At 47.7% G+C, this 64,074-nt stretch overlaps 1 long non-coding RNA gene across 1 annotated transcript; it reads left to right on the top strand.

Annotated features, from left to right (window-relative positions):
* Positions 1–5,952: 5,952 nt before the first annotated feature.
* LOC143783350 (uncharacterized) lies at positions 5,953–49,899 on the top strand. Its single transcript, XR_013217129.1, has 3 exons — positions 5,953–7,203; positions 49,263–49,292; positions 49,611–49,899. It is a non-coding gene; the product is annotated as an uncharacterized LOC143783350 (long non-coding RNA).
* Positions 49,900–64,074: the final 14,175 nt, after the last annotated feature.

The raw sequence follows: 64,074 nt of genomic DNA, 5'->3' as shown, positions 1-64,074 counted from the left end.
TAATTGTAGAATCTCACCCCTGGGCATCGTCCCTAAAAAAGAACCGGGAAAATATCGGCTAATCCACCACCTCTCATACCCTAAAGGCGATTCGGTAAACGACGCGATACTCCCAGAAGAAGCATCAGTAACTTACGCTTCATTTGACAGGGCAGTCGAGCTCGTGCGGGCCGCCGGGCCCGGCGCCCTGCTGGCGAAATCGGACATAGAGTCAGCCTTCCGCCTACTACCCGTTCACCCTGAGTGCTTCCATCTGTTAGGTTGTAAGGTGGACCAGCTCTTTTACTTTGACATGTGCCTACCGATGGGCTGCTCCATCTCCTGTCACTACTTCGAGCTTTTCAGCACTTTTCTTGACTGGGTAGTACGTTACGAAACCGGCAGCAATTCGACGGTTCATTACCTCGACGATTTCCTGTTCCTCGGGCCAAAGGACTCGGAACTCTGTTATTACCTCCTAAACAAATTCGAATTTATAGCCAGCCATTTCGGCGTGCCTCTCTCAACAGAAAAAACGGTCGGCCCGTGTAATGTGCTGCCTTTTCTCGGCATAGAGATCGATACTAACGCAATGGTGTTTAGATTGCCGGAGGATAAATTACTGAAAACGCTGAAAACGGTTGAAGATTTCGGCGGGGTTAAAAAAGTCACCCTCCAACAAATGCAGTCCCTGCTAGGTTTACTAAACTTTGCTTGCCGCGTAATGCCAGTGGGCAGAACCTTTTCACGCCGGCTATCGCTAGCAACGAAGGGCATCTCCCAGCCGGGCCATAGAATTAGGCTTACTCGCACACTGAAGGAAGACTTGCTAGTCTGGAGAACATTCCTATATTCCTACAACGGCCATACTTGCCTCATGTCTCGAGAAACGCCAAGCAAAGAGCTAGGGCTAGCAGCAGGTGGAAGTCTCAGAGACGGGTTTGTGGCAATCTACCAAAACCAATGGTGCAAAGCGAGCTGGCCGGCCTCGTGGGCCTCCGCAAATTGGGGCCGGGACCCTGCCCTGCTAGAAGTCTTTGCGATCGTAGCCGCAGTAGAGCTCTGGGGCACACAACTAGAGAACAGGAACATAAGATTCTCCACAAAACACCCCGGCACAGCAAAGAGCTTGAACAGCATGTCCTCTGCATCCCCACCTTTGCTTGCGCTGCTACGCCGCCTGGCATTACTGTGCTTGAAGCACAACATCTGGTGTCGTGCCACAGTTACGTCTGTTGATGATAACCTTGTTAACGCTCTGTTATTCTCCGATTGGCAGGCTTTCAAAGCTCTCCTTCCGACCGCGCAACCATCGGGTGTCCAGTGTCCAACACTCCTTTTGGACACGGTAGCCAATCAATGATGCCACTGATCCGCGCATCAGTTACGCCGGCTACCTGGCAGGCTTACGGTAAGGCATGGGACGAGTGGTGCTCATTAATTCACGGAAGACCGGTGGATAGGTGCGATCGGGCGAGATGCGAAGTGCTGGTCGAATTTTTGAATTTGCTCAGGCAAAGAGGCGTCGGGAACATCGGCGCAGCGACATCTCTCGGGATTAGCCTTTTTCTTCCAGCTTGCGGGGTGGGCGGACGTGACGAAGTATTTTTTCATCAGACAAGCCGTTAAAGGCTGGAAAAGGCTCCAACCTAGCCAGGAGTGTCGTCGTCCCATTTCTTTGAGTTTACTACACGGTATTATCACGATTTCCCCATCGGTGTGCACCTCCCACTACGAGTCGGTCCTAGTGTCAGCCGCGTTTGCCATCGCCTTTTTCGGAGCGCTTAGGATCAGCGAGCTGGTGCCACGTTCAAAAACTTCACTAGATGGCGGGCTAATCAATGAAGACCTCGTCATATGTAACGAGGCACTGCGCATTAGGGTGCGCAAATCCAAATGCGACCCCACCGGAGAGGGACGTGGGTCCTAGTTAAGTCGTCGGATGGCCCCGTATGCCCACTAAACGTAGTAAAAAGATACACGGGAATGAAGGGGGCGGGTAGATTCTTTCTGTCACACGCAGACGGCTTTCCCCTGACCAAATACCAGTTCCACACAATTTTTAATCGGTGTCTCGAAGCAGTTAGCGCCGATCCATCGGAATACGGTACACATTCTTTCCGTATAGGGGCTGCCACCGAGGCGGCTAAGGCCGGCATCCCCGAGGCTGAAGTGCAGCGGTTGGGTCGGTGGAAATCCGCATGCTTCGCCAGATACATAAGGCCCGACCTGCTTAAGTAACATATCTTGTTTTTTCCAGGCGCTAAAAAAACGGCAGTTTGGGTGGTTGGACATTCATACATCTACTGGGCAAAGAAGCGGGCCGAACAGCGGCCGGGGGGCGTGAATCTAGGCTTCAGGAACGTAGTGGTCAACTGGAGAGGGATAAGAGGCCTACAGTGGGAAAAAATCTTCCCAGAAGTCATCAACATCGCAAAAAGGGCCAAAGGGCCGGTGATACTAGTCTTGCACGCGGGTGGCAACGATCTGGGAAAACGGAGATGTATTGACCTCAGCTCAACGATGACAGCTGATATCGAGCGTTTCTTCCACCTGTTACCCGACATGATATTGGTGTGGTCGGAGATGGCGCCGCGTGCGGTCTGGCACGGGGCTAAGGACCCAAGAGGCTTAGAACGATCAAGAAAAAAGGTCAACCTGAGAGTGGCAAGATTCGTAAAATCAAAATTCGGCATTGTAGTTCGACATCACCAACTGGAAGGCGACCAATCAGGACTGCTGAGGCCCGACGGCATTCATCTCACGAACATTGGTCTTGACATATTTTTGTCAGGTCTACAAGATGGTATCGAACAGGCACTAAGGCTGAAGGGTGGGGGTCGGAGTCACGTGTAGGTAGTACACATGATCCTCCGTGGCGGAAATGGAGGGAGGGGCGAAGCTTCGTAGCCGCTCATTGGCTGGCCGCCGGTCGGTTGCAGACTGGGCCCATGGCTGTGAGCCCGCTGCGAAATGTAATTTGCCCCTCCCTGCTTATTAAATTAATAAACTGACCGACTAGTTCAACCCATCCGAGCCTGTTTGTGTTGTCTTTTCGGGATTGGTGGTAGGGGGGAAGGCACTATTTACGACACACGGGTCGCCGCAGTCTGGTAGGCACGGTACCGCATAGGGAATGTGCCTCTGACTGCGGAGCCCCTTATAGATGAAGATAATAGGAAACAGCGTGCAGTGCCTATTCCCCCCTCACACTACTCCCCCAGGTGATGCACTAATTGGGACGCCCAGCGGACCAACGGGAGGAGAGAGGAAGGGGCATCTGGCCACACCCACAAAGGTTAAATCCAGGTGCCGGGGTCAGTTCCTTCCTCTTTCTCCCCGGCTGACCCTCTGGAAGCAATTGTCCCACCCTCCCTCCCCTACATATTTACTACTGTGTTTATGTTTTTAAAATGCTTTATTACTTGAAATTTATAGCTGATGATTATAATACTGTTATTTTTAAGTCACAGCGGAAATGGAGGGAGGGGCGAAGCTTCGTAGCCGCTCATTGGCTGGCCGCCGGTCGGTCGCAGACTGGGCCCACGGCTGTGAGCCCGCTGCGAAATGTAATTTGCCCCTCCCTGCTTATTAAATTAATAAACTGTGACCGACTAGTTCAACCCATCCGAGCCTGTTTGTGTTGTCTTTTCGGGATTGGTGGTAGGGGGGAAGGCACTATTTACGACACACGGGTCGCCGCAGTCTGGATATACTGTACATCAAACGGTGAGTAAATCGTACAATGCAACAAATGAAGTATAACAATCATTAAGCAGGCACATTAAAATATGTTGCTAGATGTTAGAGTGGCAGATGACAGACAGCAGACAGAAAGCAGATGAAGTGTATACGATTAGTCTATAGCAGCAGATGAGACAGCAATCAGAGGTAGGAAGTTGCACCATTTGAATATGTTGCAGGAGACAGCAAGCAGAGGGACTTTATACCTGTATGAAGATAGAAGATGTTAGTTCTGTGCCATGGAATAACTGCTGTATCACGACACTTATCTTCGGGACGCTTTCCTTCTGGGACGCTTGCGTGCACCCCCACTTGATAATTGTGTAGACTGGGACCATATCATGGTAACTAGGGATACCGACCATAAATGGGGCCTGTTTAAAGGGAACCTGTCACCCCCAAAATCGAGGGTGAGCTGTGGCCACCGGCATCAGGGGCTTATCTACAGCATTGTGTAATGCATTCTGTAATGCTGTAGATAAGCCCCCGATGTATCCTGAAAGATGAGAAATAAAGGTTATATTATACTCACCCAGGGGCGGTCCCCGCTGCTGGTCCGGTCCGATGGGTGTCGCTGTCCGGCGCCTCCTATCTTCATATGATGATGTCCTCTTCTTGTCTTCACGCTGCGGCTCCGGCGTACTTTGTCCTGTTGAGGGCAGAGCAAAGGACTGCAGTGCGCAGGTCCTGGGAAAGGTCAGAGAGGCCCAGCGCCTGCGCTTGGCTGTACTTTGCTCTGCCCTCAACAGGACAGACAAAGTACGCCGGAGCCGCAGCGTGAAGAGGATGCCATCCTATGAAGATGGGAGGCGCTGGACCGCGACACCCATCGTACCAGACCAGCAGCGGGGACCGCCCCTGGGTGACTATAATCTAACCTCTTTTTCTCATCTTTCAGGATACATCGGGGGCTTATCTACAGCATTACAGAATGCGTTACAGAGTGCTGTAGATAAGCCCCTGATGCTGGTGGGCTTACCTCACCCTCGATTTTGGGGGTGACAGGTCCCCTTTAAGGATATAATACTGGAATCCTATAGAAAACTTATACCCTCTGGTAATAAAATGTCCAGGAATAAAAAGAAACAATTTTGGATAAATAGGACAGTACAAAGTTTAATAAGACAAAAACAAAGGGATGAGAAAACAAACAGCATTTCAGGAGTATAAAGATCTAAATAAGAAATGTAAAATATAAGTTACTGTATTTTTCGGATTATAAGACGCACCCAAAATTTTGAGGAGAAAAATAAGAAAAAGAATGTTTTTAATAAAATGGTAATGCTCATAATCCATGCATCTTTGTTGCTTACCGGGAGTGGTGGGTGCGATGAAGCGGGGTCCCGGGGGGGGGAGCTCCGATGTGCGGCGTGCTGGTGCCGGGTGCCTGGTGGATGCTGGCCGGTGCTGCGTAGGTGTCCAGCGCTGTCCGGGGCTCTGCCGACATTTTGTGACAGGCCAGAGCCCCGGTAATTCCATGGTTCCCTGAGCGTGTGCAGTTTCATTCATTCATGAAGGACAAGTCGTGTCTGACAACATATTTGGTTTCTATGAGGAGGCAAGTGCAGATCTGAATGTATGTTGTGCGGCTGATGGGATTTATCTGGACTTCGATCCTGCACCACATAACAGCCTTGGGGCTCATACCCATGTGTGAGAGAAAAAACGGTCCGTAATTTCTACTAGAAATACGTATGTGTGCTATACGATTGGCTTGCAAGTGCCATTTTTTTTTTTTTTTTTAATCACAGCATCCATTTAACCAGTGGTGAAGGTTCTGAACGATGGAGACAAATCTGAGTCTTTCCCAGTAACAAACGGTGTAAACAAGGCTCTGTGCTTGCTCCAACCCTGTTCAGTATGCTGTTCTCTGCAATGTTAAGTGATGCCTTTAACAACTGTGAAGATGGAATCCAGGTTAGGTACAGGACTGATGGCAAGCTATTCAACCCAAAACGCCTGAAGGCGGTTACGAAAGTGCATGAGACTGTTATCCATGAATTATTTGCTGATGACTGTGCACTTAATGCTAGCACGGAACAGCAGATGCAGCATGAAATGGACTGTTTTTCACAAGCTTGCGACAGTTTTGGTCTTGAGACCAACATTAGAAAAACCGAAGTCATGTATCAACCTGTTCCAGGAAAACTATACAAGGAGCCACGTGTCACGGTGAAGGAGCAAAACCTCAAAGCAGTCAATAGCTTCCCCTACTTAGGCAGCACACTTTCCCATGAAGTAACGACGCTGAGGTTAATAACAGAATTGCCAAAGCCAGTGCCGCCTTCGGGAGACTGCGTAAGAACGTCTGGGAGCGAAGGGGACTCAGCCTTACCACAAAGCTGAAGGTCTATTGCTCGGTGGTCCTCACCACACCTCTATGGTAGCGAGACCTAGAAGTCTACAGCCGGCATGCTAAACAGCTTAATCATTTCCACATGAGTAGACTCCTCCACATCAGGTGGTAAGACAATGTCCCGGACACGGCAATTCTGGAACAAACTGGGCTCTGCAGCGTTTACACTCTCCTGCTGAAAGTCCAAGTCAGGTGGGCTGGACACGTGGTCAGAATGCCTGACAGCTGACTACCGAAACAACTGCTGTATGGAGAACTGTGCCAAGGAAAACGAGCAGTTGGGGGCAAAAGAAGCGCTATAAAGACGGCCTTAAGGTGTCTCTCAAAAACCTGGAAGTCAACACCAATGAATGGGAAGAGCTTGCCCTGGATCGTCCAGGTTGGCGGGGCAGGATCACATCAGGAGCACGTGCAGCTGAAGATAGGAAAATCTTTGATGCAAAAAGAAAGTGTGCTGTACGCAAGGCACAAGTAGAATCTGGTGTACTGACTACATCTGGTACTTCATGTCAAGAATGTGGGCAAACCTTCAGGGCCTGGATTGGACTCATCAGCCACCTCCGGACCCATAACTACTAACTCCCTTCTAACCCTGAAGTCATGGTCATTTTTGAGTACGAAGGACGAGCATCATGTCATGTGTATGCAATCTGTGATGCGTTTTTCTCAGGAGTTACAAAAGCAAAATTATCCGTGTTTTGTAGGGAATTGCACTGTGCAATCCCTATATAAATCCCTTTAGCAACATGTGATACTGAGCACATCCATTTATTCTTCAGGATTTTTTTTCCCCCAAAAGGAAGTATGGCTGCTAGGAATCTGAATACTATTGAGGAACTTGTATTTAACTGGGTGTTATCCCTGGGAGTATGGGGTTGGCTATTCACCTGTTTTTGCTTCGAGTAGGCGGCAAAGATTTTGGGTACATCCACTACTTACCCTGTGCTCTGCCAGAGGCCATTTTGCAAGGCTCTAAGAAGCCATCGTGACAAATTTATGGCCTACACCAGAATGTCACTGAAGACCTATGACACAGTGCTTGCGGAGCTTTGTCCAGGCATAGCGTTTCAGACCTCACATTTCCGCAAATGTATTTCTGAATTACAGCTTCTGCTTACCCTGAGGTATGTTTATTAAATTGTAATTTTGCCTATTATGAACGTTTGAAAACCTGTATTTGCATATAATATTAAGCTCTATAGCCTTTAAAATATTAACACCTACATCTAAATGATTGCCATTACTTTGAAGCAATGTGTAAGTAACCTTAAGAAAAAAACCTCTTATTTCTTTGTAGTTCTGTTGCCACGGTACAGTCATATGCTTCTCTCCATTTGGAATATCTTCTTGGACGTACTACCATATCAAATGTAGTTAAGCACACCTGTGGTCCAATCTGGGAGCGCATTGCAAATGGGATCTACCAGACATGTAATTTCCCAGATTGGGGGCTTTAGATGGTAAGCACATCAGTGTCAAGAAGCCGCCGAACTCGGGGTCCCAATACTACAATTATAAACCTTTTTTGTCAGTAGTGCTGTTGGCCTTAGTTGATAGCAACTACAATTTTATAATTTGTCCCATAATCCAAAGTTAAATTGGCAAACAGCACTTCGATAAACATATTATCATGAAGTACCTAATTAGGTAGGAAGTGACGCAAGATCAAGTATATAAAAACTTTTTTCTTTATTAACCAATAGTTTAAAATAGTAATTGGTAAAAAGACAGAAATGATGGAAAAAATGGGACCTCCAAAAGAAAACGAGGTGACACCAGGAGAGCACAATTAATGTGGTAAAGCTGCACACGGGGGGTATATTCCTAGAGTAGTACTCAGGACTTGCTTAAAGCAGATGGACATGAACAATGTCTTAAAAAAACAACTTAACAGTCCTTTTAGAAGGGAAAGAATGCCCTGATCCGGAAGAACACCCTTAACCCTATAGCAGGCAGGTTATCAGACATGAAAAATATTCCAAAAATAGCAATGAGGCAGATAGTCAGCCGTGGGAGGCTTGGTTATATTTGGAATCGCCACAAGGTGGCAGCCAGATGTAAAATGGAAGAAAATATACATATATTTGGCCGAGCAACAAGGCTTTGTCAAAAAATGAATAGAGAGTATTGCCCAAAGGGAGGGAGTATGGGTCTATACACAGGCTATATGATTATCAATAAATGGTAAAATGAGAAAGGACTAATATAAAGCAAAAGGACACAACACCATCTCAAGATAATACTTTATAGTCCATTCAATTGCTCAGACCAAAAGAAAAATGCTGTAAAGCCCGCCCTGGGCTAATAACCATGAATTCAAGCGCCTTTAAAATGCAGTGTAATAGCCAAGCACCAAGGCAGCCAGCAGAGGGGAGGAAGATGAAAGAGGCACCGAATATACTAAATGCCGTGCTGTCAAATGTGCATGGAGGAATGAAAACAAGCTGATATTACCTGGATGCAAGGGGTGGAAAGGGTGAGGCAGCGTGAAAAGAAGTGGTGTCACCTCCTGCGCCCAACGAGCGCCGTTTCGCGATACCGCTTCTTCATACAAGGGGGCGTGATGATTTTTTTCTTTTGGAGGTCCCATTTTTTCCATCAGTTGTCTATTTACCAATTATTTCCTATTTTAAACTATTTGTTAATAAAGGAAAATGTCTTTATATCCTTGATCTTGCGTCACTTCATACCTAATTAGGTAATTCATGATAATACAATTTTATAATTGTAGATATTGGGGCCTATGGAAGAACTGGAGATTCCAAGATCTCCAACTCTTAATGGGTCGGCGGCTGCGGGACAAACAACTGGGTGTGCCAACCCCATGGAACCTTCCGGATTCACCTGGTCAGTCAATGCCTTTCTTGATTGTAGCTGATGAAGCATTTCAGCTAACAAAATAGGTCATGAGGCCTTCTCCTCGGCGTAGTCTTGACTGACATCATCGAATCTTTAATTACCGGCTTACTCGGGCACGGCGTCTGGTAGAATGTGCCTTTGGGATTTTGACCGCCAAATGGAGGGTTCTGCTTAGTGCCCTCCAGTTAAGTGAACAAAATGTCAACTGTCATTATGGCCTGTGTAATATTACACAATTTTACCCATAACCATGATTCGCCTGTGTCAGTAGATGCTGAGGGAGAATTGACTAACAATCCTGGTCCAATTGCACAGGCTTTGCACAAACGCAAGGATCTTTCAGGCCTCAGGATTCGTGAACTTCTTGCGGATTACTCACTGACTTGTGTTCTGTTAACAAAATTGAACCTTTACTTTTGGCAATACGTAATAAATAGCAAAAACAGCCCTTTTTCAGCACAGAAGAAATTTATTTGTCTTGGTTTACCATTAATTTCCTAAATGTCAGAAACTTATAAATCGATAAAAGAATGTTGGGATGTGGAGAGTGTTGTGTGGGATGTTTGGGTTTGGGAGGGTTATTGTGTGGTTTGAGGCAAAGAGACAGTTTGCCGGGGTGGGGATGTGAGGTGGGTTGATGGCTTCCTGACTGGCTATTAGTGATGAGCGAATAGCATTGTTGCTCAGGTCTCCCCAAGCATGCTCGGGTGATCTGAGTATTTGTTGGTGCTCTGACATGATGTAGTTTTCATCATCGCCTGAGCTGCATGATTTACGACTGCTAGGCTGAATACATTTGAGGATTGCCTGTTAGGGAATTCCCACATGTATTCAGACTTTCCTGCAGCCATAAATCATGCAGCTGAGGCCCGAAAACTAAATCTCTGAGCACTAACAAATACTCAGATCACGCGAGCAACAATTCTATTCGCTCATCACTAGTGGCTATGCTTCCGGTGGTCCATATGCCTAACCAGGAGCAGTTTCGGAATGCCAGGATGCTATTGGTCTGTGATGAACAAAAGGCCCTTGCTGTTGTGCTTCTTGATGCCAACCTTCTCCATGGCCATAAACGTGAAGAGCTTGGGGTCCATGGTAGTAACGATCACTCTAAAAAAAAATGTGAGGGAGCAGATGATGGATGCTTTTGTGGGTTAGTATGTGGATGCATCGATGGGTGCTGGCTATGGACTCGATGGTGTTCAGGGGGTTGCGGATGGTCAAGGTTTGTGAGATGACCTCTCAACCTATTGAACAATGGTTTTACTGTGGACTGAGGATGTTGCCCAGTGGATGAAGGAGGATGTACGGAGGCTGCTGATAATGGTTTTGATATTTTGTTTGACTTCTTTCTATATTGGCAAAGATGTGATGTGGGGTATTTGGCAGAATGGCAGCATTAATGTGTAATATGGCAGCTTTAGTGGGCAGCCGTTATTGTGGAGGAATGTGCCGTAGGTGCTGTGCCAAACTTTGGCAAAATGCTTCCTCACTATCATCTGATATTGTGCAGGAAATGTAGTCCATAACGTGACAACCTGACGTGGGATATCTACACATTGCTGCTCTCTTAATCGCTGCGGTTTTGCTGTCTCTTGGAGATATCAAGGGCCAGGGTTGGGCTGCTGCTTGCCTGCTTCTCTTGATCGGTTGGAACTTGACCTTGGGCTGCAGGAATAGGCTCCTCTGCTGTTACTGGTGCTTCGGTTTGGGACTGGCCAGGCTTGGCCTCAGAGGCTGGGTCAAATTCCGATAAGTTGGATTCCATTTTATAAAGCAGACACATATTACAAAATGTTTTGTTTGGCCAAATTGGTTTAGCCCCTTACTGACCTCAACCATACTAGTGCTGCGGAGGTCACATCTCTTCCTTTGATGCGGGCTCCGGCGGTGAGCCCACATCAAAGCCGGGACATGTCGGCGGTTTTGAACAGCTGACGTGCTCACAATAGTGGCGGGTGGAGTCGCGATCCAGAATTACTTTTTTTGGTGCCACGACATTGAATTAAAATGCAATGACTGAGGATCAAAAGAGAACGTATCTGCACCAAAACGGTATTAAAAACGTCAGCTCAGCACCCAAAAAAGAAGCCCTCACCCGACCCCAGATCACGAAAAATGATATATATATACCAAAAACCCAAACAACAAAATAAAGCATACAAATTATGCACCAAATGACATTATAGAGCAGTGTTCCCCAACTCCGGTCCTCAAGAGCCACCAACAGGTCATGTTTTTAGGATTTCCTAAGTATTGCACACGTGATAATTGCATCACCTGCACAGACAAGCATTCAATCACCTGTGCAATACTAAGGAAATCCTGAAAACATGACCTGTTGGTGGCTCTTGAGGACCAGAGTTGGGGAACACTGTTATAGAGAACACTTCAACAGACAAAATACATCACAGAACAACACAAATCTTTTCATTAAAAAATGGGACGACAGTGTTCTGTCAGCAAGCTAAGATTGAATGATAAAATGGGACAGGCACCAAAGGTGGATGGTAACAATGGTACCAATAGCTTGCATTGAACAGTCAAACAGCAAGGTATTAAAAAAGAAAGGGCATAATGGCAAATTGAGGCAGCTAACAGTATGGGAAGAAGTACAGACTCAAGACTATGAAATACATGAGTGCGACCCAACACGTGATACGAGGGTGTTTTTGGAAGAAGTCTTGTATGGGTGTAAAGAATAAACATTTTCTAGTACAGTTAAAAGTAATGGCACTTTAAAGTTTCAAAGGGGACTTGTTTTTTTTTTTTTTTTTAAATCTACACCAAACCATGGCTCTTTAAAAACATCTTCAACATATAGGAAACAAAAAAAATGACCACTCATTCCTAGCTGCACACCCGGGGCACTTCTGGCACAATTGGGAAACAATTGGTGACATGTGTCCACGATGCGTCCTTTACATTTCTGTTCTGATATTTTGAGTCTTGTGGATCTCACAGTTCGGGCCTCTCTTGAACTAGCACCATCATCATCTCCACGTTAATTGCATGTGACATGGCAAAAGCTTCATACAGCTGAACTCCGTGGAGGCGTCTCATGGAATGCTTTCTGACTGGATTTTAAACCATCCCTCCCTCCACTTCCCGGTCTGTCCCTTCCTGTCAAGGGTTGAATTTTGTGCTTTTTTTTTTTTTTTTCAAAATGTAGGTAATCCATTCTGTAAAAAAAAAAAAGGACAGCATACAGATGAGTATGAGCCCTTATACTGAAGCTCTAGAAGCCGGGACTGGGGGAAACTATGGAGATGGGTAAGGAACTGGCTAAATGAGTTGTTAATGGTACGCGCTCTACATTGGATATAGTCGGCAGTGGGGACCGCAGGGCTCTGTACTGGGAGCGGAGCTGACAGATCTATGCCGGGGCGGAGGGCGCCGCAGTGATCTGTACTGAGAGCGGAAGTGATAGCACGGATCTGTGGCGGGGGCAGAGGGGACCACAGGGCTCTGTACTGGGAGCGGAGCTGACAGAGATCTATGCCGGGGCGGAGGGCGCCGCAGTGATCTGTACTGAGAGCGGAAGTGATAGCACGGATCTGTGGCGGGGACCGCAGGGCTCTGTACTGGGAGCGGAGCTGACAGATCTATGCTGGGGTGGAGGGCGCCGCAGTGATCTGTACTGAGAGCGGAAGTGATAGCACGGATCTGTGGCGGGGACTGTTATGATCCCTAGTGGCTGAGGATCACAAATAGACCAGCAAGTGATTAAACTAAGGACGAGCTCTAGGGAGATGGTAACTGGACTGATCGCAAAACTGAACCTATCCAACACAACTAGAGGTAGCCGGTGAACGTGCCTAAAAAATTACTAGACGTCTCGAGCCAGCCTGAGGAACTAGCTACCCCTAAAGAGAAAGAAAGACCTCGCTTGCCTCCAGAGAAATAATCCCCAAAGATATAGAAGCCCCCAACAAATATTAACAGTGAGGTAAGAAGAAGGCACATACATAGGGATGAAATCAGATTCAGCAAAAGAGGCCCACTAGTACTAGAAAGCAGAAAAATAGAGCAGGGGTCTATGCGATCAATAAAAAACCCTTACAAAATATCCATCCTGAGATTTCAAGAACCCACACACCAACTAACGGTGTGTGGGTAGAAACTCAGCCCACTAGAGCAACCAGCAAGCGAGGGAATTACATTTTAGCAAGCTGGAACAGAAAACATGATAAACACTGCTGATCAAAAAATGAGCAAACAAAACTTAGCTAGTCCTGGATGGACTGGGAGCAAGGTAGTCAGAAAAAATCTGAGTAGCACTGATTACATCGACAGCCGGCAACAAGTGAAAGTAAAACAGAGCTATATAGGAACCTCCCAGAGGATAATGAACCAGCTGATAGCCAGAGACCAGCAGGATAACAGACAAAGCCACCAGGGGGAGCCCAAAGCAAAAGTCACACCATACCACCAGTGACCACAAGAGGGAGCCTGAACACAGAGTTCACAACAGTACCCCCCCCTTGAGGAGGGGTCACCGAACCCTCATGAAAACCACCAGGGCGATCAGGATGAGCCACATGGAAGGCACGAACCAAATCGGCTGCATGAACATCAGAGGCGACAACCCAAGAATTATCCTCCTGACCATAGCCCTTCCATTTAACCAAATACTGGAGCCTCCGTCTAGAAATACGAGAATCCAAGATCTTCTCCACCACGTATTCCAATTCTCCCTCAACCAGCACCGGGGCAGGAGGCTCAACCGGAGGAACCACAGGCACCACATACCTCCGCAACAACGAGCGATGGAACACATTATGAATAGCAAATGATGCTGGGAGGTCCAGACGAAATGACACAGGGCCAAGGACTTCCAGAATCTTATAAGGACCGATAAACCGAGGCTTGAACTTAGGAGAGGAGACCTTCATAGGAACGAAGCGAGAAGACAACCACACCAAGTCCCCAACGCGAAGTCGGGGACCCACACAGCGACGGCGGTTGGCAAAGAGCTGAGCCTTCTCTTGAGACAGCTTCAAATTGTCCACCACATGATTCCAAATCTGATACAACCTATCAACCACAAGATCCACTCCAGGACAGTCAGAAGGCTCCACCTGACCCGAGGAAAAATGAGGATGAAACCCCGAATTACAAAAGAAAGGAGAAACCAAAGTAGCAGAACTAGCCCGATTATTAAGGGCAAACTCGGCCAACGGCAAAAAAGTAACCCAGTCGTCCTGATCAGCAGAAACAAAACATCTTAAATAAGTCTCCAAGGTCTGATTAGTTCGCTCGGTTTGGCCATTCGTCTGAGGATGGAAGGCCGACGAAAAAGACAAATCAATGCCCAATTTAGCACAAAAGGTCCGCCAAAATCTAGACACAAACTGGGATCCTCTGTCAGAAACAATGTTTTCAGGAATCCCGTGCAAACGAACCACATTTTGAAAAAACAGTGGAACCAACTCGGAGGAGGAAGGGAACTTAGGCAAGGGTACCAAATGGACCATCTTAGAAAAACGATCACACACCACCCAGATGACAGACATTCTCTGAGAGACAGGGAGATCTGAAATAAAATCCATGGAAATGTGCGTCCAAGGCCTCTTCGGGACAGGCAAAGGTAACAGCAAACCACTGGCTCGAGAACAGCAAGGCTTAGCCCGAGCACAAATTCCACAAGACTGCACAAAGGAACGCACATCCCGCGACAAAGAAGGCCACCAAAAAGACCTGGCCACCAAGTCTCTGGTACCAAATATTCCAGGATGGCCCGCCAACACCGAAGAATGAACCTCGGAGATGACTCTGTTGGTCCATCTATCCGGGACAAACAGTCTCTCCGGTGGACAGCGATCAGGTCTATCAGCCTGAAACTCTTGCAGCACACGTCGCAAATCTGGGGAGATGGCAGACAAAATCACCCCTTCTCTAAGAATACCAGCCGGCTCTGAATCTCCAGGAGAGTCAGGCACAAAACTCCTAGAAAGAGCATCAGCCTTCACATTCTTCGAACCAGGCAGGTACGAAACCACGAAATCAAAACGAGAGAAAAACAACGACCAACGAGCCTGTCTGGGATTCAGCCGTTTGGCCGACTCGAGATAAATCAAATTCTTGTGATCAGTCAAGACCACCACACGATGCTTAGCTCCCTCGAGCCAATGTCGCCACTCCTCAAATGCCCACTTCATAGCCAACAACTCCCGATTACCGACATCATAATTCCGCTCGGCAGGCGAAAACTTTCTTGAAAAGAAAGCACATGGCTTCATCACAGAGTCATCGGAGCTTCTCTGCGACAAAACAGCCCCCGCTCCAATCTCGGAAGCATCAACCTCCACCTGGAAGGGAAGTGAGACATCTGGCTGACATAAGACTGGAGCCGAAGAAAACCAACGCTTCAGCTCCCGAAAGGCCTCCACAGCGGCAGAAGACCAATTAGTCACATCAGAACCTTTCTTGGTCAAATCGGTAAAAGGCTTAACAACACCAGAAAAATTAGCTATGAAGCGACGGTAAAAATTAGCAAAACCCAGGAACTTCTGAAGACTCTTAACAGATGTAGGCTGCGTCCAGTCATGAATAGCCTGAACCTTGACTGGGTCCATCTCAATAGTAGAAGGAGAAAAAATGAAACCCAAAAAAGAAATCTTCTGGACTCCAAAAATACATTTTGAGCCCTTCACAAATAAAGCATTGTCACGCAGGACCTGAAAGACCATCCTGACCTGCTTAACATGAGACTCCCAATCATCCGAAAAAAACAGAATATCATCCAGATACACAATCATAAACTTATCCAGATATTCACGGAAGATGTCGTGCATAAAGGACTGAAAGACTGAAGGAGCATTAGAAAGTCCAAAAGGCATCACCAAGTACTCAAAATGGCCTTCAGGCGTATTAAATGCAGTTTTCCATTCATCACCCTGTTTTATACGCACAAGGTTATACGCACCACGAAGATCTATCTTGGTGAACCAACTAGACCCCCTAATTAGAGCAAACAAATCAGTTAACAATGGCAAAGGATACTGAAATTTGACCGTGATTTTATTCAAAAGGCGATAATCAATACAAGGTCTCAGGGAACCATCCCTCTTAGCCACAAAAAAGAATCCTGCACCAAGAGGGGATGAGGACGGGCGAATATGTCCCTTCTCCAAAGACTCCTTTATATAACTCCGCATGGCAGCATGCTCCGGCACAGATAAATTGAAAAGTCGTCCCTTAGGAAACTTACTACCAGGAATCAAATCTATAGCACAATCACAATCCCTATGAGGAGGTAGAGAATTGAGTTTGGGCTCCTCAAATACATCCTGGTAGTTTGACAAAAACGTAGGGACTTCAGAAGGAGTGGACGAAGCAATTGACACCACAGGAGCGTCACCATGAATTCCCTGACAACCCCAACTTGACACAGACATAGCTTTCCAATCCAGGACTGGATTATGAGTCTGCAGCCATGGTAGACCCAACACGACTACATCATGCAAATTATGCAGTACAAGAAAACGAATCACCTCCTGATGAACAGGAGTTATGCACATGGTCACTTGTGTCCAGTACTGAGGTCTATTCGTAGCCAATGGTGTAGAATCAATTCCCCTTAGTGGAATAGGGAATTTCAAAGGCTCCAAGTCAAAACCACAGCGCCTGGCAAACGACCAATCCATCAGACTCAGGGCAGCACCTGAATCTACAAAAGCATTAACCGGGTAAGATGACAGGGAACAAATCAGGGTAACAGACAAAATGAACTTAGGCTGTAAAGTACCAATGGTGACTGATTTATCAACCTTCTTTTTGCGCTTAGAGCATGCTGAGATAACATGAGCTGAGTCACCACAGTAAAAGCACAAGCCATTTTGCCGTCTATAATTTTGCCGTTCACTTCTAGTCAGAATTCTGTCACATTGCATAAATTCAGGTGTCTGTTCAGAAGACACCGCCAAATGGTGCACAGGTTTGCGCTCCCGCAAACGCCAATCAATCTGAATGGCCAGAGTCATTGACTCATTCAGACCTGCAGGCGTAGGGAACCCCACCATGACATTCTTAATGGCTTCAGAAAGACCCTCTCTGAAATTTGCAGCCAGGGCACACTCATTCCACTGAGTAAGCACCGACCATTTCCGAAATCTCTGACAGTACACCTCTGCTTCATCTTGCCCCTGTGAGAGGGCCAACAACGCTTTTTCAGCCTGGTTCTCAAGATTAGGTTCCTCATAGAGCAATCCAAGGGCCAGAATAAACGCATCCACACTGAGCAATGCAGGATCCCCTGGCGCCAATGCGAAAGCCCAATCTTGAGGGTCACCCCGCAAAAAAGAAATGATAATTTTAACTTGCTGAACGGAATCACCAGAGGAACGAGATTTCAAAGAAAGATACAACTTACAATTGTTCTTGAAATTCAGGAACCTAGATCTATCTCCAGAAAACAACTCCGGAATAGATATTCTAGGCTCTGACATAGGACTGTGAACAACAAAATCCTGAATACTTTGAACCCTAGCAGCAAGATGATCCAGACTGGAAGCCAAGCTCTGGACATCCATGTCAACAGCTGAACTCAGAGCCACACCAAGATTAAGAGGAGGAGAGAAGCCAGCCACAGCAGCTAGACACACGGCAACAACACAAAAAAAAAAAAAAAATTCTCAAGGCTTCTTTTCTCCTGCTTCTGCCATGCAATTAACACTTTGTCGGCCGGCTGTACTGTTATGATCCCTAGTGGCTGAGGATCACAAATAGACCAGCAAGTGATTAAACTAAGGACGAGCTCTAGGGAGATGGTAACTGGACTGATCACAAAACTGAACCTATCCAACACAACTAGAGGTAGCCGGTGAACGTGCCTAAAAAATTACTAGACGTCTCGAGCCAGCCTGAGGAACTAGCTACCCCTAAAGAGAAAGAAAGACCTCGCTTGCCTCCAGAGAAATAATCCCCAAAGATATAGAAGCCCCCAACAAATATTAACGGTGAGGTAAAAAGAAGGCACATACATAGGGATGAAATCAGATTCAGCAAAAGAGGCCCACTAGTACTAGAAAGCAGAAAAATAGAGCAGGGGTCTATGCGATCAATAAAAAACCCTTACAAAATATCCATCCTGAGATTTCAAGAACCCACACACCAACTAACGGTGTGTGGGGAGAAACTCAGCCCACTAGAGCAACCAGCAAGCGAGGGAATTACATTTTAGCAAGCTGGAACAGAAAACATGATAAACACTGCTGATCAAAAAATGAGCAAACAAAACTTAGCTAGTCCTGGATGGACTGGGAGCAAGGTAGTCAGAAAGAATCTGAGTAGCACTGATTACATCGACAGCCGGCAACAAGTGAAAGTAAAACAGAGCTATATAGGAACCTCCCAGAGGATAATGAACCAGCTGATAGCCAGAGACCAGCAGGATAACAGACAAAGCCACCAGGGGGAGCCCAAAGCAAAAGTCACACCATACCACCAGTGACCACAAGAGGGAGCCTGAACACAGAGTTCACAACAGGGGACCGCAGGACTCTGTACTGGGAGCGGAGCTGACAGAGATCTATGCCGGGGCGGAGGGCGCTGCAGTGATCTGTACTGAGCAGAAGTGATAGCACGGATCTGTGGCGGGGGCAGAGGGGACCGCAGGGCTCTGTACTGGGAGCGGAGCTGACAGAGATCTATGCCGGGGCGGAGGGCGCCGCAGTGATCTGTACTGAGAGCGGAAGTGATAGCACGGATCTGTGGCGGGGCAGAGGGGACCGCAGGGCTCTGTACTGGGAGCGGAGATGACAGAGATCTATGCCGAGACGAAGGGCGCCGCAGTGATCTGTACTGAGAGCGGAAGTGATAGCACGGATCTGTGGCGGGGCAGAGGGGACCGCAGGGCTCTACTGGGAGCGGAGCTGACAGAGATCTCTGCCGAGCTGGAGGGTGCCGCAGTGACCTGTACTGAGAGCAGAAGTGATAGCACGGATCTGTGGCGGGGCAGAGGGGACCGCAGGGCTCTGTACTGGGAGCGGAGGGCGCCGCAGTGACCTGTACTGAGAGCAGAAGTGATAGCACGGATCTGTGGCGGGGCAGAGGGGACCGCAGGGCTCTGTACTGGGAGCGGAGCTGACAGATCTATGCCGAGGCGGAGGGCGCCGCAGTGACCTGTACTGAGAGCAGAAGTGATAGCACGGATCTGTGGCGGGGCAGAGGGGACCGCAGGGCTCTACTGGGAGCGGAGTGTCATGTTCCCAATGGCAGGGAATTAAACACATAACACGGGCGAAAACAGGACGAGCTCTAGGGTGATGGAACCTGAGCTGACCGCGATCCTGAACCTCAACACTCAACTAACAGCAGCCGGGGAACGTTCCTGGGGGGACTCTAGACGTCTCGCGCCAGCCGGAGATCTAGCTACCCCTATCAGAAGAATCACAGACCTATCTTGCCTCCAGAGAAATATTCCCACAGAAATAGCAGCCCCCCACATATAATGACGGTGAAATGAGAGGAAGGCACAAACGTAGTTATGAAAACAGATTCAGCAAAATGAGGCCCGCTTAAGCTAGATAGCAGAGGATACAAAAGGTGAACTGCGCGGTCAGCTTAAAACCCTTCAAAATACCATCCTGAAATTACTTGAACTCATGTGCCAACTCATGGTACATGAGTGGTAATTTCAGCCCACTAGAGCAACCAGCAGCAGAGAATTACATATCTGCAAGCTGGACTAAAAACATGAAAGCAAACCTGAAACAGGGAAATCCAGACTTAGCTTGTCTTGAAGGCCTAGGAGCAGGTAGCAAAGGTAACAGAGACACACTGATACATTGATAGCCGGCAAGGGAATGACAGGAAAGCCAGGTTAAATAGGAAACACCCAGCCTCTGATGGACAGGTGGAAACCAGAGACCGCAACCCACCAAAGTCACCCAGTACCAGCTGTAACCACCAGAGGGAGCCCAAAAACAGAATCCACAACAGTACCCCCCCCTTGAGGAGGGGTCACCGAACCCTCACGAGAACCCCCAGGGCGATCAGGATGAGCTCTATGGAAGGCGCGGACCAAATCAGTCACATGAACATCAGAGGCGACCACCCAGGAATTATCCTCCTGACCATAACCCTTCCACTTAACCAAATACTGGAGTTTACGTCTGGAAACACGAGAATCCAAGATCTTCTCAACAACATACTCCAATTCTCCCTCCACCAGCACCGGAGCAGGAGGCTCAACCGAAGGAACAACGGGCACCTCATACCTCCGCAATAACGACCGATGGAACACATTATGAATAGCAAACGATGCTGGGAGATCCAAACGAAAAGATACAGGGTTAAGAATCTCCAAGATCTTATAAGGACTGATGAACCGAGGCTTAAACTTGGGAGAAGAGACCTTCATAGGGACAAAACGAGAAGACAACCACACCAAGTCCCCAACAAGAAGTCGGGGACCCACGCGGCGACGGCGATTAGCAAACTGCTGAGTCTTCTCCTGAGACAACTTCAAATTGTCCACCACCTGATTCCAAATCTGATGTAGCCTGTCCACCACCACGTCCACTCCAGGACAATCCGAAGGCTCCACCTGACCAGAGGAAAAACGAGGATGAAACCCCGAATTACAAAAGAAAGGAGAAACCAAAGTAGCAGAACTAGCCCGATTATTAAGGGCAAATTCGGCCAGTGGCAAAAAGGCAACCCAGTCATCTTGATCAGCAGAAACAAAACACCTTAAATAAGTTTCCAAGGTCTGATTAGTTCGCTCCGTCTGGCCATTCGTCTGAGGATGGAATGCAGACGAGAAAGACAAATCAATGCCCATCTTAGCACAAAACGTCCGCCAAAATCTAGACACAAACTGGGATCCCCTGTCAGAAACGATATTCTCCGGAATCCCATGCAAACGAACCACATTCTGAAAAAATAAAGGGACCAACTCAGAGGAGGAAGTCAACTTAGGCAAGGGTACCAAATGAACCATCATAGAAAAGCGGTCACACACAACCCAGATAACGGACATTTTCTGTGAGACAGGGAGATCTGAAATAAAATCCATGGAAATGTGCGTCCAAGGCCTCTTCGGGATAGGCAAGGATAACAACAACCCACTGGCCCGAGAACAGCAAGGCTTAGCCCGAGCACACACTTCACAAGACTGCACAAAGGTGCGCACATCCCTTGACAAGGAAGGCCACCAAAAAGACCTGGCCACCAAGTCTCTAGTACCAAATATTCCAGGATGACCAGCCAACACAGAAGAATGGACCTCGGAGATGACTCTACTGGTCCAATCATCCGGAACAAACAGTCTTTCTGGTGGACAACGATCAGGTTTATCCGCCTGAAACTCCTGCAATGCACGTCGCAAGTCTGGGGAGATGGCGGACAATATTACCCCATCCCTAAGGATACCAGTAGGCCCAGAGTCTCCAGGAGAGTCAGGCACAAAACTCCTGGAAAGGGCATCTGCCTTCACATTCTTTGAACCTGGCAGGTATGAAACCACAAAATTGAAACGAGAAAAAAACAACGACCAACGAGCCTGTCTAGGATTCAGACGCCTGGCAGACTCAAGGTAAATCAGATTTTTGTGATCAGTCAAGACCACCACACGATGTCTAGCACCCTCAAGCCAATGACGCCACTCCTCAAATGCCCACTTCATGGCCAAAAGCTCCCGATTACCCACATCATAATTGCGCTCGGCAGGCGAGAATTTTCTAGAAAAGAACGCACATGGCTTCATCACCGAGCCATCGGAACTTCTCTGTGACAAAACCGCCCCCGCTCCAATCTCGGAAGCATCAACCTCAACCTGAAAAGGAAGTGAAACATCTGGTTGACATAACACAGGAGCAGAAGAAAACCGGCGCTTAAGTTCCTGAAAGGCCTCCACAGCCGTAGGAGACCAATTAGCAACATCAGCACCCTTTTTAGTCAAATCAGTCAAAGGTTTAACAACACTGGAAAAATTAGTAATGAACCGACGATAAAAATTAGCAAAACCCAAGAACTTCTGAAGACTCTTAACAGATGTAGGCTGTGTCCAGTCACAAATCGCCTGAACCTTGACGGGATCCATCTCAATAGTAGAAGGAGAAAAAATGTACCCCAAAAAAGAAATCTTCTGGACTCCGAAGAGACATTTTGAGCCCTTCACAAACAGAGAATTGGCCCGCAGGACTTGAAACACCTTCCTGACCTGTAGAACATGAGACTCCCAGTCATCAGAAAACACCAAAATATCATCCAAATACACAATCATAAACTTATCCAGATATTCACGGAAAATATTGTGCATAAAGGACTGAAAGACTGAAGGAGCATTAGAAAGTCCAAAAGGCATTACCAAATACTCAAAATGGCCCTCAGGCGTATTAAATGCGGTTTTCCACTCATCACCCTGTTTTATCCGCACCAGATTATACGCACCGCGAAGATCTATCTTAGTGAACCACCTAGCCCCCTTAATGCGAGCAAACAAATCAGTCAATAATGGCAATGGATACTGATATTTGACTGTAATCTTATTCAGAAGGCGATAATCTATACAAGGCCTCAGGGAACCATCTTTTTTTGCCACGAAAAAAAAACCTGCTCCCAGAGGGGACGAAGATGGACGAATATGTCCCTTTTCCAAGGACTCCTTAATATAATTCCGCATAGCAGTATGCTCTGGCACTGACAGATTAAATAAACGACCCTTAGGGAACTTACTGCCAGGAATTAATTCTATAGCACAATCACAATCCCTATGAGGAGGGAGCGAATTGAGCTTAGGCTCCTCAAAAACATCCCGATAGTCAGACAAAAACGCAGGGACCTCAGAAGGAGTAGATGAAGCAATTTAAATCAGAGGTGCATCATCATGAACCCCCTGACATCCCCAGCTTAACACAGACATTGTTTTCCAATCCAGGACTGGATTATGAGTTTGTAACCATGGCAGACCAAGCACTAGTACATCATGTAAATTATACAGTACAAGGAAGCGAATCACCTCCTGATGAACGGGAGTCATGCGCATGGTCACCTGTGTCCAGTACTGCGGTTTATTCATAGCCAATGGTGTAGAGTCAATTCCCTTCAAAGGAATAGGAACTTCCAGAGGCTCCAGACTAAAACCGCAGCGTTTGGCAAATGACCAATCCATAAGACTCAGGGCAGCGCCTGAATCCACATAGGCATCGACGGAAATGGATGACAGTGAACAAATCAGAGTTACAGACAAAATGAACTTAGACTGCAGAGTACTAATGGCAAAAGATTTATCAACCTTTTTTGTGCGTTTAGAGCATGCTGATATAACATGAGCTGAATCACCACAATAAAAACACAATCCATTTTTCCGCCTATAATTTTGCCGTTCACTTCTGGACTGAATTCTATCACATTGCATAGTCTCAGGTGCCTGTTCAGAAGACACCGCCAACTGGTGCACAGGTTTGCGCTCCCGTAAACGCCGATCAATCTGAATGGCCATAGTCATAGACTCATTCAGACCTGTAGGCGCAGGGAACCCCACCATAATATCCTTAATGGCCTCAGAAAGACCATCTCTGAAGTTTGCAGCCAGGGCGCACTCATTCCACTGAGTAAGCACCGACCATTTCTGAAATTTTTGACAATATACTTCCGCTTCATCATGCCCCTGAGAGAGGGCTAATAAAGCCTTTTCAGCCTGAATCTCCAGGTTAGGTTCCTCATAGAGCAATCCCAGTGCCAGAAAAAACGCATCCACACTGAGCAATGCAGGATCCCCTGGTGCCAATGCAAATGCCCAATTCTGAGGGTCGCCCCGCAGGAAAGATATTACAATCTTGACCTGCTGAGCAGGGTCTCCAGAGGAGTGAGATTTCAAAGAAAGAAACAATTTGCAATTGTTCCTGAAATTCAGGAAGGTAGATCTATCTCCAGAAAAAAAACTCTGGAATAGGAATTCTAGGTTCAGACATAGGAGTGTGAACAACAAAATCCTGTATGTTTTGAACTTTTGCAGCAAGATTATTCAGGCTGGAAGCCAAACTCTGGACATCCATGTTAAACAGCTAAGGTCAGAGCCATTCAAGGGTTAAGAGGAGGTAAGAAGCAGCTAGACAGCAATTAAGGGCTAGGCAGCAAAACTCTGAGGGGAAAAAAAAAATTTCCCTTCAACACTTCTTTTTCTCCTGCTTCAGCCCAAACAATTAACACTTTGTGGGCCGGCTATACTGTCATGTTCCCAATGGCAGGGAATTAAACACATAACACGGGCGAAAACAGGACGAGCTCTAGGGTGATGGAACCTGAGCTGACCGCGATCCTGAACCTCAACACTCAACTAACAGCAGCCGGGGAACGTTCCTGGGGGGACTCTAGACGTCTCGCGCCAGCCGGAGATCTAGCTACCCCTATCAGAAGAATCACAGACCTATCTTGCCTCCAGAGAAATATTCCCACAGAAATAGCAGCCCCCCACATATAATGACGGTGAAATGAGAGGAAGGCACAAACGTAGTTATGAAAACAGATTCAGCAAAATGAGGCCCGCTTAAGCTAGATAGCAGAGGATACAAAAGGTGAACTGCGCGGTCAGCTTAAAACCCTTCAAAATACCATCCTGAAATTACTTGAACTCATGTGCCAACTCATGGTACATGAGTGGTAATTTCAGCCCACTAGAGCAACCAGCAGCAGAGAATTACATATCTGCAAGCTGGACTAAAAACATGAAAGCAAACCTGAAACAGGGAAATCCAGACTTAGCTTGTCTTGAAGGCCTAGGAGCAGGTAGCAAAGGTAACAGAGACACACTGATACATTGATAGCCGGCAAGGGAATGACAGGAAAGCCAGGTTAAATAGGAAACACCCAGCCTCTGATGGACAGGTGGAAACCAGAGACCGCAACCCACCAAAGTCACCCAGTACCAGCTGTAACCACCAGAGGGAGCCCTAAAACAGAATCCACAACAGCGGAGCTGACAGAGATCTCTGCCGAGGTGGAGGGCGCCGCAGTGACCTTTACTGAGAGCAGAAGTGATAGCATGGATCTGTGGCGGGGCAGAGGGGACCGCAGGGCTCTACTGGGAGCGGAGCTGACAGATCTCTGCCGAGGCGGAGGGCGCCGCAGTGATCTGTACTGAGAGCAGAAGTGATAGCACGGATCTGTGGCAGGGCAGAGGGGACCGCAGGGCTCTGTACTGGGAGTGGAGCTGACAGAGATCTATGCCGGGGTGGAGGGCGCCGCAGTGATCTGTACTGAGAGCGGAAGTGATAGCATGGATCTGTGGCGGGGCAGAGGGGACCGCAGGGCTCTACTGGGAGCGGAGCTGACAGATCTCTGCCGAGGCGGAGGGCGCCGCAGTGATCTGTACTGAGAGCAGAAGTGATAGCACGGATCTGTGGCGGGGCAGAGGGGACCGCAGGGCTCTGTACTGGGAGCGGAGCTGACAGATCTATGCCGAGGCGGAGGGCGCCGCAGTGATCTGTACTGAGAGCGGAAGTGATAGCATGGATCTGTGGCGGGGCAGAGGGGACCGCAGGGCTCTACTGGGAGCGGAGCTGACAGATCTCTGCCGAGGCGGAGGGCGCCGCAGTGATCTGTACTGAGAGCAGAAGTGATAGCACGGATCTGTGGCAGGGCAGAGGGGACCGCAGGGCTCTGTACTGGGAGTGGAGCTGACAGAGATCTATGCCGGGGTGGAGGGCGCCGCAGTGATCTGTACTGAGAGCGGAAGTGATAGCACGGATCTGTGGTGGGGCAGAGGGGACCGCAGGGATCTGTGCTGGGGCCAGTACTTTTTAACCTCTTTATTAATGACATTGTGGATGGATTGAGAGTAAAGTGTCCGTCTGATTCTTATTTGCTCATGACACCAGACTATGTAGGATATAAAATCTCACCCCGACCTTACAAGATTACAGGACAATCTGGATGAGATGTCTGATGGGCAAACACTTGTCGGAAGAGATTAATGTAGATAAATGTAAGTCCGCAAGGACTGGGTTCTCTCCGCTCTGTACCAGTCTGTCATCATAAATTTGTGTACTGTAAATATCTATAATATGTATGTAACCCCTTTCTCATGTACAGCACCAGGGAATTAATGGTGCTATATAAATAATAATAATGTAGAGTAATCACCGAGGACAGAGTAATCCTATAACTGCAGATACTTGAGATACAGGATTGGGGATTCTGGTACAAGTAAGCTGAGCAGCAGCACTCAATGTCAGGCAGCAGCTGCAAAAGCAAACAAGCTTTTAGGGTGTATAAAAAGATAAAATTCTGCAATCCCAACGTATTGTTACCCCTTTTATAAATCTGTGGCGAGGACACCTCTAGAATAGAGCAGTCAGACTGGAACGCCCACCACACAGGTAGTAATGGCCAACACTATAACCGCTTTAGACAAGGGACGGATGATTTCCTCAGTGCATATAATATTGTGGGTTATTGATAATTTAGTAACAATATATAAGTGGAAAAAGGTTAAACTTGCTGAACCGGGGTCTCTGCTTAACCTGTGTAACTTTGGGGTTTGCTGCATGTTTGATTTTAAAGAAACTGAGAATCATAGACAGAGAGCTTTACCTTAGAGAAATCACACGTGATCCGCACACAAAAAAACACAGCAAAACCTGCATTATGAACACTTTTATTATACTGCCAAGAGAGCATGCTTTGGCTACAGAAAAAACGGAGTCTGAATATTGATTAGCAGCGTGATCTAAGCCTCAAGTGTTAGATTGGGTCACAGGATCCACCGCCGGGCCAGAATCGTGAAACCGATGTGGAACCTTCCATTCCACTGAATGTTGTGTGTTGTCAGAGAATACAATGCACTGACGTCACCTCCCAGGAAATGTGACTCCAACGTGTAGGGTGAGTGATATTGAGGCTGCTTGGTCAGTCTGGAGCCCATACCCCCAATCAGCTCACGGCTAGAAGAGCAGCTATCTGCTCTAAAGCGGTGGAGCAGAAGCCACGCATCTTCACACAGGAGCAACTCCATCATAGTGACTTCTAGGTCAAATATTAGGCCAGTATCTCCAGTCCCGAGAACGGGCAGGGACACTGACCTACACTAGTCACGTGTCTTAGCTTTTCCTGATGGGAAGCTGAGCTGCACAGAATTCTGGTACCGGAAGTGTCGCGGGATGCACAAATCTGCGAATGGGGAAAAAAACAATCCAAACACTTTTCCCTAAAGGTCACGGAGAGCTCAGAAGACGTATCATCATTGCCGAGACACGTCTGTCTGGCTTATGTCCGCCATGCCTATTGCTCGTCCTATAACATGGCAACTCTGTGAGAGGCACCTGGCAAGTTTCATCCACCAGCGATGAGTGTGAGACCACCGGATGATACCATGGGTGTGGGTAGAGGAGACTGTCCTGACACCACCTCAGGGCCACAGCCAGTGGATGACAGGCGCATCATGTGTCACTTCCACAGCTAGCGAATAACGGGTGCATGTGTCACTTCCTCAGCCAGCGAAAGATAGGCACGTCCTGTCTCACTTCCACAGCCTCTCCAAGGAGAGGACACCAGTGGCACAGTGTTTAGGGAGAAAACCACAAGTCTGCATCTGTCAGATTGAGCCTCATCAAGGAAGGGGGGGGGAAATCACCTAAAAGCAGATACAGCGATGCCCATTGTGCTTCCTCGGAGGTCCTGGCCTAGGGGTCTGCTGTGCATAAAACAGATTCTGCAGCGTTTTACAGGTAGGGGAGAAGAGAAGACACCCAGCATTAACTGACGTGGAGTGCAGCCTCAACAACGCAAGAATTGGGACAAACCGCGTCACAGTGAAAGTGAGAAAAGGATGAGAGACCTGGCTCTACAGCGCCACCAGGAGGAGAGCTGCAGTTTCCACAAGCCTTCAATAAACAGCCAACATATTGTAAAGACCATAAACTATGGGACCAGCCAAAACATCCATAATGGTATAGGGCCAGACCTAAATAAGCCGGTGTCAATATAACCTTCATACCACAGGACCGGCCGTAGTGACCGCATAATGGATACTGGACCGGCCGTAGTGACCGCAGAACGACATCACGGGATATGGGACCAGATGGAGTGAGGCTATGTGCACATGTTGCGGATTCATGTGTGGATTTTTCCGCACCGTTTTTGCAAAATCCACAGGTGTTTTACCTACGGAATTACTGCGGATTTCCTGCGTTTTTTGTGCGGATTCCACCTGGGGTTTGACACCTGCGGATTCCTATTGTGGAGCAGGTGTAAACTGCTGCGAAATCTGCACAAATAATTGACATGCTGCGGAAAATGCAACGCAGCGTTTCCACTCTGTATTTTCCGCAACATGGGCACAGCAGATTTGGTTTTCCATAGGTTTACATGATACTGTACACTGCATGGAAAACAGCTGTGAATCCAATGGCCAATCCGCAATGTGCACATGGCCTGCCCATGTAACGACATCACAGGGATGCGAGACCTGACAGTGACCGCGTACCGCCATCACGGGATACTGGACCAGCTGTAGTGTCCGCATAACAACATCACGGTATAGGGTCATTCCATGTCAAGTGAACCAATGATTTTTACCTCTATTTTTAATTCTTTTGAGATTTTGTTATTTGGTAAGTGTCAGAGAATGCAAAATGTGAAGAAAAATACAATTCTAGATATTTTTTTTTCTTTTTTATAGTTGATTTTCAAAGTTTGGAAAAAGTGCAAATTTCGGTGTTGCCTGCCTTTACATTTTTCCTCATAACTCAGGCTAGAGAAAAGCTAAATAAAATAAACCCCATTCTACTCAGAACTGTACGGGCTTTCACCACATATGTCACAAGAGTATCTTTGTTAATATTTTACCCATGCGAATGCAAATGCAAAATTTTAAAACACATTTCCGAAAAAAACGTTTAATTTAAAAACTTCAAAAACTGCACATGTGCTTGCTCTGCTCCTAGCCACATCTGTACCAAAATACAAGTTGGGATCGTGATTGGATCATATTTTAAAAAATAAAACTTACAATGTCAGTTCGAAAATCTTGATTTCAGATCTGTTCAACGTATGGTCTAAAAGTGTGGGGTCCATATTTACCAAATAAGCCAGGATTTGTAGATACTATTGTATTATTTTATTATGTTACAGCTTAGAAGCAGGAGAGGACAGAGGAGAAAGCTTTGTTAGGCTACTTTCACACTAGCGTTAACTGCATTCCGTCTCAAAACGTCTTTTTTTCGAAAAAACGCATCCAGCAAAAGTTTTTGCTGGATGCGTTTTTTCCCCATAGACTTGTATTGGCGACGTATTGCGACGGATTGACATACGTCGTGTACGTTTTACGACGTATGCGTCGAAATTTGGCGACACGTCGTCTCAAAAAAAGTTGATTGTAACGTTTTTTGTCTCCGCCTAAAAAACGTGTCGCGATGCATCCTGCGGCATACGTCGTTGGCTGCAATGGAAGCCTATGAGCGACTGATGCGTCGGGACACGTCGTACGACGCAATACAGCGCTGCAATACGGTTTTTTTACACTGAGCATGCTCAGAAGCAGAATTTTGTTGCCAATTGGCCAGACACCCCCAAATCTATATAAACCTGGCCTGGGCCTTCAACCCCACATATGCCTGCAAGACCCAGAGAGGAGAAGAGACTGCAAGCAAAAAATCTAAATGTTCAATCCTCATCCGCACGTAGTTGTGGAATTTGTGTGGATTTTGCCGCAACTCCAGGTACAGAGTGGACTGGACACCCCGGGTCATCCGTAGTTGATTAATCGGATGAATCCACAGTCGCCTCCGTCTCCGTTGCTGCAGAAGCATCCGACGCCTTTCCGCTGCCGCCTCCTTCTCCCGCACTATGATATCCAGGCGATTTGTCTCAAAGATAACGTCGGTAACCAAACTAGCAATCCTCCCAAGAACACCTTCCATCGCTGCCACAAAACTAAAACCCTCAAAGATGGGCTGTAAAAACAGTAACTATATAGTTTTCCATATTTTCCAGTAGCCAATCAAATTTGGGAGCCTCCCATTTTAAAAACGGATCCGTCGAAAAAACGGATACAACAGATGGTAAAACGTATGCAACGCATCCAGTATTTTCGACGGAAACGTTTAGCGGATTTGCGACGTATCCGTCGAAATGCTGGATGCGTGGCATACGTTTGTCACCGTTTTTCACTTTTTTGACGCATCCGTTTTTTCGGCAAAAAAGACGTTTTGAGACGGAATGCAGTTAACGCTAGTGTGAAAGTAGCCTTAGGGTGTGTTTCCACGGTCAGGAAACGCTGCGTGTTTGACGCTGTGTAGAGCCGCAGCGTCAAACACGCAGCGTCCAGATGTTATAGCATAGTTTCCACTGTGCGTTAAAACACGCATGCAGCAGACCCACGTAAACGGACATGAGGTGCGTCTTTTCAGTACGCAGCATGTCTGTTTACAATGCGGCGACGCTCCGTCGCCGCACTGTAAATTACCCGTAGATAATCATTAGATGCTGTAAAACCGCATCTAATTAGTCACGTGTAGTAACTGCGTAAACGCAGCTTACTATGCATGTCTCCTAATTTACATGCCAGCTCACCTGCCCCTTCGCCGGAAGTCCCACGTCCACTGCAGTTCTCACGATAACTTATCGTGAGAACTGCCATGCACGTGATCGGGGGTTATCTCCGGTCACTAGTCTGTTTCTCACAATCAACTGATCAGCTGATTGTGAGAACGCTGCAGTATAGGTGATCACTGGAGTTATCTTGGCGATCATCTACAGGCTCTGCTGTGTCTGGATGTCAGGCATCCAGATGTAGCAGAGCTGGACACGTCTAGACTGCACATACAACATTGAACATACAACATTGAACATACGACATGCAACATACGACATGCACCATGCGACACAACATGTGACATACGACATGCAACATACAGTACATACACCATACTACACATACATACACTACATATAGACATACAGTACATACAACATAGAGTACATACTCACCATCACCTTGATCCCCGAAGCCATTGTCACCTGTAAAAAATATTAAAATAATAAACAATATACTCCCTGATCTGCAGATATCCAATTAAAATGAGTGTCCCATGCTGATCTCCCGTGGAGAGCAGCCACATCAGCTGATGCGACCGCTCTCCGGGGGCTCCGGGAATATATGGCAGCTTTGCCATAAAGTGAGATTTTGAACTCAGGTAACCTGTTCAGTGATGCACTGCAGGAGCCATGGTCTCCTGTCAGTGTGTCACTGGAGGCCTATAGAGCAGTGACATCACCCGATGTCACTGTTCTATAGGGGAGATCATAGTGGGACACTCGTTATTGGACTACGGCGGAAAGGTAGCATACTGTTGGTTTATTATTTTATTTTTTTTGCAGGCGATCGAGTATGGTTAAATTAAGAATATTAAAATACTTTTTTCCATTACGTCCTTCAGGACAGCACCATGGAGGACGTCCTTCCTTGACCTATAGCGGGACAAGATCATAGAGAGGTTAAAAGGTCCCTCCCACCTCCACCATCCAGTGTTTTTCCTGTCCCTACAGGGACGGATATATGAGGTTGCTCCTAGAGCGAAGATAGCCTGTGGATTCTCTTCCCCCTGTCAAGTGGTCCGTGGCCGACACCTAACTGGGTAGAGGTCCCTCAGCTATCAGTTCTGTACCAGATGGACTCAAGAGTTTGGGGGTCTCAACCTTCCCTTTTCCTGGTCAGATGGACCGTGGCCGACTCCTCTTTGAGAGGTACCTCAGCCAACAGCCTGTGCAATGGGCTTAGGGGGATTGTGTGGCAGGTCCAATCCTTCCCCCTGTCTAGTAGCCCAGAGTGGAAACTCCCCAGTGGTGAGTCCCTCAGCCCCAGAGACCAGTCGAGTGGACGGGCTCCTGGGTAGAGCCGCTTTCTCCCGGTGGGGGCTCTCGGCTCGGACGCCGACCGGCAAAACACCGCTACTCCCGAAAGTTGTGTGGTGGAGAAGGCCATTGTGCTTCCGGTGATGTCAGAAAGGGGCGCCGGCACATAGGATCGGCGTGCGTTCCACGATGGATCACGGAAGGGGGCACAGGCAGTAATGCAGCATTCTTGATGGGACGCCGCTTCCTTCCACGGTAGGCTCTCGGTGTTACCAGCTCCCCGTCTTCTAGCAGGTATGGAGCCAGCACAGGTGAGTGCATGGTTTAATATTGCATTGATGGCCTGGGCTGACTCTAGTCTCATGCCTTTGTGCCAAAGCTGTACCTGGAACCCATTTGCAGCTAGGACTTGGACCTCTAGGCTATGGTAGGGCCATATGTCCAGGCTACATCTCATGACTAGACTTCAGTTAGTTGCAGGTCTTGTCTGCACAGAGCCTTATGATTGGGCTTCAGAGTGACTTTTTGGAAGCATGCTTTCCATTTTCTGGTTCAATAAGCAAGTGTTTCACTTTTCTTTGCAACTTAACTACTCCATCCAAAGGAGGACACAAGGTGTTAATTCAGCACATTGTCTCCATGAAGACTGCCCTCCAGCTGCTACTCATTATTAATTAGTTCCTTCGGGTGGAGTCAGTCTGACAAATGAGATGTACTGTTCAGAGTGGAGATTTATCTGGAACTCTGATAGATGGCTCTTTTGCTTAAAAGTGTAAGTCATACTGCTTCTATGCATCATATTGAGTGCCTCCGTGCATCATACTGCATCATATTGAGTGCCTCTGTGCATGATACTGCATCATAGTACCTCTATGCATCATATTGAGTGCCTCTGGCATCATGCAGCATCATACTGTTTCATATTGCCTTTGTGCATCATATTGCTTCATGGTTCCTATATGCATCTTAGCGCTTCATAAGTTGCTTCATGTACGATATTGCATCATATTGCTTCATGGTTCCTATATGCATCATAGTGCTTCATTGTTCCTATATGCATCATAGTGCTTCATATTGCCTTTGTGCATCATATTGCATCATATTGCTTCATGGTTCCTTTATGCATCATAGTGCTTCATAGTGACTTCATGTATCATATTGCATCATATTGCTTCATGGTTCCTATATGCATCATAGTGCTCCATTGTTCCTGTATGCATCAGAGTGCGTCATATTGCCTTTCTGCATCATAATGCATCATATTGCTTCAAGGTTCCTATATGCAGCATAGTGCTTCATATTGCCTTTGTGCATTATATTACAGCATATTGCTTCATAGCTCCTATATGCATCAGAGGGCTTCATTGTTCCTATATGCACCACAGCGCTTCATAGTTACTTCATGCATCATATTGCATCATACTGCTTCATTATTCCTATGTGCATCATATTGCATCGTATTGAATCAGAATAATTAATAGTGCCTTTTGACATCATATTGCATTATATTGCTCCATAGTTCCTATATGCATCATATTGCACCATAGGGTTTCGGTTCCCTTTGCTTCAGGGGGTATTATTAGTGTGTCGGGCTTGGTGCCTTTTTCGCCTCTGGCTGTGAGCCACTGGGTCAGACCTTCTATCTGGTGCCTTGATGTGTGGCCGCACATTGTATCATGGGCCTACCACTTCATATTTTTGTCTTGGGCCTCAACTCTGGATATGGAGTCCTTGTGTTTTGGACCCAGATCCAGCTTTTGTTACTTCATTCTTTACAACAGGGCTTAGTCAAGCAAACAGGCTTGAATTGGCTTAGTAAAATCTGCTTTTTTTTCTGTTTGGAACAGATATCTCAGGTAGGTTCTACCTTGAGTGCTAAAGGCAAGTCTATTACATAATTAGCTTTAAAAGATGACATACGTCATTTTGGTACATCCTATAAAAGGACATACTACTGTCCTGGGAGCAGAAAATCCCACGAGTTGAAAGAAAGGATTCCTTCAGCCTCGGAATGCTTTGCCCTAAGATATTAGGACCATCTACAATTTGCATAGTTTTAGGCGCTCCCTCAAAACACATTTGTTCAGAGCGGCCTATCACGTTCCCTAATAAGTAGTGTTGAGCATTCCGATACCGCAAGTATTGGGTATCGGCCGATACTTGTGGGTATCGGAATTCCGATACCGAGATCCGATACTTTTGTGGTATCGGGTATCGGTATCGAAACAACATTAATGTGTAAAAGAAAGAATTAAAATAAAAAATATTGCTATACTCACCTCTCCGACGCAGCCTGGACCTCACCGAGGGAACCGGCAGCGTTGTTTGCTTAAAATGCGCGCTTTTCCTTCCTCCCGTGACGTCACGGCTTGTGATTGGTCGCGTGTCGCCCATGTGGCCGCGACGCGACCAATCACAGCAAACCGTGACGTAATTTTCAGGTCCTGAATGCCGAATTCTAGGCATTCGAGATTTTAAAATTACGTTCCGGCTTGTGATTGGTCGCGTCGCGGTCACATGGGCGACGCGACCAATCACAAGCCGTGACGTCACGGGAGGCAGGAGACGCGCGCATTTTAAAATTACGTCCCGGCTTGTGATTGGTTGCGTGCCGCCCATGTGACCGCGACGCGACCAATCACAGCAAGCCGTGACGTAATTTCAGGTCCTGAATGCCTAATTCTGCATTCAGGACCTGAAATTACGTCACGGCTTGCTGTGATTGGTCGCATCGCGGTCACATGGGCGGCACGCAACCAATCACAAGCCGTGACGTCACGGGAGGAAGGAAAAGCGCGCATTTTAAGCAAAGAACGCTGCCGGTTCCCTCGGTGAGGTCCAGGCTGCGTCGGAGAGGTGAGTATAGCAATATTTTTTATTTTAATTCTTTCTTTTACACATTAATATGGATCCCAGGGCCTGAAGGAGAGTTTCCTCTCCTTCAGACCCTGGGAACCATCAGGGATACCGTCCGATACTTGAGTCCCATTGACTTGTATTGGTATCGGGTATCGGTATCGGATTAGATCCGATACTTTGCCGGTATCGGCCGATACTTTCCGATACCGATACTTTCAAGTATCGGACGGTATCGCTCAACACTACTAATAAGTCATTTTATGTTTGTGTGTGTGTAGCCCATTCACTATCTCCATCTATCCCCACCCCCTGAAGATGGCTGGACCATCATTATTATACAACATTGTTGATGCACACCTGTATTTTGTATCTTCCCTGCCTCATTGTAGATTGTAAGCTCTCACGAGCAGGGTGGTTTTTATTTTGCTTTAATTATTATATGGTGGTTACTTATGACTGTTGTGTTTGAGACTGTCAAACTGTAAAGCGCTGCGGAATATGTTGACGCTATATAAATAAGTTTATTATTGTTGTTATTATTAATCCTTCCCAAACTCCACATTCGGCAATCAGACAGATTCTTGTCCCATAAGTCTGTTGCGTTATGTTTACCAGGGACATCAGCACGGCCTTCTGTACCTTGTGGTGAAGCAGCAGCACTGTGTCGTGTGGCAGAGGATCCCATACTCGCGGCTCTTACAGCAGTCACGGCTCCTAAGATAAATGAAACCGTATCCAGGGCTCTTACTGTTAAGACCCCATAGTCTCACTGCCTCACAGTAGATAATCTCCCTCTGTGATGAGGAAGAAACCTTTTTCTCTAGCCATGGAATATGGTTTCTCCCACAATGGCAGTCTGAGTGTATAAAGATCCCTGAGAAGATTGCCGCTGGAGATATGTATGTGCGTATATGTGCATATATGCATACATGGACAAATAAGTTGACATACTAGCCCTTTCAACTTCCTGCCGACTTCAACTCAAAAATATTGCACGAATCCGTTCATTCCTCAACCAAGAATCTGCAAAAACCCTAGTCCATGCCCTCATCTCTCGCCTTGACTACTGCAACCTCCTGCTCTGTGGCCTCCCCTCAAACACTCTCGCACCCCTCCAATCTATTCTAAACTCTGCTGCCCGACTAATCCACCTGTCCCCCCGCTATTCTCCGGCCTCTCCCCTCTGTCAATCCCTTCACTGGCTCCCCATTGCCCAGAGACTGCAGTACAAAACCCTAACCATGACGTACAAAGCCATCCACAACCTGTCTCCTCCTTACATCTGTGACCTCATCTCCCGGTACTTTCCTACACGCAACCTCCGATCCTCACAAGATCTCCTTCTCTACTCCCCTCTTATCTCCTCTTCCCACAATCGTATACAAGATTTCTCTCGCGTATCTCCCCTACTCTGGAACTCTCTACCGCAACATATCAGACTCTCACCTACCATCGAAACCTTCAAAAAGAGCCTGAAGACCCACCTCTTCCGACAAGCCTACAACCTGCAGTAACCACCAATCAACCAAACCGCTGCATGACCAGCTCTATCCTCACCTACTGTATCCTCACCCATCCCTTGTAGATTGTGAGCCTTCACGTGCAGGGTCCTCTCTCCTACTGTACCAGTTATGACTTGTATTGTTCAAGATTATTGTACTTGTTTTTATTATGTATACCCCTCCTCACTTGTAAAGCGCCATGGAATAAATGGCGCTATAACAATAAATAATAATAATAATAATAATACCTATAATGTCTGGACTAATGACTCGTATAAATGCAGTTCCGAATAATTTCAAGTGTCGGAAGATTTTTACTAGCACCACCACATTCATTGATTCAGAGCCCGGACTCCCTGTGTCTAACATCAAGTAATACAGGAGTGATGATCCACGTTTCTCTTTCAGCGCTTCTAATGAGAAGCCAGACGTTGGTAATGGCAGGAGATATTACCTGCCGGATGGCGTATTCCTTAGTTTCAATAATATCCAACCCTTACTTGGGGTTAGACATCTAAGGATTTGGAATAGACGTGATCTCTTGGATGAGTAATGTGCGTACATCCCAATGCTCTGCCATTATCCATGTACTAACCAGGGCTGTGGAGTCAGAGTCAGAGTTAGTTTTGGTCGGAGTCGGTAGAAATGTACCGACTCCGACTCCAGCTTTAAAAAAAATGTAGTAATATTTCATAATTGAACTTTCATATGAATTTTATAAATGTTACTCAAATATATATGTTCTATCAAACTATGAACAACAGTGATAAGCAGTTCTGCTGGAGATAGAGACATTTCTTACTTGTGTGTCACTGTTCTCCACTGCCCTTATCTAATCTTATACTTGGTTAACCTCATGGTGCCCCAACCCCCCTACTTACAATGTATGAAACTGAAAGTGAAAATGTGTTGCAAATTCTTAGTAGTAAAGCTCCTCCTCTAGACTAATGTTTACTAGGTGTGCGTCTTCCAAGCATCTCACAGCTGCTACTCAGAAGAGGAAGACTGTAAGGGTATGTGTCCACATTCAGGAAACTCTGCGTTTTTGACGCAGCGTTGTTCCGCAGCGTCAAAAACGCAGCGTCCAGATGTTACAGCATAGTGGAGGGGATTTAATGAAATCCCGACTCCACTATGCGTTAAAAAACACATGCGTTTTTGCCGCGAAAACGCACATGCGGTGCGTTTTTTCAAAACGCAGCATGTTGCTACTATGAGCAAAACACGCAGGAACACCGCAGGTGACCTGCCAGTGACCTCAGGTGCAGTTTTGGTCAGGATTTTACCTGCATAAAATCCTGACCAAAGCCTGAAGCAATCCTGAACGTGGACACATACCCTTTGAAGTATTATCCTTTCAACAAACTTTGCATCAGTTAACTGTGAGTACATGAGGAATAACAGTATTACTGACCACTATATCAGTTGTACGACCTGGCAATAATTTTGTACAATTGTTTTTAGTAAAAACAATTGTCATTTGGATTATGAATGCAGAATTAAAAACCTGAGAATGTCAAAGAAGCGTCACATTAAATCAGCTGTATTTGAACATTTCACCATCACTCAAGATAGAAAACATTATGTCTGTCAGTGTATGGCAAATGATCCAGATGAAAACAAATGCTGTGAAGCCAAGATCAGTGCATATTCAGGCAAAGATAAAAATGCTCCTACCAGAGCCTCTAATCTAAAGAGACATTTACAGTGCTTTCATCCAGAAGTACTGAAAGCAGTGGATGAGAAAGACTGCATCCAAACCAATGAACCAGGCTCTTCAGCCAAACAAAGGAGCAGGGAACTTTGCAGCCATCAGTTGCAAGATATTTTGTCAGTGACAAAGTTACTGTGACAATGACAGTAGATACATTTAAAAAACAGATCATAGAGCTTGTAAAGGATAGTGTGCCTATTTCATTATTTTCACGACCAGCTTTTATGTGTGAATGGGGAAATGGCCCACAAGGTTGGTGTTTCTCTGGAGAGAGAGAGTATTAGAAAATTAGTAATCGAAGAAGCTTTTAAACAAAAGGAAGAACTTAAAAAAAACTCTCAAGGGACGCTTTCTGTTTCTTAAAATGGATGCCTGCACACGTCACAGAGTGAACTATTTTGCCATCAATGTCCGATTTGTTTGTGACAAAAATGAAATAGTTACCAAGACATTGGCAGTAAAAGACACCAAAGCTCATCACACCAGTGAGTTTCTCCAGGTCTTGGTGGAAAAGGTTCCGCAAGACTATGAACTTAAAAAAGAGCAAGTTCTTTCTTTCGTAACTGACAATGCTTCAAATATGATAAGTACTATTAAGCTAATGAATGAGAGTAATGATGGTGACCAGCAGCTAGAAGAACATTCTGGGTCCACAGACACAGAAATGTTGGAAATAGAGGAACACAGTATTGTAACTGAGGAGCAAACTGAAGTTGCTTCAGATGAACAGCAACATGATAGTTTAGATGATCTTGTTGAAACTGCGTCAATACGTTCTTTCATTCATCACATGCGCTGTGTTGTGCATATGCGGCGCGCCCCCACACCGCCGCAGGGCCGAGGGGATACCCGGAGCCGAGCCTCTGGGTCTCAGTCTCGGGGTTGTCACGGTGGCTAGACCCGGTCCGTGGCCCTGTCCGTCAGTGGGGGACGTCCGGTGTAATAAGTGGTAATAATGGTGCGGTGCGGTTGTGGGGTGTAAGTCGCGGTAAATAACGAGGACACCAGGTTGCAGTCTCTTTACCTCTTTACTGGAGATCTCTGAGTAACACGGTTCACCAGCCTACGCAAGTCCGGCCGGTCCAATGGCACCTCCAGAGTTCTCCTCTCAGGTGGAAATCTGTGCCTTCCTTCTAGCGCTATGTGTTGTAGTCCTTCCCTGCTGTGCTTACGGAAAGTAACCCCACAACGGTTGTGTCTGTTTCTTAAGTTCCCTCACAACTCGATTTGATGTTCCTCTGTAATCCACCCCTTCCCTGTATTCAGGTTGGAATGGCACCCGTTTGTCAGGTAGGCCTGGAGTTCTTCCGGGACCCTAGAGTCGCCCCTCTCCCGCAATTGCCCCCCAAGACTTCATAGGTGATATGTGGTAGACAGCCCGCCTGAGACCGACTGTCCTGCCGCTGTTTGGAGTATGGCTTGAAGCTGTATTCTAATCCACTCCCTCGGCGTTCCGGCCACCGGTATTGCGCCTCAGCAGGGTGCTGCCTCTTTCAACAAAACCCCTGCTGGTATTCTCCTTCTGCTTGATCTCGTTTCTCACTCAGCACAATCTATCTCGCTTCTAGTCCTTTCTTGAGTCCCGCCGCTTCCAGGAGCCTGCGCGGACCCGTTACGTTCTTTCAATGCCAAGCCTCTGCCAGGATCCCACCCCTGGCAGAGACCCTACAGTCTCTCCCTTCACAACACCCCCTGCCACAGGGTGTTGCTCCGTTCAATCCCGTCAGCGTTCTCTCTAACTTCCTGCCTGACCCCCAGTTTACCCACTATGGTGGGGAGTGGCCTAATGAATAGCACCCTTAGCTCCCCCCGGAGGCCCAGCTGTGAAACATATTGGTGTCTGTGATACCTGATTGGAGGAACTCCTTCGGTGCCATCGAACGTACCATGGCTCCCCTTAGCGGCGAAGCCACAGTACTGCAACGACCAGAACTCTGGGGCGCTGCACATACGCTACAGCTGGCTATAAGGGACAGTCTGCAAGAAGGACATGCTGCTGCACTGATTGGCAAGGTGAGAAAATTGGCTACTGTGCCAGAACCCCTAAAGTTGACTCAATTTTGAAGAGACGTGCTGGAAAAGGGGCAATTATTGATCAGGCCACACGATGGGGCAGTAGTTACTTAATGATTCAGCGCTTGGTTGAACTGAAAACCTTTCTTGTAGACATGGCTAACCCTCAACTGACGCTAAATGAAAGTCAGTGGAATCAGGTGACTGAGCTGGAAAAATTGCTACAGCACCCATTTACAGTGACTAAAAAATGACAAGCGGAGGACTTAACTCCAGGTATTTTCTTAAAGGAGTGGAAGAACCTGATGTTTCGCCTGTCCCAAAGAGGAGGGTTAATTGCAAGTGGCATTGCTACATCAATGAAACGGAGAGAGGAGCTACTGTTACAAAATAACATTCTCTTGGCAGCTGTTTATGTAGACCCAATGCATCGGATTCTTCTAGATGATCAACAGCTAACTAAAGGAAAAGAAGCTCTGTTTGACATAGCAGTAAGGATGAAAGGGTTGCAGAACAGTCAGGAGGAACAAGAAGAATTAGGTCGTCCTGCCACATCTTCACCCTCATCAACTGATGAAGAATTTAATTTAGAACAATAATTGGATCACAAGGACCGTGCAAAGCGTTCCCGCATAGAAGAGTCATCGCCATCAATGAACACAGCCAGGACATTTCAGCAGAATTTTTCATGTGCACTAAAAGAAATTGAGAAATTTGACCGTTCATCAAAAATAACAGTGCAACAAGCGATTCCTCTGTATCCTGACATTGTCAGAGATGTTGCCCGAGTGGTTACTGCTTTGCCACCAACCCAAGTTAGTGTAGAGAGGTTGTTCTCTGCTCGCAAAATAATTAGATCAGATTTGAGGGCATCCATGAAGGAGGATCTGACAGAGGCAATACTTTTTCTGAGAACAAATTTATAGATTTCTTCTTATTAACTGCATAACAGTGTTTATTGCATATTTACTTACAAGAGTTTAGAACAGTTTATAAAAGTTATTTGCTATATTCTAATTGTATACTAATAAATATAGTTTTTGCTCTAAGTAGTCTGATTACTTATATGATGGTGAGAAACTGAATAATCACGATGTTTATATTTTACAACAGTAAATTTATTGTTACGAATTGGCCATTTATGAAGAAGTCGGAGCCGGAGTCGGAACCTGATAAAATACAGGAGTCGGAGTCGCAACTGTGGCTTACCGACTCCATAGCCCTGGTACTAATGGTTATTGGTTTGATCTTCCCGCAGTCCAGGGCCTCTGTCCTGCAGGTCTCCTTGTAGTATGGTAAGCTGGTCTGGAACCAAGGCTTAACCTGAGCCCAGAAGGTCCGATGAAGGAACAGTCCTGGTTTATAAGCACATGCAGCTTATTATTGGGCGGTACAGTCCTCATTGTGTGGTGGCTGTGACTTTCACCATATTTTGCTGGGCAATAAGGTTTTCTAACCCTATTCGGGGGCTGCGATGTCTATAAGTATCTATCACAATAAATAACTTGCTGTGGTTCATTATTGGTATTGGAGTACAATGGGTGAATTTCACTCTCTGCTTCTGATGCTTATTTCATTTACCACATTCATACTGAAATTGGCCATTATAGATGTATATCAGACACTCACTACGGTGATTTTCTTTGCGGATCTCTTTAGATATCTATGGTTTTTCTGATCTTTTAGATCCTTTATATATTTAGTCTGGTTTTTGCCTGGGACTTTGATTCCTGGGCTTCTGTACCCACCCTGGGAGAGTTGCTTTGGTATTCTCCATTGTGCTGTCCTGAGGGACGTAATGGAAAAAGGGAATTAGACCTACCGGTAATTCGGTTTCCAGGTAGTCCCTCAGGACAGCACCCATAGTTCCCTCCCTTATGTTTCTGTTTTTAGGATTGCTCGGGATTATTCTAGCGGCAGATCGTTCGTCCTTTGGGTCACCAAGGCTCGAAATTAAGATGAAGCAGTTTAATGGTTATTACACACAGGTTTGTAAGGGCACGTTTAGACCATTTATTTCCATCCTTCGGTGGTACTTTGAAAGAACACTGGAGGTGGGAGGGTCCTTTTAACCTCTCTATGATCCTGTCCCGCTATAGGTCAAGGAAGGACGTCCTCCATGGTTCTGTCCTGAGGGACTACCTGGAAACCGAATTACCGGTAGGTCTAATTCCCTTTTTTTCTGGCTGTCTTTATTTTTTTTTAACCCTTTCACTACTATAGGATTAGTAATGGACAGGCGTCTTATTGACGCCTCTCCATTATTAACCGGGCTTACTGTCACCTTACAATAGCAAGGTGACATTAACCCCTTATTACCCCATATCCCACCGCTACAGTGGAGTGGTAAGAGAGGGGCTAAATGCCGGAATTGGTGTATCTTACAGATGCGTCATTTCTGGGGCGGCTGGGGGCTGGTATTTGTAGCTGGGGGTGCCAATAACCATAGCCCCTCTCTAGGCTATGAATGTCAGCCCGCAGCTGTCTGCGTAGCCTTTCTGGCTATAAAATATAGGGGGACCCCATGTCACTTTTTGGGGGGGTCCCCCTAATTTAATAGCCAGAAAGGGTATGTTTCCATGTTCAGGATTTGACATAGGTCAAATCTGCACCTGAGGTCACTGGCAGGTCACCTGCGTTTTTCAATGCGTTTTTCATGCGGATTTGTGTGTGTTTTTGTAAGCTCAATAAAGATATACAAAAAAAATGGTGATGTCATTTCTTGTCCAACCTCTTCATTGACATACTCCATTGAAGAATGTTTACAGACAGATAGATGATAGATAACAGATGATAGATATATCGATAGATAATAGATACGATAGATAATAGATAGATGCAATAGATAGATAATAGATACGATAGATAGTTAATACCAAGCCCGATGTTTAGTATATCTATATATGTATAGATATTTCTATCTGTAGATAGATTATCCATCTCTCTCTCTCTCTCTCTCTCTCTCTCTCTCTATCTATATATATATATCGTCTTAGGGTCTCTTTGTAATGGAAAACCCATGTCGCTGATTGGTCGCACCAGCCACCCATGACCAATCAGCGACAGGCGCAGTCCGGATGCGAATTGGCGCGGGATTTAAACCACACTTCACTGATTGGTCGTGCCAGCCGCCCGCGACTAATCAGCGACAGACGCAGTCCTGCCGCGAATTGGCGTGGGATTTAATCCACACTTCGCTGTTTGGTCGCGCCCGGCCTGCTCCGACCAATCAGCGATATTGCAGCTGGATTTAAACACCACTTCGTAAATAAACTACATATGGAGCGCCCCCACACCGCCGCAGGGCCGAGGGGTACCCGGAGCCGGGCCTCTAGGTCTCAGTCCTGGGGTTGTCACGGTAGCTAGACCCGGTCCGTGGCCCTGTCTGTCAGTGGGGGACGTCCGGTGCAATAAGTGATGTTGTAGCGGTGCAGTTGTGGGGTGCAGGTCGCGGTAAATAACGAGGACACCAGGTTGCAGTCTCTCCACCTCTTTACTGAAGCTCTCTGGGTCCTCAGTCCGGAATACGGCTCACCAGGCTGCGCAAGTCCGGCCGGTCCAATGGCACTTCCAGAGCTCTCCTTGCAGGTGGAAATCGGTGCCTTCCTTCTAGCGCTATGTGTTGCAGTCCTTCCCTGCTGTGCTTACGGAAAGTACCCCACAACTGTTGTGTCTGTTTCTCGTGTTCCCTCACAACAACTTAATTCGCAATGATCTTCCTCGTCCCTCCAGATACTATGGTAGGAACGCACCCGTATGACGGGGAGGCTCGGAGATCTTCCGGGACTCTATCTGCGCCCCTCTCCTGTTGGTACCCCCCTTTGCCTTCCTGGGTGATGCGTGAGACAGTCCGCCTCAAGCTAACTGCCCTGCCGTAGGTCTGAGGTATGGCTTGAAACTCTTTACCTCCTCGGCGTTCCGGCCACCGGTAGTGCGCCTCAGTAAGGTGCTGCCTCTTTCAGCACAACCCTCACTGGTATCTCCTTTCGCTTGATTTCGTTTCTCACTCAGCACAATCTATCTCGCTTCTTAGTCCTTCCTTGGGCACCGCCGCTATGCTGAGCAGGCACGGTCCCTTTACGTTCTTTCCATGCCAAGCCTCTGCCAGGATCCCACCCCTGGCAGAGACCCTACAGTCTCTCCCTTCACAACACCCTCTGCCACCAGGTGTTGCTCCGTTCAATCCCGTCAGCGTTCTCTCTCTAACTTCCTGCCTGACCCCCAGTTTACCCACTATGGTGGGGAGTGGCCTAATGAATAGCACCCTTAGCTCCCCCCGGAGGCCCAGCTGTGAAATGTATTGGTGACTGTGATACCTGCTCAGAGAACTCCTTCCGTGCCATCGAACGCAGCATGGCCCCCCTTAGTGGCTGAACCATGCTACTGCAACGACCAGGACTCTGGGGCGCTGCACTCCCCCCTGGTTAAACACAGTACTCCGGGACTGGGAAGAAAAACAACAATACAGGTTAGCAAAAAGACATACAATTTTGTTGAGTGCAAATAACAATAAGTATACTTAAGTAGGCTTCCCTTTATGGGAGGTGAGGACACTTGTAACGTTACAAACATAATTAACCTTATAATTTACAGAGTATAAATAACTTCTGTTACCCAACCGGGTATTCTATTTAGTGCAATTTTTGAAATAATAACTTAACATTGCCTTTAAGAAACTCACACTCTTAGTCTATCAAAGGCCTTCCTATAATCACATTATAAGGCATTTCAACTTTACATTCTCCTTCTTGTGAACCTGCAGGACCGCCTGTCCCTACGGCACCAGGCCTACTGCCTCTCCTTTCTTCTACAGGACCGCCCTGTTCAGCCAGGGCCTACTGCCTTTCGCTACTATACACAGTATAGACATAACATTCCTTTCGGTTGAAGAACTCTGAGCCAGCTCTACTCGGCCCCTTTAAGGACTCACTCTCTAACCCCTACGGGTTCACTCTCTGTCCTTAGCAATAAAGTAACTTTTCAATGGGGACGCAGGGTTTACCTTCTATCCTCACCCTCATTATTACTTCTCTTACTTTCAACTGTGCAGACCTCTACTTCTACCCCTACGGGCTCTCTGCATCTTTCCTGTCTTCAAAACATTATTCAAATTTCACATTTTAACAAATTCAACACATATAACTTAGCATGTAAAACAGTTACATTTCTTTTCAAGGCATCATTATGGCATTACTGTTCTGCAACAGTATCTCTCTCAAGTTCAGTTTCTCACATCCCCTTTAAGAGGAGACCAAGTCTTTCTAAGGTAGCTCGTCTCCTCAGCCTACCGGCCCATGCAAAGGTTCCGGCATGGTATCTTCGCAAAGTGTCTTTAACTAGAACCGGTAGGAAAGGTATCTTCACAAAGTGTCTTTGGCTCAAACAAATAGGGCAAATATCTTCGCAAAGTGTCTTTGGCTAAAACCAGTAGGGAGCACCTTTAAGAAGGTGCAAACTATTTACAAGGGAAGTTCGAATCATGCACAGTCCATGATTTCTGCAGTTCTTTAAACTTGTGCAAAAATTTTAGGAAAGGAAAACAAACAAAGAGGATCCCGGGTGAACAGAGGGATCCATTAACCCTGGGCGGGTTTAGTAGCAACTTAAAGGAATAAAAGACAAACAGTAACTATTTACATTTTCATAAAGTGACTCTTCTTTCAGAAGTTTCCATGAGGCGCCTCCTGGCGGGCGGACCCCTGCAATCCAGGTTTCAGGTCCACTCCCGCTGCCAGATACACCCCATGGGTTCGGGTCTGTTGCACGACCAGGTCGTGCGCGGCGATCAAGGTCTGTGTTCCCACTTCTCTCTGTGCTGGCACATCAGGGACATTGATCGCCCGCAGAGGAACTTCTTTAGCCACTACGGTGGTTGCGGCGATCGGGCGGCAGATCGCTAGTTCTGTGGTTGGGCAGGTGGAGGCGACCAGGGTGGTTACAGGTCGGTCACACGGCGGCACTTTGGCTACAGGGGCTGGTTTCTCTTTCTTGTAGACGTTCAGGGCGAACCACCCCTTTTCCCCAAAATGCCGGGTGTAAGTAACACTGTCTCCCGGATAGAGGTCTCGATCGGGGTGACCCTCTCTAAGGTGTGACTCAACATCCCGTCGGTTAACAAAGACCTCCGCGTATAGCCCCGGTTCTTTAATGAAGCCCCAGCCTCCTTGGAGTTTAAAGACAGTGACGATACCCTGCCTACGCGGGGCCTGGTGAGTGGTGGGGTCCTTACGGGCCCGGTCCTTGACCGCCAAATCTTTTTGATGGTAGGCCTCCCGTTTAGCCTGATGTGCTTTCTCTTCCTCTCGCCACCGCTGTTCTAGCTGGATCTGGTATTCCTCCCAGCTTAGGGCCTGTACCATTTCTCCCTTCTGGGTCTCCACCCCGGGGAACCCCATGAGATTGGATCCAGGGTTCACCCAGCGGCACACCGTGCGCTCCGCGCTGACCTCACACGGCAAGGGAGTAGGGGTGATTGGGGCTCGCATACGGTGTTCCATGCCCGTGGCTTCCTCCCATGGTAACAGGCGCTGAAGTCTATGGGTCCCCGGGAGAGGTGGTGCTGCTACGGGACCCACTAACACACCCTCTGCTAGTGGGGTAGGATCGGCGGACTCACCCACTGGTACGATTCCACCTTCTGCGACAGGTCCCGTTGGTTCTTCCGATGTCCGGGAATCCACTGCCGGTCCTACCTGATGCGGGGCCTGGACTCTCACATGCAGTTGGAGGAGCTGGTTATATAAATCCTCCATCTCGGCTCTCAGGAATTTGGTGTTATCCACGGAGGACAAGCCGCTGGGCTCAGCCGGGTAGTCAGGGGAGACTTCCACTTCAACCCCGCTGTCGGGTTCGGAGCTGCTAGCCATAGCGTCCTCCACGTGGGTCGCTTCCTGGTCTTTTTCCCGCTCTCTCCTGCGTGAGCAGTTTCGTTTTCTCTGCCTCCGCCCCCCATTAAGGATTAGGAGGCGGATCTCTGCTGCTGACGGACACGTCCTCACTGCACAGAAATATTTAGACTGGGCGGCCATTACTGTTCGCGCTCTCCAGCTCGGCTACGCCCACTCCACGCCCCTCTTCTCTTCCTGCGCTCTCCTCAGCGCTGCAATGGCGGCGGATTTTGGCGGCAAATGGCACAGCACACAGTCTTGCAATAAAGTACAGTCCAAGCACAGTAAATCACAGTCTCTAGGCACACATGACCTGATTCTTCAGGCTTAAGTAGATCCTGTTTGTGACGCCAAGTTGGAGCGCCCCCACACCGCCGCAGGGCCGAGGGGTACCCGGAGCCGGGCCTCTAGGTCTCAGTCCTGGGGTTGTCACGGTAGCTAGACCCGGTCCGTGGCCCTGTCTGTCAGTGGGGGACGTCCGGTGCAATAAGTGATGTTGTAGCGGTGCAGTTGTGGGGTGCAGGTCGCGGTAAATAACGAGGACACCAGGTTGCAGTCTCTCCACCTCTTTACTGAAGCTCTCTGGGTCCTCAGTCCGGAATACGGCTCACCAGGCTGCGCAAGTCCGGCCGGTCCAATGGCACTTCCAGAGCTCTCCTTGCAGGTGGAAATCGGTGCTTTCCTTCTAGCGCTATGTGTTGCAGTCCTTCCCTGCTGTGCTTACGGAAAGTACCCCACAACTGTTGTGTCTGTTTCTCGTGTTCCCTCACAACAACTTAATTCGCAATGATCTTCCTCGTCCCTCCAGATACTATGGTAGGAACGCACCCGTATGACGGGGAGGCTCGGAGATCTTCCGGGACTCTATCTGCGCCCCTCTCCTGTTGGTACCCCCCTTTGCCTTCCTGGGTGATGCGTGAGACAGTCCGCCTCAAGCTAACTGCCCTGCCGTAGGTCTGAGGTATGGCTTGAAACTCTTTACCTCCTCGGCGTTCCGGCCACCGGTAGTGCGCCTCAGTAAGGTGCTGCCTCTTTCAGCACAACCCTCACTGGTATCTCCTTTCGCTTGATTTCGTTTCTCACTCAGCACAATCTATCTCGCTTCTTAGTCCTTCCTTGGGCACCGCCGCTATGCTGAGCAGGCACGGTCCCTTTACGTTCTTTCCATGCCAAGCCTCTGCCAGGATCCCACCCCTGGCAGAGACCCTACAGTCTCTCCCTTCACAACACCCTCTGCCACCAGGTGTTGCTCCGTTCAATCCCGTCAGCGTTCTCTCTCTAACTTCCTGCCTGACCCCCAGTTTACCCACTATGGTGGGGAGTGGCCTAATGAATAGCACCCTTAGCTCCCCCCGGAGGCCCAGCTGTGAAATGTATTGGTGACTGTGATACCTGCTCAGAGAACTCCTTCCGTGCCATCGAACGCAGCATGGCCCCCCTTAGTGGCTGAACCATGCTACTGCAACGACCAGGACTCTGGGGCGCTGCACATACATATTCTAGAATACCCGATGCGTTAGAATCAGGCCACCATCTAGTAGATATGCAATAGCAAGGCCGATGTTTATTAATTAATGTTTAATTAAAAAAAAATGGCATGGGCTCCCGCGCAATTTTCTGCACCAGAGGGGGAAAGCCGATGGCCGGGGTCAATATTTGTAGTCTGGGAAGGGGGTAATACCCATGGCCCCTCACTAGGCTATGAATATCAGCCCGAAGCTGTCTGCGTAGCCTTTACTGGCTATTGAATTAGGGGAACCCCCCCACCCAAAAAATGTGGCCCCCCCGGGTACAAATACCAGCCCCCAGCCACCCCAGAAATGGCACATCTGTAAGATGCATCAATTCCGGCACTTAGCCCCGCTCTTCCCACTCCCCTGTAGCAGTGGGATATGGGGTAATAAGAGGTTAATGTTACCTTGCTATTGTAAGGTGACATTAATCCCGGTTAATAATGGAGAGGCCTCAATAAGACGCCTATCCATTACTAATCCTATAGTAGTGAAAGGGTTAAAAAATAAAGACACAGCCAGAAAAAAGTATTTTAATATTCTTTATTTAACCATACTTACCATACTCGATCGCCTGCAAAAAACTTAAAATAATAAACCAACCGTATACTACCTGTCTGCCATAGTCCAATTAACGAGTGTCCCACGACGATCTCCCCTATAGAACAGTGACATCGGGTGATTTCACTGCTCTATAGACCTCCAGTGACACACTGACAGGAGACAATGGCTTCTGGCTTCTGTAGTGCATCACTGAAGAGGTTACTTCAGTTCAGAGTCTCACTTTATGGCAAAGCTGCGTGGGAATTTTCTCACACAGCAGTGCCACAAGTGAGACTAGGGACTTTCTCACAGGGGCAGAGGAATGCATTGCTGAAGGATACCTTTCGTCATTGTATTCCTGGATCCCCTGGAGAGCGGTCGCATCAGCTGATGCTGCAGCTCTCCACGGGAGATCGTTGTGGGACACTTGTTTTAATTGGATATCTGCGGATCCGGGAGTATATTGTTTATTAATTATTTTAATATTTTTTACAGGTGACAATGGCTTTGGGGATCAAGGTGATGGTGAGTATGTACTGTATAATGTATGTATTGTATGTTGCATGTGGCATTCGTATGCTGCATGTCGCATGTTGTATGTTACATGTTGTATGTCACATTCCACATTTGTATGTCGCATGGTGCATGTCGCATCCGTATGGTGCATGTTGTATGTCGCATGTCGCATGGTGCATGCTGTATGTCACATGGTGCATGTCGCATCCGTATGGTGCATGTTGTATGTCGCATGGTGCATGCTGTATGCTGTATGTCACATGGTGCATGTCGCATCCATCTGGATGCCTGCCTGACAGAAATAAAAACAAGGATTTCTTCATTTAGTAAAGGCAGTGAAGTCCATGAAGTGGTAGAAGGCGGCACAACATTGGCAATGGATGACATAACTGGTTATATGACCTGTGAATATGATCGGCGCTGGTGGCGGATACTGGACTCTGCAAAGATTGTGAGAATGAAAAAGTAGAAAGGACTTTTTGCACCTTCTGGTCCAGCGCCGTCCTTTGTGTATCCAAGAAAACCAGACAGTTAACCAAAAAGTTAACAAAAATCAGATATAACTCAGGTGGAGCCGAGCACCATTACAGCCGCACATACTCCGACACAAAAGGAAACGGCCATTGCTAGTGAGCGCTTATGGACAAGATGACAGTTCACCCACTAGAAGGGACACATTGATGATAGAAGGCCAGTGTAAAAACTACTATTGTTTAGTTCATATTTTATAGAACGAGGATTTCACTACTGGACTATTCTTCTTAAACACTTTATAAATGACATGTTTAGTGATATAATAGAAAAAAGTTTTACATGTATAAATTGGTGGTAAAAATATTGGTTCTTTTAATCTTTTTTGTAACATATAATTAAAATGAGACTGTATTTAGAAAACCACACTGGAGGATGTGATCACCTTTTATCTTTTGAGAGCAAATTGTGTTATGATGATAAGATGTATTTATTCTGGCACTTCGGTATTTGTTTTTTGTGTTTATTGTTACATATAAATGTTGAATTCAGTAAGTTGTAATTTGAAAAGAAAAAAGGAAGAAACTCACACAAACATAAAATCAGATGATTCAAGGCTTAAAAATTTGATAGGTCCCAAGTTGAATCCCTGTACAAATAAAAACAAGAACACAAGTAACACACATGCATTTTTTCACAATTTTAAAACATACGTTTTTTTCACAATTGCGCATCAAATTTTGAATTTGATTTCTCCAAAACAAGATATAAAGATAGTCTTGTAACATATCAAATGAAAGCCAGTACCGTTCTGAAAAAAATGATGCCCCTCCCACCTCTTTATCTTAATTCTAGCCCGAGATATGATACAAAATGTAAATCCATACCAGGCCAAAATTCGTGCTTTTTCAAAATTTTAGAAGTCTGTAAAAAATTACCTGATGAAGAAAAATTTCAAATATTTTAATTTGTAACTAACTAAAGTTGTACTTCATAAAAATAAATAAAATCTAAAAATGTCCGGTAAAAAAAAATCATATTTATTAATAATAATGATAATAATAATAATAATCTTTATTTTTATATAGCACTAACATTCCGCAGCACATTGGATCACTTGATATGGAATGACTCTATACAGGACTGACTGCAGAACGACATCACAAGATGTGGGACCGCCTGTAGTGACCACGTAATGACATCACGGGATACTGGACTGGCCATAGTTACAGTGTAGCGACATCGCGGGGCCAAACAGAGACCACATAACGACATCACGAGATACAGGACCATACGTAGTGACCGCAGAACGACATCCAGGGATCCGGGACCAGCCATAGTGATGACATCATGGGATACGGGACCGGCTGTAGTGATGACGGATCACGGAATATGGAACCAGGCGTAATGATGGCATTACAAGACACTGGACCAGCAGTAGTAGTGACATCATAGAATACTGAACCGGCCATAGTGACATCATGGGATAAGGCACCGGTCATAGTGATGACTTCACGGGATACAGGACCGGGCATAGTGATGACATTATGGGACACAGGACCAGCAGTAACGACAGTGCGGGATACGGGACTGGCTGTAGTGACAACTTCATGTGATAGGAGCCGGCCATAGTGACAACATCACGGTATGTGGGATCGGATATAGTGAAGACATCACAGGATACAGGACCAGCAGTAGTTTCTACATCACTGGATACGCGACCAGATGTAGAGACGACATCATGGGAGCGGCCATAATGATCGCATAACGACATCATGGAATACTGGACCGACCATAGTGATGACATAATGGGATACTGAAAATAAGAATAATGGCGGGTGCACCACTAGAATATAGGCAAGTATATAATGAAGTAACAGGGTGCTACATTAGGCATGGAAACAGCAAATATGATCAAAGAAGAAAAAGAGCCAAAAAGAACGTGCACACCTACTACAAAGGATATAGCAAAATATAGAATACATTTTATTACAAGCAAAAACACCATGCAAATATAAAATCAATTAAAAAAGTGTAACAAAGTACACAACACCCCAATATAACAGCCTATGCAGGAAATCTGCAAAAAACACGCTAAATATACTGTACTAATAAACACCTCGTTCACAAGAAATACATTATGAGGTATACCAACATGAATGTTTATAACAGAACTGCACAGACCAAGCCCTCTAAATAGCACACACACACACACGCATGCACACACACGCACACACACACACGCACGCACACGCACATATATATACACATGCACACACATATACACATACACATATATATATACACATGCACACACACACACACATATATATATATATACACATACACATATATATACACATACACACACGCACGCACACGCACGCACACACACTATAGGCGTCCCTATATGTGTCCTAAATGAAAGCAAATGTAAAGGGCATGTAGCGTGTACACATATACAATCACATATACAATATGCTAGTGGCCCTGAAAGGGTGAAAGGAATGCTGCTGATGAGTTACATCTCGCAAAGTACGAGCCGGCAATTAAACCCTGGGAACCACAGAGAGTGGAGAGAAGCTCAAGTAAAACAGGCAATAAATACAACCTGGAGCCCGGTCATGTATCTGACAAAAAATGTGGATCACAGAGAGAGCAGGAAACGCTGTGCAATGCTGAAAAGTAAAGGCAGCAAGGAAAATAGTCCACAAAACACCCACACGTCAGGGCCAAAATGTGGGGTGTGGGAAGGTCCCACACGTATCGCTGCTGAAAAGCAGCTTCGTCAGGGAAAGTCATTATGGGATACGGGACCGGCCATAGTGACATCATGAGATACGGGATTGGCTGTTCTTGCACCTTTGATCTTTGTCTGTTCACTAGGGTTGAGCAACCTTAACTTTTATAGGATCGGGTCGGGTTTCACGAAACCCACTTTCTCAAAAGTCGGGTCGAGTGAAATCGGCCGATCCTATAAAAAAGTCGAGGTCGGGGTCGGCCGAAACACGAAACCCAATGCACTGCAATGGGATACTATGGTTCCCAGGGTCTGAAGGAGAGGAAACTCTCCTTCAGGCCCTGGGATCCATATTTAAGTGTAAAATAAAGAATTAAAATAAAAAATATTGATATACTCACCTGTCCGGCGGCCCCTGCAACTTACCGAGGGAACCGGCGGCCTGCTTTGGTTAAAATGAGCGCGTCCAGGGCCTTCCGTGACGTCACGGCTTTGTGATTGGTCGCGACGGCCCATGTGACCGCCACGCGACCAATCACAAGCCGCGGACGTCATTCTCAGGTCCTAAATTCCTAGAATTTAGAATTCTTGCCTCCTGGTGGCGGCGGCTCCATGCAGAGTGGAGGTCCATTCCTCCAGGGTCACTCTTCCACAGTCGCCTCTGGCCTTTGTTGCTCTCTGACTGATAATTCACAGTCCATATTCACAAAGACAGCGGCGTCCGGAGGAGACAACCATAAAATCTGCTCTAACCACTGGCCCAATACACCCCCCTAAATCACAGAGGTCCGAGGACCTCACAAAGGTGAAGGTCCAACACGTAGAGCAGAGACAACACCTCTTCCCCAGCACAGAATCCCAGGTTATATCAGTTGTACATCTATAATAGAACGCTGGGAGCATCACTCTGTCCGAAGGCTTTATACATTGAGCAAGCGTGATGCGCCTTCACAGTCTGGACCCCACAGAGTGACGCATCGGGGATGAGGATTGTGGCCCAGGAGATCGCAGTATGCATCAGCACTGAACACATATCGCAATCTCCAACGGAGAAGCGGAGACGTGCCAGGAGGGGGTGAGTATGACCGGGGAGGGTGAGCCATGCTATATTCACCTGTCCCCGTTCCACCACCGGGTTCTGTCTTCTGCATCCTCTGGCTGTGACGTTCAGGTCAGAGGGCGCAATGACCTGGGTTAGTGCGTGCCCTCTGCCTGAACAGTCACTGCAGAGGACGCGGAAGACGGAGCGGCACACGGTGGTGGAACGGGCACAGGTGAATATCGCAAGTGCCGGGGGCCTGAGCCATCAGCGACTCCGGCACCTGACCCCCATAGCGCGCCGGTGTCCCCGCCTGCTCAGGTCCCCGCCACTCGGCATCCAGTGACGAGAGATGAGTGTGTCATTTTTTTTTAAATCGCAACAGCAGCATATTATGCTATGGAGCATCTTATAGGGGCCATCAACCTTCATGGAGCAGCATACGGTGAATATTATGCTATGGAGCATCTTATGGGGCCATCAACCTTCATGGAGCAGCATATGGGGCATATTATTCTATGGAGCATCTTATGGGGCCATCATTACCCTTTGTGCAGCATTATATGGGGCATATTTTAATATGGAGCATCTTATGGGGCCCATCATTACCCTTTGTGCAGCATTATATGGGGCGTATTTTGTATGGAGCATCTTATGGGGCCATCATGAACTGTATGGAGCATTATATGGGGCTCCTGATTCAATAAGGATATTCAAAAACATTTAACCTACTGATGTCTCAATCAATTTTACTTTTATTGGTATCTATTTTTACTTTTGATATTTACCAGTAGCTGCTGCATTTCCCACCCTAGGCTTATACTCGAGTCACTAAGTTTTCCCAGTTTTTTGTGGCAAAATTAGGGGGTCGGCTTATATTCGGGTATATACGGTACGTATCCGGTATTGCCGCAGGGTCTCTTCGGGCCGGAGGCCGGGACATGAATCCTCCGTCGAAAATGGTGCATGTGTATAGCGCACTTCAGGCGCCATTTTGTAAGTTACGCATCCGTGGTTGAGGGTTGTGGCCCAGGAGGGATGTGGTGCCAGAATCGGCATCTGCGCTTTCCGGCGCCATTTTTATACTGAATCTATATATAAAATACGTCAACGAAGCAATCCAGCCACTTTCTACTGAATATATATAGAAAATACGTCAGCGCAGCAAGACATTGACTTTTTACTGCACATGACAAAATGGGGGCGCAGGATGGGGGGCAGCACATGACAAGATGGGGGCGCAAGATGGGAGAAGCACATGACAAGATGAGGGCACAAGATTGGAGCAGCACATGACAAGATGGGGGCGCAAGATGGGAGCAGCACATGACAGAATGGGGGAGCAGGATAGGAGCAGGACATGACAAGATGGGGATGCAGGATGGGTGCAGCACATTACAGAATGGGGATGCAGGATGGCAGCAGCACATGGCAGGATGGAAGCAGCACATGACAGGATGGGGGCGCAGGGTGGGTGCAGCACATGACAGGATGGGGCACAGGATGGGAGCAGCACATGACAGGATGGGGGCACAGGATGGGAGCAGCACATGACAGGATGGGGGTGCAGGATGGGAGCAGCTCATGACAGGATGGGGGTGCAGGATGGGAGCAGCACATGACAGGATGGGGGCATTTGATGGTAGCAGCACATGACAGAATGGGGGCGCAAGATGGTAGCAGCACATGGCAAGATTAGCCTAGCGGCTTTAGATCAACGTATGATTTTTGGAGGTGCGGTTCATGCTCTTTTTTTGGTGCAAAGCATGTTATTTTCCCTTTCTTGGACCAGTACTCATCCCATTTGGCACAGGTGATTTTAATTAGCAGGTGACTGTACAGGGGTCTAGCCCATTTTTGCTCTCACTGAAGAGCTGGAGGAAGGTGAGTTTCAGTGCTCCTTACATTTGGTGTGAGTAATGTGTGGCGGCCATTGTTGCTGTGGATTTGTGCTGGTGGGGGGCGCGGTCTGGAGTCATGGGGACTCAGTCTTGCAGCATGGGGGGCACCAGGCTGACTGCACTGCTGGTGCATTGCCGCTGTGGCGGATGGCGGTAGGACCCACTTCAAGGTTTGCCGTGACATGGCAGTGGGCTTCATACACTCTGATCAGAATGTTAAACTAAGAACTTCATGTTGTTATATAAAATAATGCCTTGCAGAATTAGATCAATGTATGAGTTTTGGAGGTGCGGTTCATGCTCTATTTTTGGTACATATATAATTATATACAGGAGATGCCCAGGTTATACTGGCTGTACATATATAATCATATTCAGGAGATGCCCAGGTTATACCAGCTGTACATATATAATTATATACAGGAGAAGCCCAGGTTATACCAGCTGTACATATATAATTATATACAGGAGAAGCCCAGGTTATACCAGCTGTACATATATAATTATATACAGGAGATGCCCAGGTTATACCAGCTGTACATATATAATTATATACAGGAGAAGCCCAGGTTATACCAGCTGTACATATATAATTATATACAGGAGAAGCCCAGGTTATACCAGCTGTACATATATGCAGTGTGATTTCTAGAAGTGTGTTCTAAAAGTGTGGATTACATTAGAATTAAAACCTGAATTGAACCTGAAGCAGGGGTGGATTAAGGGTAGCCAGGGCCCCGGGCTGTTCAGACACTGTGGGCCCCCCCCGGTCATGTGTCGGGGGGTCATGTGTCGGGGGGTCATGTGACGGGGAGTCATGTGACGGGGGTCATGTGGTGACGGGGGTCATGAGACAGGGGGGGGTCATGTGACGGGGGGGGGGGGTCATATTACACCCGAACCAGATTATTCCAGAAAAATGGCCGGGCCCTACTCTACTGTAACCTATTAAATATTTGTTAAAATCTGCAATATAATTTAGGTATATTTTGACCAATAATATCACATACAAGGAACAAATACCACCGCACCATGTCAAGACCACATATTACCACCACTTGGTGACCAAATAGCACATTCAAGGGACAAATACCACAACACCATTTCCAGACCACATATTACCACCACATAGTGACTGAATACTACAATACTGATCAGTAATAATAAAAAAAACACACAATACTATCACCATAAGTGCCAGTATTCACAGGAGATCTAGTATGCAGTGTCTGTGTAGAGGTAATACAGAGATCACTGGTGACATTATACACAGGAGCTCTGTATATAGTGTATAGGTAATACAGTGATCACTGGTGACATTGTACACAGGACCTCTGTATATAGTATAGTGTATAGTGTCAATGTATAGGTAACACTGACTCACCAATGACGTCTCTAGGTGAAGTCATTCATCTTTCATCCAGCACAGACCGCCATCATTTCTTCCAGCCAGGACTCGTTTCTGCAGGAAATAACACAGTTATCTCGAGCTCTGCTTGCAGAACACATTACTTAATTTTTCACAACTTCTACATTACACAAGGAGAAAAAAAGGCGATATAGAGTCACTCTGCACAGTAACAGGACCGCCCCCCCATTTAAAACAGTATACTCAAAAAATAAAATAAATACATCACTGCAGTAATAATATCCCTTAATTAGCCCCTATGGTAATAATATTCCCCACCCTGGCCCCGTGTGTCTCATTCCTGGCTCCTGCCATATGTTCTCCCATCCTGCACTCATGAGTATCCATTCTACCCCATGTGATCTCCCCATCCTGCCCCATCTGTCTCCATCGTATTCTCCTGCCCCATGATCCAATCCTGCCCCATGTCTTTCATTCTGCCCATGCCTCCAGTCCTGCCCCCAGTGTGTCCAGCAATCTGCCCCAGTGTGTCCAGCATATTACCCCCAGTGTGTCCAGCAATCTGCCCCAGTATGTCCAGCATATTGCCCCAGTAACCAGCAATCTGCCCCAGTGTGTCCAGCATTGCCCCCAGACAGTGTCTCCAGCAATCTGCCCCACTGTCTGACTCCAGCATATTGCCCCCAGACAGTGTGTTCAACAATCTGCCCCAGTATGTCCAGCATATTGCCCCAGTGTGTCCAGCATATTACCACCAGTGTGTCCTGCAATCTGCCCCAGTATGTCCAATTGTCCAGCATTGCCCCCAGTGTGTGCAGCAATCTGCCCCATTGTCTCCAGCATATTACCCCCAGTGTGTCCAGCAATCTGCCCCAGTATGTCCAGCAATCCGCCCCAGTTTCTCTAGCATTGCCCCAGTGTCTCCAGCAATCTGCCCCAGTGTGTCCTCCAGCATTGCCCCAGTGTCTCCAGCAATCTGCCCCAGTGTGTCCTCCAGCATTGCCCCAGTGTGTCCAGCAATCTGCCCCAGTGTGTCCTCGAGCATTGCCCCAGTGTGTCCAGCAATCTGCCCCAGTGTCTCCAGCATTGCCCCAGTGTCTCCAGCATTGCCCCAGTGTCTCCAGCAATCTGCCCCAGTGTCTACAGCAATCTGCCCCAGTGTCTACAGCAATCTGCCTCAGTGTCTACAGCAATCTGCCCCAGTGTCTACAGCAATCTGCCCCAGTGTCTCCAGCATTGCCGCAGTGTCTCCAGCATTGCCGCAGTGTCTCCAGCAATCTGCCCCAGTGTCTCCAGCAATCTGCCCCAGTGTCTGACTCCAGCATATTGCCCCCAGACAGTGTGTTCAACAATCTGCCCCAGTATGTCCAGCATATTGCCCCAGTGTGTCCAGCATATTACCACCAGTGTGTCCTGCAATCTGCCCCAGTATGTCCAATTGTCCAGCATTGCCCCCAGTGTGTGCAGCAATCTGCCCCATTGTCTCCAGCATATTACCCCCAGTGTGTCCAGCAATCTGCCCCAGTATGTCCAGCAATCCGCCCCAGTTTCTCTAGCATTGCCCCAGTGTCTCCAGCAATCTGCCCCAGTGTGTCCTCCAGCATTGCCCCAGTGTCTCCAGCAATCTGCCCCAGTGTGTCCTCCAGCATTGCCCCAGTGTGTCCAGCAATCTGCCCCAGTGTGTCCTCGAGCATTGCCCCAGTGTGTCCAGCAATCTGCCCCAGTGTCTCCAGCATTGCCCCAGTGTCTCCAGCATTGCCCCAGTGTCTCCAGCAATCTGCCCCAGTGTCTACAGCAATCTGCCCCAGTGTCTACAGCAATCTGCCTCAGTGTCTACAGCAATCTGCCCCAGTGTCTACAGCAATCTGCCCCAGTGTCTCCAGCATTGCCGCAGTGTCTCCAGCATTGCCGCAGTGTCTCCAGCAATCTGCCCCAGTGTCTCCAGCAATCTGCCCCAGTGTCTCCAGCAATCTGCCCCAGTGTCTACAGCAATCTGCCCCAGTGTCTACAGCAATCTGCCCCAGTGTCTCCAGCAATCTGTCCCAGTGTCTCCAGCATTGCCCCCAGTGTCTCCAGCAATCTGCCCCAGTGTCTCCAGCAATCTGTCCCAGTGTCTCCAGCATTGCCTCCAGTGTCTCCAGCAATCTGCCCCAGTGTCTACAGCAATCTGCCCCAGTGTCTCCAGCAATCTGCCCCAGTGTCTACAGCAATCTGCCCCAGTGTCTCCAGCAATCTGTCCCAGTGTCTCCAGCATTGCCCCCAGTGTCTCCAGCAATCTGCCCCAGTGTCTACAGCAATCTGCCCCAGTGTCTCCAGCAATCTGCCCCAGTGTCTCCAGCAATCTGTCGCAGTGTCTCCAGCATTGCCCCCAGTGTGTCCAGCAATCTGCCCCAGTGTCTCCAGCATTGCCCCAGTGTCTACAGCAATCTGTCCCAGTGTGTCCTCCAACATTGCCCCAGTGTCTCCAGCAATCTGCCCCAGTGTCTCCAGCATTGCCCTAGTGTCTCCAGCAATCTGCCCCAGTGTGTCCAGCAATCTGCCCCAGTGTCTCCAGCAATCTGCCCCAGTGTCTCCAGCATTGCCCCAGTGTCTACAGCATTGCCCCCAATGTGTCCACAGTCCACCGTTAGCTTATAAAAAAAAAAACGAAAAAAACCAAAAAAACAGTCTCCTCACCTTACCAGCGCTCCACGCGGCGAGCTCCCTCCAGCAGCGCACACTCGCCGGTGACTGACAATGACGTCAGACGCCGGCGACGTGTGAGCTGCGGCCGACTTCAGCTGCCAGCCTCCAATTGGCTGGCTGGCAGCTGTTGTTAACTATTGAGGTGCGGGCGCGCGCAAGCACCTCAATAGGAAAGCGCCTCAGCGCCGGAAGGGACCCGGTGAGCAGATGAGAAGGGGCCCGATGCGGCCTCCTCTCTCTGCCCACCGGGTCCGGGGGGCAGGGCACATAAATGCCGGCGGGCCGGGCATTCAGTCACACTCTGGCGGATTATCAGAGGGTCAATCTGCGGTGGCCCAGGGCCCCCCCCAAGCCACTGGGCCCTGGGCTACCGCCCATATTGACCCTCTGATAATCCGCCCCTGACCTGAAGGGAACTGAAGGTAACTGGCCTGTCACTGCAAACAATGTTTCAGTTTGTTTTCACTTTTACCCCTATAATCTTTCACTTTATGCTACCTCCCCTAATCCCTACACCAAGTAAGAAACTGTTCATCTCCTCTTCAATCCTCCCCATCCATCTCACCTCCTCCTCAGAACTGTTCCTTAACATACAGTCATCTGTCTCCAAGCACAGGCAGCCCCCTCATGCCCTCTCCTGCTCCCACCTGCTAACACTTTCTCTGCTCCTTCTCACTGCTGGTGATATCTCTCCAAATCCTGGTCCTCCTCACCACATTCCCACAGTCGTTTCTACCTCCCATCCACGCTCCATCACAAACTTCCGTAACCTCTCTAACCTTATACCCATTCGCCCAGCCCCCACTTCCCCAGTCCCACTAACAGGAGCCCTGTGGAACGCTCGCTCTGTCTGTAACAAGCTTTCCTACATCCATGATCTTTTTGTTTCTACCAAACTTTCCTTCCTCGCCATCACCAAAACCTGGCTCACCCCTTCTGACACAGCCTCCCCAGCTGCACTCTCTTACGGTGGCTTCCACCTTTCTCACACACCCCGCCCCAACAGCAAGCATGGTGGAGGAGTTGGTTTTCTCCTGTCAGATAACTGCTCCTTCACCCCAATCCCACTGCTACCCTCTGTTACCCTCCCTTCCTTTGAGGTGCACTCTGTGCGCATCTATTCCCCCTCCAACCTCCAACTGGCTGCCATTTACCGCCCCCCAGGGCCAGCCACCACCTTCTTTGACCACTTCACCACCTGGCTACTTCATTTCCTTTCTGCAGACATCCCCACTATCATCATGGGCGATTTCAACATCCCCATTGACACTTCCCTCTCAGCTGCCACTAAACTTCTATCTCTCACTTCCTCCTTCGGCCTCATTCAATGGTCTTCTGCAGCCACTCACAAAGATGGTCACACACTGGACCTCATCTTCACCCGCCTCTGCTCCCTATCTAACCTCTCTAACTCACCTCTTCCTCTCTCTGACCACAACCTTCTCTTTCCTCTCCACTCCATGTCTACAATCCCCACCCCACAAACTTGCACACCCTCGCAGAAATCTTAAACATCTTGACCTACATTCATTCTCTGAATCCCTCCTCCCTCTCACAGACATAAGTTCCATACACAATGCGGATGACGCTGCCGCTCTATATAACACCACAATAGCTGTAGCTTTGGAATCTGCTGCCCCACTTACACATACCAAAGCTCGCAAAATCAACAGACAGCCCTGGCACACCAGCCTGACCAAAGAACTGAGGCGAGCTTCCAGGGCTGCTGAGCGCAGATGGAAAAGATCCCACTCCAACGACCACTTCATCGCATTCAAACAGTCCCTCACTACTTTCAAGACCACACTCGCCACAGCTAAACAAACCTACTTCTCATCTCTCATATCCTCCCTGTCTCACAACCCTAAACAGTTATTCAACACTTTCAATTCTCTCCTCCGTCCCCCAGCACCTCCTCCCTCCCCACTTATCTCCGCTGAAGACTTTGCCTCATTTTTCAAGCAGAAGATTGATAACATCAGAGACAGTTTTGGTCAACAAGCCCCAGAGCCCTTCCTCCCGTCTTCCCAGCCCTCCACCTCCAAAACCAACTTCTCCACCATTACAGATCAACTCTCCACTCTACTCTCAAGATCGCATCTCACCACCTGTGTGTTACGCTCACGCCCTGACTGGTAGGCATGAGCTCGGAGGGTTTGTGGCCCCACTGTGCCACAAACCAGACTACCCTGGAAGGGGCGTGACTATGACAGCTGCCTTGGTTTTCACTGGAGCCTCTGATGGTGAGGTCAGGCTTGTGCAGCAGGCAGCTGCCAGGTGCTACTCCAGGGTGGTGTCTGGCTGTGGCTGCTGAGCCCACTTGACAGGGACACCAGGATTGGTGCGGGCATCAGGCAGGACTGGCAGAAGAGCACGGCTGAGACACAGTAGGCTGGCACGGCTGAGACACAGGGCTTGGCAGAGACACGGCAGAGAACACAGGGCTGGCAGGAACACAGGACTGGCAGGGATGGCAGGAAACAGGACTGGCAGGAAACACAGGACTGGAAGGTATGGCAGGACTGGCAGGAATACTGGATTGGCAGGCACGGCAGAGAACACAGGACAGGTTGATGTGGTGTATGAAGAACCAGGTAGGGACCTGTTCACACTGGAGGTGCAGGAACGGATATGTAGTATGGAGAAACTGGTTGGGGCCTGTTCACACTGGAAGAGAACCGCAAGGCTGCGGATAGGAGCAGTAGAGCAGCAAGAGATAGCGCAGCAATAAAAGCAAAGCAGAGCAGAACCACAAGGAATGTGGAGAAGAGCTGCAGCAAGAGATTCTTACAGCACGGGAGCGGAGCAGAGATGAACGGAGCAGAACCACAAGGAATGCGGAGAGGAGCTGCAGCAAGAGATTCTTACAGCAACGGGAGCGGAGCAGAGATGAACGGAGCAGAACCGCAAGGAATGCGGAGAGAAGCTGCAGAAAGAGATTCTTACAGCAACGGGAGCGGAGCAGAGATGAACAGAGCAGAACCACAAGGAATGCAGAGAGGAGCTGCAGAAAGAGATTCTTACAGCAACGGGAGCGGAGCAGAGATGAACGGAGCAGAACCGCAGGAGTGCGGATCAGAGGTAAAAGCCACAAAGGTACAGAGCAGGCAGAGCTGCAAGAGTGCAGAGCATAAGCAGACTGAGAACACAAGGAAAGACACAGCAGGGAAGGAAGCCACAGTCAAGGAGACGGAGATAAGACTAAGTACAGACAAGGCCATGGAACAAGACACAAGGACAAAGACACAGGGACCAGGATATTCTGCCTCCTGGAGGGCGGACAACAAGACCAAGGCAAAAATACAGAGTAGAGCCTCCAGCGAGGGAGTAACATAGAGCAAGGCCTGGCAAACTCAGCAGCTAGACACTAACTGAGCAAACACATTGCACAGGCCCAGACCACTGGGTGGAGCAGCACTAAATACTGGAGGTCTCCTGGCAATTGGTCAGGAACAGATTGGACAGATGCACCTGATTCCTATAAGAACCAGAGAGTTCAGGCGTCGCCCCTCTATACACAGAGCCATGAAGCATGCAGAGAGCAGAGACACAGAACATGGAGCTGGCATGAAACAGAAACCACATCATGACCTGGAGCAGTGGGTAAGATAGTGTGAGAGATGCGAGGCCATGCCGTGATGCCAGCAGAGTTGTTACACTGTGCACTTGACCCGCTCCTATCCCACCTCATCCCAAACCTCACCAGTCTTCATCCCAACCCTAACCCATCTCTTCAACCTATCACTAACAACTGGTGTTTTCCCCTCAAGCTTTAAACATGCCTCAATCACACCTATCCTCAAAAAGCCCTCTCTTGGCCCATCCTCTGTATCTAGCTATCGCCCTATATCACTTCTCCCCTATGCCTCCAAACTACTGGAACAACACGTCTACCTTGAACTGTCCTCCCATCTCTCTTCTTGCTCCCTCTTTAACCGCTTACAATCTGGCTTCCGGTCACACCATTCCACTGAAACTGCCCTAACTAAGGTCACCAACGACCTCTTAACCGCCAAGAGCAAGCAACACTACTCTGTCCTCCTCCTCCTCAACCTGTCGGCTGCCTTTGACACAGTGGACCATTCCCTATTATTACAGACCCTCTCATCCCTTGGCATCACAGACTTGGCCCTATCCTGGATCTCATCATACCTAACAGCCCGGACATTCAGCGTCTCCCACTCACACACCACCTCCTCACCTCGCCCCCCATCTGTCAGAGTCCTGCAAGGTCCAGTCCTAGGGCCCCTGCTCTTCTCCACTTACACCTTTGGCCTGGGACAGCTCATAGAATCTCATGGCTTTCAGTATCACCTCTATGCTGATGACACACAGATCTACATTTCTGGACTAGATATCACCTCCCTACTAACCAGAATCCCTCAATGTCTGTCCACTATTTCATCCTTCTTCTCTGCTAGATTTCTGAAACTTAACATGGACAAAACAGAATTCATCATCTTTCCCCCATCTCACGCGACTCCCCCAACGAACCTAACCATTACAGTAAATGGCTGCCCACTCTCCCCAGTCCCACAAGCTCGCTGCCTCGGGGTAATCCTTGACGCTGATCTCTCCTTCAAACC

Source organism: Ranitomeya variabilis, chromosome 6 (assembly GCF_051348905.1).
Source record: "Ranitomeya variabilis isolate aRanVar5 chromosome 6, aRanVar5.hap1, whole genome shotgun sequence".
Classification (NCBI taxonomy): Eukaryota; Metazoa; Chordata; class Amphibia; order Anura; family Dendrobatidae; genus Ranitomeya; species Ranitomeya variabilis.
Note: the sequence above shows the minus strand (reverse complement) of the source record. Positions and strands in the feature narration are given on the sequence as shown.